Below are 58063 nucleotides of genomic sequence, written 5' to 3' on the forward strand. Positions count from 1 at the left end.
GGTTGAGTATTGAAGAGCTTTGTCGCCATCGAGGCTGCAAGAAGAGCAGAGGAATTTACTTGTACTTTCTTTTTGCACAAGTTACATGGAGTACCACTAGATTGAGCTCGGTTGGCAATTGGAAGGCTCCACCAATGGGATGGATTAGGGTTAACGCTGATGCCTCGTTTGCTAATGGTGGAGCTCGGTGTGGGGGTGGGTATTGTGGCACGTGATCTTTTGGGTGATATTTTATTGGCAATGTTGGAACTGTTGGTTTTTGGCTTCATAATTTGTGGCTGAGGCATTGGCTCTTAGGAAGGCCATGCTTTCTACGCTTTAGGAGGATCGACAACAAGTCATCTTTAAATTTGACAATCTTGAACTCATTCAATGTTGCCTTGGAAGTTTGACAATAATTTGTATTGAAGTTATTGTCAAAGGACATGCTCCATTGTGCTTCTTATATAGAGGATTGTTGCTTTTCTTTTGTTACTAGGGTCTGCAATTCTCTAGCTGATGTTCTAGCAGGGAAAGTCGTTGACTAAGGCTACAATTGTTTAGCCACTTTTCACTTTTGGCTTAGAAATTATTTCTCTGATGCCTTGAGTTCTTCTCAATAAAAAAATTTATTACCAATAAAAATATTGAAGATTCTCCAAATATCAATTCAAATCTTTACGGTTTTTATTATATTTTACAGAAAAATGATATTCCATAAAGAGTGCTTATAATACCAGCTTTTTTGTCTTTCTTTTTCTTTCATGGGGCTTTACTAAAGCCCCAGACTTTTTACTCCATGTACAGCAAGCTAGGAATCTGCAAATACCTTAAAAATCAGGAAGGATTCCCGTTTGAATGGTTCATCCCTCTATCTCCGTAGGCATCTTCTATTCTATTTTCACTTTGGCGAATGTAATTGCTTTTCTATCTTAAAAAAAGAAGAGTTATACTATCTTTGAAAAAAAAATGAAAAAAAAAAAAGAAAAGAATGTAATCGTTATTGGTGCCTCATGAGTTCAGGCCATAGCTTTGAACTTAGAGGCAATTCTTTGCCACCCAAACCTAGTCAATTTAGTTGTGAATATCACCTTTGAATATCAGCATCTGAGTCGTTTTTCAAAGTATAACGTGACTTCACCATTTGGAAGCAGTTGCTTGAAAATTTGTTACACTGTCCAAAGTCTTACTGGTCATTATCGTTATCATGTTTCTCCAAGTAATCCAACCAAGAGACTTTTCTTCAGTTTTCAAAATCAAGCTTTTTGTTATGACTATCTTCTGCTTTCTTAGACTTCGGGACCATAGTTTGTTCGTTCAGACATCTTATAACTAATGGAAGGCTTCAAATATTTTTGGGTAAAAACCAATTCTACTGAGAAAAGGGGTGAGAAAAGCATCCAGCATCAGATTACATAAATCCAAAAGCCAAGGATCAGAAATGGACTAGACCATCCTACTTGCAAGGGATAGGGCCCTCTTTGCTAAAGAGTCCACAACAAGATTGGCTTCTCTAGGAGATTAGATTCATATCTAACTCACTTAAATGTTAATGAACCCAGACCTTCCCTGCCCCATGAAACTTGCATGTATGGATTTATGATGAGTCAAATGTAAACAGCTGATCCTGAGTAATGTCAATACCCCCATTTTAGGATCAACTTAAAATGCATCTAGATCATTTCATACAAATATCAAGGGACCTTACCTCTTGTAACTAGATCTGTAATCAAAAACTTCAAAAGGTAAGTATATATGGGAGTCATGTATGTTGACTGACATCAGACGATTGTTGATTTGTTCATGATGCTTAGGAACAATAACAGAACAAAATGACTAGGTTAATAGGGAAATTATATCTACCGAAGCAAATAGTCCAGTAAAAAGAAAATAAAAGCTATATATTACCGTCAAATTTCAATGTCTTTGTGTGAGGCCCTGTAAATCATCTGGCAAGCAAGCAAACAACTGTCAATATTATAAGAAGCAAAAATAAAAATAAAGAAAAATAGAAACAAAAAGGTAATAGATGCTCTATGATTTCCATCACAAGCAAATCCTCCACTAACATATTCCGTAAAAGAAAAGAAACTTTGATGAAAAATCAACAGAACTTCAAAATTCTGTTACTTTGCTGAACCATCCATAGATACTGGTGCAGGGTGTGTTCTTCATTGCATACTATGTACATCATACGCACCAAAGGGGAACAAACACATCCACGAATAAATATAATATATCCACATCACTGAAAGACGAATGAAAAGGCAAAAGTCAAACTCAAGTATCCCACTGTATCTGTAATCCGCCAATACTATTTGATATGTATCATAAGAAAAAGGCACCGACACAATACCTAAATAATGTCGATACCTATCAACATGCTTGATACATCTTTTATAAACTATAGAACATGATCAGTAACGGCAAAACCTTACCAAGAGCTCCTTTAAAGCATTCTAATCATTTGGGGATCATACAGCTTGCAATTAAAGATCAAAACCAAGCACAACAACATTGTCAATTCACACTACAATTTTTTTGCTCAAGATGTTGATTCTTATTTTTATTTCGGGTTGGGGTTGGGAAGAGAAGAGTCGGGGGAGTCAATGATGTGTGTACCTAATCTTGCCCCAGTCAGAAAAAGACATCGTTTTTAGTATTAATACACGTACAAAATCTCATCCTTTTTGCATAGTGAATTGAATAAATTTGCCTCTTCATACTTTGCTCTCTCATTTGTACACAGTACATTTACATGATACTTTGGTATTTTATACTTAAAAACAGTATTTGCCTGTATCCTGAGCACCTCCATATGTTTCTTGAACACTTACATGTATATCTTCCATCTCTATGATACATCCAAATCACCCTTCTGGTATGTTACCTAACACAAATACTTTAAACCTTGGCTTCGGTAAAGAAAAAAGAGTCACTTTTCATATGAAATAGACAACACCACTGAACACAGGGGATACCTGATCAACAACTGTTCAGTACTGATCTAGATGAAGCTGTATTATATGGTTTGTGATAATGATCTGATTTTATAGAGTGCATACTAGGCAATGGTAATTGTGGAACAGGAAAGAGAACTAGAGCCAGTTGAAAATAAATAAAGAGTAGGGCTGGTTCACTTGTGAACCAACCCCTTGGGCCATAGGCCCCATTAACTGCATAGCTGGACTTTTAGAAGGGAAATAACACTGTTCATGTGAACAGTGTCACAGTGATTCCCCCCTTTCCTTTAAGTATCTTTGTCTTATTCTCAAATACTTTTCGAGAATTTGTGGGTTCTATAGCTTTAGAATACTCTTAAGACCGTCAAAGTTTAATTACCAAATTACCAAAGGAAAGAAGGGGGAGGGAAATACAATAGCGAACCAAGATGTCTCAACATGTGGCACCAAGCCTTACAGCAAAACTTAAAAGTGCGAACAAAGAGAAAGAGGTACAGCTTACAAAAAAAAGAAAGAGGCACATAGCACTAGGCAATAAAAGACCAAAAGACAAGGCCAAGAGGGAAATTTCACTAATCTTTTTCTTCTTGACTTGGAGAGGATCGCAGGGGCAGAGCATTGAATTGGAGGGATTTCTTGACATAGTGCAGTAATAAGGCCAAAGAAGGCTGTTTCTCAGACCCAGAGGACAAAGAGGTTGCAGTTGTGCAAAATCTTTATCATGAGCAGGCTCTTCAATGGAGTTGACTTCAGAAGTTTCACATTGATTAGCGGTAGCAACGATAGGAGGGAGACCAGGACAAAGCACGACAGAGGTGGCAAGGGTAGGGAAGGAGGGCATGGGACAACGGAAGAGAAGAGAAGAGAGGGAATGAGAGAGACAAAAAGAGACAGATTGGGATCAAGAGATGATAGAGAGGGAAGAGAGAGCAGAGAGACGGAACGAGAGGGCAGAGGCTAGTCCACAGAGAGAGGGGGAGAGAGGGTTGGAGAGGGAGAGAGAGGGTGAAGTGAGAACAAGGTGGATTGAGAGGGATAGAACAAGAGAAGTTGAGAGAAGGAAGAGAGACACAAACGATAGAGAAGAGAGGGAAGAGAGAGTCAATGGTGATGCACACTCCCAAACCAGGGTTCAACTTCAGCACTGTGCATTTAAATGTGCAGCATTCAAGTCTGCCCCTCCAAACCAACCCCATAACAAAAAAAGAAAAAAAAAAACCTATTGTAGTACATAAATGTGGTTGCATAAAGCCTGATAAATTCTATATCACTTGGTTTCTAATTTCAGATCAGGAATTTTAGTTTTGTCATTGTCAGGAATATTATCTAAACAACTCAGCAAACACTTATTTCTCTGTCTGGTCGAGGAAAAACTTGCTTGAAATATATGTAATTGACTGGTCTATGCCTACAGCTTTTATGAAATTGAATTACTGAAGCGTTGCTTTGTGTGATTATTTTTGTGTCTTGCTTAAATCGTAAGAAGGGTGAGGGCCTTAGTTGAGAGAGAGAGAGGACAGACCTGCTAAAGCAAGAAAGGCGAGCGACGCGCGAGGAGTGAAATTCTCCATTATTCTTTCAAGTTCTCCTCTCAAAGAAGTCTAATCCGAACTACAGTAGCTCTTGCACACGCACCTACTAAAGAGGATGTGGTAATCAGCGAGCATCGACGAATCTCAATAAAAACTCGGAAAAACCAATTGAAGATCAATCAACTCACGCAATAGATAATCCAATTGAAAACTAGATTCAAGTGAAATCATGCTGCAGCTAACGGATCAAAGAGTATTAAACTAAGTATTACTTGATATTTCTAACCTAGGTTTGATTGAGAGAGAGAGGGAGAGAGGACAGACCTGCTAAAGCAAGGAAGGCGAGCGACGTCGCGAGGAGTGAAATTCTTCATTATTCTTTCAAGGTCTCCTCTCAAAGAAATCTAATCCGAACTACAGTAGCTCTTGCACCCGCAGCTACTAAAAAGGATGTGGTAATCAGCGAGCACCGACGGAATATCAATAAAAACTCAGAAAAACCAATTGAAGATAATCAACTGATGCAATAGATAATCCAATGAAACTAGATTCAAGTGAAATCATGCTGCAGCTAACGGATCAAAGAGTATTAAAATAAGAATATTACTTGATATTTATAACCTAGGTTTGATTGAGTGAGAGAGAGAGGATAGACCTGCTAAAGCAAGAAAGGCGAGCGACGTCGCGAGGAGTGAAATTCTTCAAGATAGCAGAAATGAATTCATCAAGAAGAACTCGCAAATCTCCCAGAGCAATTAATCTACGATCTTTCACCTCCATTTTTGGGAATGTTTTTTAAAGATGAAGATTCCTTATTTTGGTTCGAAATTTGAATCCGGAGTTAAGAACGACGGTATAAATTGATAAGGGCGCGGAGAGCGTAACCGACACGCGACTCTACGAATTGTTGTTCAGTTCTGTCACGCGCGCCTAATATACGTGAAAAATCTGACTAGGATGCTGACTTGGAAAGATGGCCCACAGAGCGTAAAGCTGTGGGTCAGTGGGTGCCGTTGCACGATTCATCTTTGTAGTAGACTGTAAACAAAAGTAAGACGGTGGAAACCCTAGAAATTAGGTTTGCTTTGTAAGATTTTTATTATTTTAATTAAAAATGTTTATTAGGCATTTGTTGAAAGATTCCCCTCCAAGGAGATAAGCCAAATAACGGCGACATCAAGAAATGCTTCGATGATATCAATCAATCCATCTATCACCATCGATGAGGCATCTGAATCAAACAAGTTGGTTATTTGAACGGCGTTAGATTGACGCACCCGAGTCAATATTAGTCAATTTAAAGAAAGAAATGATTAATTTCTCTTTCTTTTCCTGAACAGTGCCAAAACCAGCAGGCCTAGTCAATTGTAAGATGGATTAGATTTCCACATGCAGAGCTGAAGTGCTACTGTTAGGTTCTGCTTGCCTTCTTTGAGAAAATCCTTGTCTTGTGTCTGCAAATCCAGCTTTTGTTGTTAGCGTTGCCTGTGTTCCATCAACGATGCCGCCCCGTGCAGTGAAGAAACCGTCCACAGCAGCAACAGCACTGAAGAAGAGGATACCAGTGCAAGCCTCAGCAGAGACAAAAGAAGAGGAAGAAGAAGCCCTTCAAAACAACATCAATAATAGAACTTTCAGTTCAAACTACGAGGAACACCGAGAGTCCTCTCCAACTCCGAAAGGTACTTCCGCTTTTTAAGAATGAAAAAATTGAATTTTTTTAATCTCTGGTTTCTTCTTTTAATTAAACGAGTTTTTGGTCGGAAATGCTAAAACCCTAGTACAAACTTTGGGTAAATGATGTCTAGATGGAACTTTGGAGGATTTGTTTCAGATTGGTGAACTTGATTTGCAAAAACAATGGAAAAAATTACGGAGAGATTTTGGTTTTTTTGTTCATTTTTTTGTTGTCTCAGAGGAAAAGGAGAAGGATGTTCCCATTGCTTATCACGAGGTTGATAGATCCGAAAGGTTGGAGCTTGAAGACAATTACCCCAATTCTGAAGCGGAGGATGATGGCAGGGCGCGTATGAGGATGCGAGGCGAGGAAGAACACTATGGAGACACTACTTATGGAGATTATATGATGGAAGGGGTGGGGGAGGATAGACATGGTGAGGAGATTTATGGTGAAGAAGAGGAGGAGCGTCGTTACATGGCAAACGAGAGGCAGGAGCGGCGCAAGCAGAAGCAATTCGAGATTTTTGTTGGAGGATTAGACCGAGATGCTACTGAAGAGGATCTAATGGAGGTTTTCAGCCAGGTTGGTGAGGTCACTGAGATAAGACTTATGAAGAACCCCGGTACTCATAAGAACAAGGGCTTTGCTTTCCTACGGTTTGCAACCGTTGAGCAGGCTCGCCGTGCCATCAATGAACTTAAGCATCCAATGGTATTGACTGTTTTCTTGGTTTTCTCCTCCTTTTCCTTTTTCTTAAGTTATTTTGGTCTCTTCAGATTTTAGTATATGATGTTGGTTTGTGATTTTCAGGTCGGTAGAAAGCAGTGTGGGGTGGCTCCAAGTCAGGATAATGATACTCTATTTGTTGGCAACATATGCAAAACATGGACAAAAGAAGCTGTAAGTATGGTGATATGTTTTATTGAGGACCATCGTCTAAGCTTTTTTTTTAAATAATGGGTTGGGTTCTACCCCAGGTTACTCAGCCAAATTTCTGCTGCATAAATTTCTTCATGTTGGATCACTTTGTTTCCTTCTTCAGTTGAAAGAAAAGCTTGCACACTACGGTGTCGATAACTTCGAGGATTTGACATTAGTTAAAGATGCTAGAAATGAAGGAATGAATCGGGGATTTGCTTTTCTTGATTTCCCTTCTAGAGCAATTGCATTGGAAGCGTGCAAGATTTTGCAGAGGAGGGATGTTGTGTTAGGTACAGATCGAACGGCTAAAGTTTCCTTTGCAGACACCTCTATTGAACCAGATGATGAAATTATGTCTCAGGTACGTAGAGTATTTGTTGACTAAGTATTGTAGATATTTCTGTTGCGCAATTAAATGACAAATTACAATCACTGGAACAATAAGTTGATCAAAGTCACTCCACAATCAAAATTGGCTCATGAAACTAAATTGAATTTCAAGATCTGATCTCATCAGAAACTAACTGATTAGACTCTCAATAGTATGGAAATCAAACTAATATACAAATTTTAATACCTTCCAAAAAATAAGTCTGAAGAAAATTAAGGAATAAAGCATTTATTGTTGCAAAATTAAAAGAAAAGGTGACTGCATCGATCTTTTTCTTGTATTCTGTGTAATTTTTCCTTTTCCTTTTGAAGTTGCCATCTGGTCTGCCTGCCGGAGTTGTGTCTCTTCTTGTCCTTTTTATTGAAGTTATTTGCATGAAGAATGGAAAAAGAAACAATTGAAGATAATTTTACAGCCTATAATGGAATAAAGGTTCAAAACCTTCCAAATCAAATGAGAGAAAAGTTAACGTGCATAGATCTCACAAAATTACACGTTTACACCTATGACAAATCCTCAGTCTTATCACCCCATGTTTGGCCAATGTGTCCACCATTTCAATTCTACCCTTGACCTCCACTGGAATAAGAGGTTTACCATGGAATTCAAGTGTGTAACTCTTAAAATTTCCTAGGTACTAGCACTGTATGTGTGGTGGAGACCTTAAAGGCTCCTTTTCCGGATCACTTATCCGTGCAATGGCACAAACAGTGGACAAGAATGATATCTATGCAAGCATTTTTTTTTCCTTGTAAAGAAAGAAGGGTGTTTCTCTTCCTTTTTTTTTTTTTTTTGGGGGGGGGGGGGGGGAGCCTTTTTTATTAAAGATATTCATTGTTACTTGCACACCTTGTCATGATGGGGAAGTAACAAATTGTGTTAATGTAGTGTCGTCTGCTTTCTTCATTTGATGATTTTATACTCACTAAACTTATCGGTACCATGCCACTCAAGTCAATGTTGGTGACTTTTCATATTCACTTTCTATCCTGGATTGTGACAGCAATATCCTTAGCTTTCAAGCAACAGCAACAATATCATGCTACATTATCCAGAGTTGGATGTGATTAGGTTCCAGAGTAGTGTGTTTATACTTGCTAACGCAGAAACTGTGTTTTTGATTGTACAGAGCTCTTAAAAGTTTTACTAATAGGATGCTTATTGGGTTTACAGGTTAAAGCAGTATTTATTGATGGTCTGCCTGCTGCTTGGGATGAGGACCAGGTCGAAGAACATCTTAAAAAATATGGAAAGATTGAAAAAGTTGAACTGGCAAGGAATATGCCAGCTGCTAAAAGAACAGATTTTGGCTTTGTAACATTTGACACACATGATTCTGCAGTGGCATGTGTTGAAGATATTAATAATATTGAGCTTGTTGATGGTGACCAAAAGGTTAGTTACTAGCCTATATCTATTTAGTTATAGGGTTATTTGGAAAAGTTTATTGATGAAATTGACTTGACATTCACATGGATTCATGGCAGATAAAGGTTAGGGCAAGGTTGTCAAGGCCACGCCAAAGAGGCAGGACAGCAAAACATGCCAGAGGAGGTTATTTAGTTGAAGATAGTGGTAGTCGGCATGGCAATGCTTCCTGGAGCTCCAGTATGCCCTATACTGATTCCTGGAGGTACTCAGGGCACAGTGAACGAGGCACTCAAAGCCGTAGGTCATATGGTGATGGTTATAAGCAGCCTCTTGGTCCTCGGAACAGATATGCACAGGTGGATGTTATCTCTGACAGAGTTGAGGGTAGAAGGAGAGTGCTTTCTCCTAGAAGGTCCTATGATCGGATGTCTCCTGGTTCTCCTAGAAGGTCCTATGATCAGATGTCCCCTGGTTCTCCTAGAAGGTCCTATGATTGGATGTCTCCTGGTATGTAACTCCTGATATCGACTCTTGACTGTTAATAGGATTACTGTTCTTTCTTTTTTGGGTCTGTGTTTGTGAGTTATTCCTTGTGTGGGAAATTATTTTCTCTCATTCAGGTCCCGCTTATGGAAAGAGCAGTTCAAGGAGGGAGTACATGCAATATGATGATCCTTTTCCCAGATCATCTGATTACACTAGTGCTCATTCTGAGAGGCACATGTCCTATAGAGATGATTACCCTTATGGTGAACCAGGGTATCCAGATAGTCCTCCTAGAAGCACCTCTCGTGGTGCTGTTCGTAGACCTCCCCCTCTGTATGCTGAAGAAAGCTATGGAAGACAAATGCAGCGGCAGCGGCCTTCCTACCATGATGGTCATAGTCGTGATTACCCTTCTATATCTGGCTCCAAGCGTCCTCATTCTGCTGTGGTTAGATTCTTTTATATGTTTTCTACAGTCATTATAATTCTCATTACTTTACCAATTATATATAAATTTTCTTTGAAGGATTTTCATCCTCGCTATGCTGAGTCCACAATCAAGCAATCACAAGCTCGCTATGAATATGGGAGTAGTAATGCCATGCCATATGATGATGGTGCTTATGGAAGCAAGTCTACCAGGTAATGGTCAGCTTGAGCTTATCTCTTACTAGCGTATGGCTCTTTCTGTTGGTTCTGATTTTTGTGGTTACTGTGCATTTGTGCTAGGGTGGGGCGTGGTTCTCATCTAGGATATGAAGGAGATGGTCGGAGTTCTGCAGGGCATTCTTATGGGTTGTATGACTCACGCACATCAAGTCTGGGTTACAGCAGAGGTATGAAAATAAAAAAAATGGGTTGCTTTTGCTTATGTTGAGTATCTTGAACATTTTTTACCTAGTGCACTTCATGCAGATGAGGCAAGGAGAAGTGATGCTGGAGGAACGTACTCCAGCTATGGTGGGGATTACATGTCTCCTGGAGAAGATGTATGTTGATTTGTCTCCATTAGATGAAAATAGTTGATCAACAACATGACATACTTCAAGCTTCTTTTGGTATTTAAGCTTACTCTTTTTCTTTCTGATTCTTCTCTTGGCCCTCTTTGTTCAGGTTGGTGCTGACTCATACTCATCTGCCTACCCTAGTCGTCGTATAAATGATGGCTACTTAAGTGGGAAAAAAGGTTCAAGATCATATTATTGAGGTATGTTTGATTCTGGTTACACCATGATGTTATCTTCAGGAGAGCTACAGATAGAGCATCACAGACAAATTACCAAGATATCAATTTTAAGAACACATTCTTGAGATTAATTGAAGGGGAAGTTTAGCTGAAGTACGTGCCAGAATTCCAATTCATTGTTTTCTTTAATGGCTGGAACCTCAGGATGTGGATATAGGTCTTTGATGACTTGAAGCCATTTTAAGGAGTTCAACCCATAAAGTTCATCTCCTGTACTCTTTGGAAGATTGATGATGGGATTAGTTATTTATGATTGTTAGCTCCAAGGATGATCACAAGGGTTTAACTCAAAATAGTTGAGAAATTTGGCTGATTCAAGTTAAAAAGGAAGGTATGGTCTGTATGTATGACTTGGTGATTCTAATTATGATCTCTATGATCCTGTCCAGATGGATGGAAAAGCTGAAGCTTAAAAATCGACACTTATTTCCCAAGGATTTGAGCAGTCTCATAGATCTATGTGGCTTGTTTGGGCTGCTTTTTTTTCTGTATGGCTGTATATCATATGATCTTCGGCTAGTTTGACCTCTTAAGTATGTTACGCTGCGCATCTGAACTTGGTATTTCCTATTATTGAAAGATTCTTATAAGGTATTAGAGTATTTGATTTCCAATTAGCACTGCTTTTCTGATATGCACCAGTTTGCTTTATTTTGGATTGAAGAGGGTATGAGTTGCTTGAGTAGCATCTATATTTGTCTCTCTTGAAGCTTGAGAGACTGTCATTCAAGGTTTCCTATTATAAAGGAGGAGAACTTTTCTTTGCTTCTCATAGCTTGAATGGGATTTACGACTCAAAACTAACCTGGATTTAAAGGTCTTGTGACAGACATCAGGGTGAGATTTTAGGACCTGGATAAAAAGTATTTGGTACAAGTCAATTTCAGTTATACTTGGATTACTAACAAAATCTGCTTTTGGTCAACTTAGTGTGCTTGTTGATGCAGTTGATGGTTTTGCCAATGTAAACATTCTTAATGCAGACTGACACTTTTGCTGAAGTCTTAAGAGCTTTTAGTTGATTGTTAAGATGTTTTACTTTTCACAGAGAACTAAATTAGGATGGATCAATTGGAGAGGTGCATCAGGAGTTTTGTGTGATCAACACGCTCCTGAAAACTTGGAATGGAAACTTTATAAGACTATTAACACAAACCAGCTATAATATATGGTGCAGAATGTTGGGCTGTTAAAGAAGCATTATATGCATAGCAAAGAAGAAGATGCTGATACGGCTGTGTTGTGATGCTAGGAAGCATATAGTAAGGAATAATCACATCAGAGCTGATTTAACCGAGTTTTGACACATGCTAAGCTATGATAAAGTTTTGTAGCTGGCATTTTCATGTTCAAAAGAGCCCTTTGGATGATTATGTATGGAGATTTGATTCAGATTGAAGGAACTAAAAGAGCCGAAGGCATGCTTTAAGATGACTTTAGGGTGAGTGCTTAGGCCATGTACAAAGTATGACCCTGTAGAACTTATTGGAGACCAAATAATCATGTAGCTAATTGATCCTATTTAGTTGGGATAACACTGAGCTGCTGCAGTTCTTTTTTCAAGAAACTCCAGCTTGATCATTAATACATTCTGATGACAGCCTTCAGTCCTTGTTCATCTTGGGCAAGTAGTAACTGATAGTGTGGTGATTTGATGCACATGTTGCCAACATAAGAGAGGCACATATCCTGTTTGTAATCCACAGAAAGAAGAGATACCTCAGAGGGGAAGTTAGGACTGTGGGTTTGGCAAGAAAATAGCTTATGCAGTACCTCTGCTGTAGTGGGAGCAATTATTTAGAAAGCACCTTGTGTTTAAGGTCCTTGTCATTCATCATTCTAATTTGTTGAAAGACAATAAAGATATGGAGTGGGGTTAAGGAACTCAATTAGGGATCAAAATATACCAAAGAAGGCCTGTGGAAACTGATAAGCTTACTGTTCCAAAAGGTCCAGTTAAGGAACTCAATTAGGTATATCAAAGAGGCATGTTGAAACTCATAAGCTTACTGTTCCAAAAGGAGCAGATGATGATTGATGATGCTTAAGTGGGGACTGAATTACTAGCCGATTTCAGTTCAAAGCACTACTGTGGCACTCTAATGCACAAATATATGGTAATTTTATACACGATAGGCTGGCTTGATTCCCAGAATCGCTAAGAGCCCCCCCCTAAATCTGTTTCTTCCCAAAGAGAGGATGGAACCGTTCTAAGTTCTAACAAATGTTTCAAATGAAATCTATTTCTTATCTGTTTTACCCGTGAAACAGATTTTTCATTCAAGAGTGGTTTAAAATCTTCAAAAAACCAATCTTGTCTACACAAGTTTGACCTCATTTAGGTGTTAAAAGCATATTATCTATTGGCATCTAGTGGAAAAAAGAAAACATTATAGTACAATTAATGAAATATTTTTTAGAGTCCTACCGTACCTGTTGACTGAAGTTCCCGTCATTGTGTATATGGTTAATCATTTATACATAACCTCTTGATTTCAATGTTCATACGGATACTAGTTTCTCTTAGCCGGCACCCCGCCAATAAGTACAAGAATTCATTTTTGGTCAAAAAAGAAAAAGGGGGTCGTAAATTATGAAATGGAAAATAAGTTGGTGTCAAGATACAAGATGTAAAATGAAGAAACAAGGAGAAAAGAAGGAAAAATGCTTGTTATCACACGGATGTGGATTGACTTTTTCCCTCTCTTCTTAAAACAATACTTCCAATGAGTATGATTCATCCCATAATGGACAAAAGTTCTTTGGATTTTGGGGGTTTTTTTTTTTTTAATAACTAAATCGTGATGCCAAACTTTAATAATGCAGTTTCTCGGAATTGCAACGACAATTGATACCAGGCGTTAGAAAAAGTATTTTTGTTATCACAGGAGTCAGCATTTGGCATACCCTACAACGGTTTTAAAATCAACACAAGGGATATTTGTAGAGTGGTTTTAAGATTATGACACGTGGTATTTTTATTCATTCCTTACACAGGTATCTCTCGCGAAGTTTTAGATTTAGATTATAACACGTGGTACTTTTGGAATTCAACTGTTATTATAATAAATATAAGAAATTTAATTATTATTCTTAAAAATATCACCGTGACATGATCTAACCATAACTACGAAATTTAATTATTATTCTCGAAAATATCACGTGACATGATCTAACCATAATTATTGCATGAAGATCACTAACTACCTATTTCTTCTTTTTCCAATATGTCATGATCTGCTTTTTGTTCTAAAAAGATTCGCAAGTAAATTGCATTATATCCCAAAATAAAAGTCTTAATACACTGGCATCCCCACCTTATATCTTCAAAATTAGACTTGTATTGGACATGTAAGTCTAATCTATTACTTTTTACAGTTAAATTACTATTTTGTTTTTTCAAATTTCAAAATTACCCTCAAATTTATTGAAGATACCTCAATATCCTTGAACTTGAACTATTAGAATGGAAAGAAAAAAAAATTCCAATCAGATTTATCTTTTTTTTTTGCGAACAAGAGAGAAATTAGGCTTCAGTGTGCCAATTTATCCATGGCGACATAAATTCGTTGCACGCTTGCAGCCCCCAATTGGACCTATTCATTAGCCATGAAATGAACCCTTTCTGCTTCTTATTTCTCTTCTTCTCATCTCATCTAGACAAAAACAGATGAAATTGAGTCAAATGCAGCACACTAGAATTTTAAATGAAACAAAAGAAAATAGAGAACCCAAAATAGATTTCGAAGTGCTGAAATTCTGGTTAACGAGGATCTGGGTAGGTGAGAGAGGTTCTTGAGCCAGGAAATGAAGAGAATACCAATGCCTGAGACCACCATGGCTGTTGCTTAGGCCATTCATTGTGAGCCCAGAAGTGAATACATAGTTGAACATAACAGAAGAGAAACACACGAGAAGAAAAGGAAACAAAGAAGAAGAGAAATACCGAGTCGGTTTTTTGGTTTGAGAAGATGAGGAGTTATACGGCCATTATACGAGTAAAATGGTTTTAATCCTAATATTTTTTATAACAGGGGGTTATGTGTTTATTAAACATAAAATGGGACGTAAATGAAATAAGACTTGTGTTTTAAGGTGGCGCTGCAATTTGCTCAAAAAATCGGAGTAGCACGTTAGCACAAAAATCGGAATTGCACATTTTCGAAAAAGCTACCTGGTTCGAAAAGAAATTTAGGTTAAAATCGGAATAGCACGCTAGCACAAAAGAGGCACGAATTTAAAACATGAGAAGGCACAAATGCCCAATCAACGGAGAGAAACTCATCCGTGTCATATCGAACGGCCTCTGTGTTACCTCAAAACCCTTCATAACCGCTAATATGATTTTCGAAACCGTTTTCTGCTTTCACCTCTAATCGTACTCGACTACTTGTGCTTCTCTTTGTCTGAGTTCACCCTCGCAAGAGTAGCAGAGACAAACATGGGCGGGAAGCGAGGTCGAACACAGCGTAAGCACTTCAAGAAATCCAGAGAGAACGTTTGGAACGACGATAGATCCGATAAGCCTTCCACGGGGAACACCAGTTGGGAACCTTTTGCTACTAAGAACCTTGATTTCGAAGAGTACTACAAGGTTTAACCCTTCACGTCAATCCCTTTTTCCAACCTTTTTCAGAACTCAATCCACTCCCACATTTCTTAGAAAAAAAATGACGGAGAGAAAGAGCTTAAAATGTTTCTAAAGATGTACCGTTTGTTTGTTGTTCCCCCCTCATTGCAGGTACAAGGAATTGTGTCACAAGAAGAATGGGATGTGTTCATGGAGACTCTTAGGAAGCCACTACCGGCTTCTTTCAGAATTAATTCCAGGTAAAATTATTGGTGGAATATATTTAATTTGATTTTCAGAGGAAAATCAGACTTTTCTTTTTTGTAGTTTAAATATTCATGAGATGTATTAAAGTACCAAGGGTGGGCATTGAGTTTTAATTAAAGTAAAGATTGCCAATCTAATTTGAATGATCCTAATGCATTGGGGGGATGGATTCTAGTCCATTTAGAATTCCAATTACTACCATTTTTCTCAGACCTCAGTAGTCTTAAAGATGGGATAGAAAAACTGTCTTATTATCGTTGTGATCTCAACCTGGGATGGACAATAAGCTCCAGAAGAAACTCCAGTTGGTGAAGTAGAAATGGCTACGAGCTAAGGTTAGTGGCTTAAGGGTTACGTTTGGTGGTCAAGATGAATATTGGAGATGGAATTGTCTTCTAAATTTTGAGCAATGAAGTGGAATTTTTTTGTTACTGAAAAACAGCGACAACATTCAAGTAGTTTACCAGTCTATGTAATTTATATTTCTTTTTTATTAGTATCATTGTCTTTTTGGGGATGCAGTGGCCAGTTTTTCAAGGACATCCGGTTGCAGTTAGAGAATGATTTTATGAAATCTTTTGAGGCTGAGGTTTGTCAATGCCATTATGTTTGCTTTGATTCACTAATGGTTGGTTTTTCTACCAGACTACTACTATTAGATATTCACTTCCCCTTGTCCTTTTTTCTGTTTATCTTCACTCTTTGCAGGCTCCTGATGGTGAATCAGAGCCCATTCGACCATTGCCCTGGTATCCGGAAAATCTTGCCTGGCATTCAAATTTCTCCCGCATGCAGTTAAGGAAGAACCAAACCCTTGAGAGGTAAATGATTACTGAACTTGTGATTTGAATGCTTCTGTGGATTCGTACCATAAAAAGCTAATGGGGGGGGGGGGGGTTTGTGTTCAAGACAAAATAGTTGACAGTGGGCAGGTTTTGCTGATTCATATCTTGTCAACACGAATATAATGCAAAGTGATTCACGCTGGTCACAGTATCTTGATACTCATAGTAAGAAACTCTTACTAAAACACAACTTGCAATGATATATGTAATAAGTGTTTGTGTTGGGTTAGCATGACCCAATTCAAAATAACACAAAAGTGCTGGAACGAGGGGGCAAATCCTAATAGGAGGTTGTTAAACAGGTTAGCTGGGAGCCTGGGTCTGAGAGCAGCCATTTAATATGAGATGCTGTAGGCTAGAATCAACTATAATCCACCTTTTTGGGACCATATGAAAGTGATACTTGCATGCAGTGCTACCACTTTATTGTGTTAATTTCAGATTTAGCAGTTTCAACAAGAAATCTGGCCTGCTTCCACTAGGCTGTTCCATGTCAAATGAAATTTAATATGATCTGGAAAAAGGAAATTCTAGAAGATTTAAAGGGTTGTTTTTTGTGTTTATAGTAAAATTGTTAGTATTGCTAAGATTCCACCTTTAGAATGGAACAACTGTATTGGCTTAATTTTAAGTGCATGCTAAATAGTCGTGCTCCCATCTGTTGGCTTTTTCTTTATTTTGCACCCTGAAAAGTAAATGCCGTTGAGCAATGGTAGTTGGTAGAAGGCTGAGTTTGCCAGGACAAATGGCTAGGCCCAAATCTTGTAAGCGGCCATTTTCTGCAAAACAGTGATATCCGTCCGAAATTCACTCCTCCAATTGACGGTTTAAGTAGGAGCAGCACTGGGTAATGGCCATCTTATGATGTGGTCTACCAGTTAGAATGTCAAGTTCTTAGGGAAGAAGCTAATAACATATCTTGACGCCCATTACATTTTCTGGCATTTGTGTCACTATATTAATATGATTCCTGGTTATAGTTGCTGACCTTTCTTGCAATTTGTTTTGGCATATATGAGTACAATTTCCACACAAACAGAGTTCCGCCCGGGGGGGGGGGGGTGCAGTTTTCCTGGGTCTGATATGTAGTGCTGTCTGATTTTAAAATTTAAGTCTGAATTTCAATAAAATGGTCATAAGATCAGATGTGCTTTATTGGATAAAAAATTCGAGCAACTGATACAAAAAACTTGCATAAACAGTTTTAGATTAAAGGTTGGTAATTTCTCCTGGGAAGTTCTTCCTATCTTATTCGTTGGAAGACTGCCCTCTTAGGTTTTCTCCCTGTCTTAATTATTCTCTCCCTTTTGAAGAGTTATCAATCTCTTATCCTAAAATATTCTAAGTTGACGATATCCATCCTCTGATGCAATTGGGCATTTATACTAAAATTACTTTTTCCATTTTTTCCTTGCTATATGTGACTCAGCTCATCTTCTCAAATCAGCTATAATCAAAAGCATGCTTGCCACTAGTCCTGGGCAATGCATTCCACTCACCCGAACCCCCCCCCCCCCCCCCCCAAAAAAAAAAAAAAAAAAAAAAAGGAGAAAAAAAATCCTAGAGTCTCTTGTCTCTTACAAAATTCTTGTTCTGAATAGAATCACCCGTCCATACTGAAGCATTCAAAGGCTCATTGAAAGTCCTCTGTTACTTTCCCATGCCACATCTAGCTTACTCATAGGTTATCATTTGTCAGAGCTATTCCTAAGTCACCTTAGCTTTTGTTCATTCCTTATTTTTCTAATGTTATTCATATAATCATATCAACATCCCAAATAAGCTGCACTAAGTGTGTGCAAGTAACTGTTGCACACACTGGTTCCCCCCCCCCCTTCCCTGTTTGAATTATCTTGCATTTACCTTTAAACATAAATATTCAGTTCCACAGTTTTGTAATTAGATAAATGCCTTATTTTAGACCTTCAAAATTTTGCTGGTCTCAATTACATAAGTGGTGGAGCTTTTATCTCGCCCGGGGAGTTTGGAGTTGGATTCTTGTGGCTTAATTTTGTATAGGCTATTATATTCCACCTATTCCATTAATTAAGGTGACATCCTTCAGTTCCTTGACTAATGTTTTTCAGGATTTTTTTGTGGTATTTATTTAATGAATCTCAGGTTCCATGAGTTCTTAAAGCAAGAAAATGAAATTGGAAACATCACAAGACAAGAAGCTGTCAGCATGGTAAATCGTGCCATTTTGTTATAAAATTTCTGTAGAAGGTATTTTTGTTTTTGCCTTATTATAGATACGCCAATGATAAAATAATCATTCATTTCCCATTACAGGTACCTCCACTGTTTCTGGATGTGCATCCCCAGCATTTTGTTCTTGACAGTAAGCTACTTCTCATGCAGTTAATTCTATATGTTGTGGTCACAGAGAACATTAAGATTGATTGTGAACAGAAAATCATTTGTGATATCATAGTATCATTATTTCTTTAATTGATTTTTGAGTTCGTCCTTGAAATTTCAGTGAAGAGATCCTATGAGGTTGCTGATATACCTCTTTTATTGTCAATATCTTTCAAGGAAAATTTCAACTGTTTGCCTCTAACTGGACCCTGTGGTTCTATACAGTGTGTGCAGCTCCTGGTTCAAAAACATTCCAATTACTTGAGATTATACACCAATCAACAGAACCTGGATTGCTACCCGACGGAATGGTTCTTTTTATTCTCTTCTTCCTCTTTTGCATGGTTTTTTTTTAGCACCTCCTGCATTAAATCTAGTCCTAAAAACCATTATGCTTTTTGTTACTCAAACATTTAATGGCTGCTGTATGCATTGTTGGTATAGTTCGGATTGGTCAATCCAGTCCATTCTTAAATGGAATTTGTCAGGACTGGTTTGATCCCTGACTCTAACCTGGCTTAATATTTTGGTTTTCTAAGCTACAAGATTATATGGCTTTGATTGATTACACTTTGTGGTTGATTGTTTGTTTCTTGCTTGTTCAAGGTTATCGCAAATGATGCTGACACCCAAAGATGTAATCTTCTCATCCATCAGACAAAAAGAATGTGCAGTGCTAACTTGATGGTTACAAACCATGAGGCTCAACACTTCCCTGGTTGCCATTTAAACAAAACTTCCTCTGACATTCCTGAAACAGAGAGTTTCAAGGATCCAATGATTAGTCAACTCTTATTTGACAGCGTCTTATGTGATGTTCCCTGCAGTGGGGATGGCACCCTTCGCAAGGCTCCTGATATTTGGAGGAAGTGGTTGTTACTTTTCCCTAACAGCCTGCCTAGTTCCTGTGGCGTTATGACTGATATATGAATTTTTTTATTCAGGAATGCTGGACTGGGCAATGGGGTCCATCGCCTACAAGTGCAGATAGCCATGCGTGGTAAAGATTATAATGGATCGGATGTTATTGTAATTCTTTTGTTAGGATGATTTTTTTGGTTTTCCATTATTGACATTTTGTGTTCATTGCAAGTCTTTGATGGTTAGATCTGCTAATTTATTGTTTCCTGTTTTCAAGTTTGTGTAATATTATATCAAGTGATGATATCATTTTTGTTATGTCATATAAGGTCTGAAACTTTTGGCTAGTTGTTGATAATTAGGCATGCATGATGTATCAGGGGCTCTCTATCCTTAACATCCAATAATCAAAGGAGGAATATAGGCTACACTAGGAACTTTAATGTATCCAATATTGACAAAAAAAAGGAAAAAAGGAAATAAAGAGAGAGAGCCTCTTGTCTTCTTGTGACCAGAAATAGAATATCATTCACAGTGTATAGTCTTCGTCATCAGATTATGTATATTTCCTTTTTAAGTTGTATGAGTCACATAAAGGAGAGCATCAACAATGCTTCTCTTGGATGAACTTAAGCTTGTATTTTACTTAAACTTAGTTCTTCAATGAAACTCGGAGACTCCACTAAATTGTCTTCTCAGTCCTGCAATAATTTTATGTTGCACATTGCAGGTATACAATTGCTTAAAGTTGGTGGAAGAATGGTTTACTCAACCTGCTCAATGAATCCAGTTGAGAATGAAGCAGTGGTTGCTGAGGTAACATAGTAAGAGAACCCTGGGAAGTGCAAACCTCAAGCTTGGTGCATTAAATTTTGTTAATGAAACTTAAGAGGATATAAGTCATGTAACTGAGCTGAAAATGTAAATTCACGAAAGTCTGATGGCAAACAAGAGAGATGGAAAGAAAAATATTGCATGAAAAGAGAGAGGGGGGGGGGGAGAATCTGGCAGCAGATATACTGTGCAATTACTACTTCCATCAATGAAACCGATCAATTTGTTGAAACTGATGTCCATTACACCCTGGGAGGTTACCATCTCCTCTCTTCCTCTATTGAATGACAATAAAGTAGAACCATCCTACACAAATGCATTAAAATAAAGATTAAACATGAACCCCCTGAGTTACCCCCTAATCAGTGCTGAAAGAGTTTATTGGATTACTCCTTAAAATTCCTCTGATCCAAAACAGAGCCTACAAACTCCTCTCCTCTAAGAATAATTGACACATTAACTCCAAAACCCAGAAAAGCTCCTTGATATTCTGCTTTCTTCTCTTTCCCCATCTGATCTGATTGTTAAGGTGGATTTTCCAAATTTTCCCTGACCAGATACAAGAAGAAAGTGCAAGCAGAGAAAAAATGAAGAATTCAGAAGAAGGGGCCTAAGCTGCATGTGTGAGGAAGAAGATTGAAGAAGAAAATGAGAATAGTTGGTGAGGTTTGGGATCAGGGGGCGTTTTGGTCTTTCTAAAAAATATAACTTGCTTACGTCATCACGTCATCACTTAACCAAATTTTATTAACAGCAGGGTGTCTTAGTGATATAGTTTGACTCAATAGGGTTCTCACGTCTGGGTAAATGATGGTGTGGCATGAATTTTTTATGGTAACTCAGGTGGTGGCACTGAAAATTTCCCTATGAACTCCTATTGAAGCAGATTCCTAGTTTGGGCTGCATTCACTTTGGTCTAGGTTTCCAGATTAAATTACGTTATACAGCCATCAGAGGCAACTGCATCATAGAATTTTACCCAGAAGAAGATGTTCCTATGCCTGAGCTACCAACCACAACCATTAACAAACACTTCACCCCAATCCATCTACTGCTGCATAAAAAAATCCTTAACACTGGCTTAACCCTTCTGCTTCAAGTGCTTTTTCATCTCCTCTTTGAAGTATTACCTTCTTTCCATCACTGAAATAGTGAATAGTTTATTCCAGGGTTTCAAAGTTTCCTCATGTTCTCTGTATCAACACAAGGAGTATTAATATTTGTTTTATACTTATCCTAAGAGTACTTTATCAAAAAAATGGAAATGGATGCTAGTGTCTTTATGACAAGATTAATTCCGTACCTATATAGCTTCTGTTGCGCATGACAAAGCTGGATGCTAGTGTCTTTATGACAAGATTAATTCCGTACCTACATAGCTTCTGCTGTGCATGACTAAACTATGTTAGTAAATTTTCTTTCTCCTCATATTGTTTCTGCTGGAGAAGCACCATATTTTGAAAGTTATTTCCTATTTTCATGTGAATTTTTCTCCATGTTCTTTTTCTTCCAGATTCTCCGTAGGTGTGGAGAATCAGTTGAACTTCTAGATGTCTCGACTGAGCTCCCTCAACTGGTTCGGCGGCCTGGTCTTAAGAAATGGAAGGTTAGTTTTCTAATTTGAGTATGGGTTCCTAATATTCCAGATTTGTCAGCAATTCTAAGTATTTGGTGTTTTGACCTTTATGGATTTGTCTATGTCCTTAATTTCATTCTTATTTTAGTGTTGAATTGAATTTTTGGATTGCATAAATTCTTGATTTGTCTAGGACCTTTATATATTTATCATTTAGATAAGGATAGAATGCTGTGATTGATTCCATGATTGGCTGTTGTTACTCAATTTGGCTATTCATTATAACAGGGTTGAGGCTTCTGTTGTTGATCTGTGTGGGATCGTACTTTTTTGGATTTTGATTTGTTGCGGTTCAAAACATGGCGTGCAATGTAGGGCAAGGAGATTACCCAAAGAAGTCACATTTGGGATGCACATGAACTTTTTATATGATGGTTTTGGCTTAGTAAATGAGTAGATTTACCTTAAGAAGTTCCCCATCTAATTTTTAGTAAGCTGTTACATAGCATAGACTAAGAAAAAAATTACACAATTTCATATAGTCAGGTATATGCATGAAATTGAAAATGATAGAATACAAATAATGAGAGCATAAATCCATAATGAATAATGCATCAGTTAATCTTTTTGGTAATCTTATTGAATCAGGTAAAATCTTCAGCAATGGTGTATCAAAAGGGAATTTTTTTTTTGGGAGGGGGGGGGGGGGGGCGCAATTAAAGTGATGTTTCCATTACTCCAGTATATTTTGATCCAATAAACTTCCTTAATATGTGCCTTGTCAGGTAAATGCCTAGCCTGGGCAGCTTGACACTGATCTGATAGGCCATCAGGTGTAGAAATAAAAAGGAGTACAAAACCCAAGTCTAGAAGAATCAAACTTGTGTTTTCATCTTAGTTTCTTTACTTCTGTGATTTTCTTTTAGAATGAGTTACTGTCCTTTCATTTTGAGTTGTAACTGGATTAGTATCAAAAGGTTTCTGTTAGCCCTAGAGATTGGTGTAATCAATCCCTCTTTTTGCCACTTTTTTTGTAATACAAGCTTTCCACTTTAGCAATTCTTGTGTAGATTCACAGGGGCTGCTAGATGTTGATCCTTCAGGCACTGTTTGTTTGCTGAATTTGAAGTTGGGTGGGAAAAAGTTTGAAAAAGTTAACTTTTCCATGAAATCCCAAAGTGTGCCTTGTTTGGTTCACTGGGCATGCTAACTCTCTTACTCCATCCATTTTCAAAGTCCACCAAATAGGTGGGATTTTGTGAAAAAGTGTAAAAAACTACAAAAGTTGGACCCACATTTGAAACTTTTCCATAAAATCCTTTCATTTCCTTTCCTGTTCCCCCACCCCATTTTTCCCACCCCACCTCTACAAACAAACGTGCCTCAGGAAATTTTAGGGCTGAATTCTTTCTTTATTAGCTTTATTATTTTCTTCTACCAATTTTATGTGACTGTTCAGGAGCATTCTAGTGATGAAAGTGTTTACTAGAGATAAGAGTGTAGATATCTTAAGCTCTTATATGATAGCTTATTTTTGTGTTATTTTTTCTGATCTGATCTGAAACATGCAATTCTGCTTTTGGTTTTATGGCTACTTCTGTTCCCAAGTTTCCTTTTCTATTAATTGGTTCTGGTAGAAGCTCACCCTTATCAACATCTTCCATTGCCCCTTCATTTCGATGCTTTATTTTCTTTGAGATTCTTATCCAACAGAATTCATATTCCGTCAGAGAAATCTCTGGTCTGATTTGGCTTGTCAAGTCTAAGCTTTCTAGAAAATTTGGTGGAAGTTTCATCTGATTTCTCCTTGAGGTCTTGGACCAAGGACTTCCAAGTTACATCTTGATTTCTCCTTGAATTCCTATGTTCTTTTTTTCGGGCTTTGTTCAGATCTGTTTGGATTTCCATTTGTACTGCCATTAAATTGACCTCACATTCTTTACTTGCTTCAGATTGCTTTCCACATTGTTGATTGTGAGACTTTTTTTGGAAGTTATGTGTTTCTTTCTTTTCCCCCTTTTTCATCCCTCTTTTTGCACCCTTGTTAGAGGTATTTTGCTCCTAACCCAGGCAAATTCTATCCTTTTTTTAAGATCTGGGATCCTCTACTTAACAGCAATCTTTTCCTTTCATCGTCTAGGTGGCAAAGTATTTTTAGAAGCTATAGTCAACCAGTCAACTTTATTGTTTAAGGTGCGTAGATCTAAAGGTACAAAAGGGACAAGAGGATGAAAATGGGGGAAAAGAAGTAGTCAGGGGAAATGATGAGAAAGGGAGGAAATTGAGAGATTAGTGAACCATATGTAGGCTTCTTGATTGAAACTTGGAAAATATAATAAAAACTATCGTATCAGGGTCGAAAAACATTGAAATTGGGTCTAGATCTGTACTTTTAAGAGTGCATGCATGTCTAATCTCAAGCCACTTCGACTAATTTTTTTTTATTTTAAGCATTCCATTTTCTATATGTAAAATTTTTGACTCACTTTCACATGCATCTGCCTGGCAGGTTAAAGATAGGGGCATCTGGTTAGTTTCCTATAAAGATGTTCCAAGATACCGAAGATCAGCAATTGTTCAAAGCATGTTTCCTTCAGGTCGTGACTCTGATGCAGGAGATGCTTTATCTAATGAATTGCAAGATGTGGAACCACATGAGGACCTTGATATGGGAAATTCACCTAGCTCTGGAAAGAGACTAAAAAATGGCAGTGATATAGATTGTGGAGAGGGAATGGGGCAATTGGAAAATATTGTTCCAACTGTTATTTCGGATGATGAAGTTTGTAGTCTCCCTTTAGAACGTTGTATGAGAATAGTGCCTCATGATCAGAACACTGGAGCCTTTTTCATTGCTGTATTTCACAAGTGTTCTCCCTTGAAAGGTAATACTTTCCCATTTTTGTTGTTTTGTGTGTGTGTGTTTTGGGGATAAGGACCCACCTGAATCTTATCTGTTGTCCTGTGTTAAAATTAACTGATCATTCATTCATAAACATCGGTGGCAAAAATAGAAGTTTTATGTCGATACTCATAATCTTTTAGTGTAATAAATCTTAATAAAAATCAGTACCGGTAAACACCTGAAACTTGAGGGTCACTCAGATACATTGAAGATTTGCTTTGTATGTTGATGGCATGGACAGTGACCCTAAGCATGTGAACAGATGCAGAATTTCCTATCTGATGGGTGCTCTTGATCCCTGCAAATCCCTGTGTAAGGCTAAGGAAGATGGACCTTTAAGAGATGTTGCATAAGATTTGCATATGATGCTCATAATTATTTGGTCAGATATTTTAAATGGACCAACATATGGGATGGGCTTTTAACACACTGCACGCTAACTGCTGTGCTAGGCTCTTTGGGGAATTTGAAACATCAGTTTTCTATACACTTAAATTACCTGCTGGACTTCATTTGTTGTATACTTGATTTCATCGTCTTTCATCAAGAAGCATATATCTGGCTCCTCAGGTTTAGTATTCATTTCTTTATAAGACTGTTTAACCATATCTGCACCTGTTATTCTTTTGCAGTAAATTTGGAGGATAAGGGGCAATTAACTTCTGGGGACATGGAGTTACCGAAGAAGGTAGCAGATAAGTTAATTGAAGAGACAGATGAGTTGGAGATTAATCCATCAAGCGTTGGAGGTCCTCTGAATTCTGAAGTAGCTTCTGATGCTGATTTACCTGAAAAACAACCAGAGGAATGTGCTTTGGAATCTGATCCTGCGGAGATGCCTCAGGAGAAGGAACCTGAGGAATTCCATGACCATGGGGATGGAGAGTCTAACCTTGAATGTTCTAAAAATATGAAGCGAAAATTACAAATTCAAGGAAAATGGAGAGGAGTGGACCCTGTTGTTTTTTTCAGGGATGAAACCATTATCAGTAGCATAAAAGCATTCTATGGTATTAATGAGTCATTTCCTCTTGATGGTCACCTTGTGGCAAGAAATCTTGATACTCACCATGTGAAAAGAATTTATTATATATCAAAATCAGTTCAGGATGTTCTCAAGCTGAATTTCGAAGTTGGACAACGTCTTAAGATAGCATCTGTTGGCCTCAAGACATTTGTAAGTTTCTTCTCCATTCAACTTCAATTTGTTGATTCTTTTATCTCTATGTTTAAGTGCAATAAGATCAGTATAAGAACAACCAATCGCACCCATTAATAAGAGAATAACCTGAAAATATTGATAGCTAATTTATGCATTTAAATAATGCAATTACTAGCCAGTATCAATGTTCAATTAACGTTATCTGCATAAAATTCATAGTCAATGGTTAAACTCACTTGATGACCTATATGGGGCTGGGATTTGTGACAGGAGTAGCCAAATGGATTGTGGGATGTAATCCTAATTCCCAACCACAGTAGACTAATTTGAATAATAGTACCTCGCCCACTTTTTTAGACAATAAGTTTTTAGATGTCTCCAAATGCTTCAATGGCGCATGTTGGTTGATGTGATTTCTTGAGATGTTTACACTCCTTTTCCTCCTGACCTGAGACACTCTTGTATTCTTTCCTCTATTTTTTTGTCTCTTCTCCTACTGCCTGTTTGTTTCAATGCCACCGCCCTACCAATTGAGCCAACGGGAGAAAACATTGACACTGTCGGGCTGCTTGTGCTAACCTGCACTTTGATGTATTAAAAGGTTCTATACTATCTCACTAACTTGACCTGTTGCTCACAACCCCTTGTCCACCCACTAACCCAAAAGAACAAGTTTAACACATTCTTGGACAAGGCTTCAGATCCTCCATTTGTCGTGAGATCCAATGATCTGAGACATTAACTTTAGTTAGCTTTATATAGCACTTGTTTTTAATTCATGAAAACTAGGTTAATTGACCACTACTTGAAAGAAGTGCTGAGATTAATATAAGCTTGGATTATGTTCATGGGGAGGAGGGCAATATGATGGGGTTTTGAAAAGATGTTCCCTGACATAGCATTCATAGGGATCTCAACCTGGATTGTCTAAGCAGGTAACAATTACTTCATGTTGCTATTGACTTGATTTATTAACAGATCTACGTCTTGGAATTATCTGTTGTCATTTACATTTCAGGAGTGTACCTGGCTTGTGTAAGCAGATAATGGTTATTTCATTTAGCTATTGACTTTTTGATTTATTAAGAGATGTATATCTTAGAATTATGTGTTGCTATTTCCATTGCAGGAGCGTCAAACTTCAAGAGAAGGTCAATCTACTGAATGTTCTTTTCGGATATCTTCAGAAGGGTTGCCTTTGCTCCTTCCATATATCACCAAACAGATTTTATCCATATCCTTGGTCGACTTAAAGCACCTATTACAGTACAAAACAATCAAGTTTGCAGATTTTGTTGATGCTGAGTTTGGTGACAAAGCATCCAATCTCAAGTTGGGCTGTTGCATTTTTGTGCTGAGAAAAGGTTTTACTTGCAATATTGGTGTCTGTTATTGTTATCAAGATACATTATGTATAGTATTTTAATATTTTCAGCTAATTATTTTTGGTTGCAGAAAGTGAAAGTGCTTCTGATCCTATTCAAGTGGATGCCACAACAATAGCCATTGGTTGCTGGAAAGGCAAGTCCAATATATCTGTGATGGTGTCTGCAGTAGACTGCCAGCAGCTGCTTCAAAAGCTCTCTTTCCAATCGGAGAACGAAAGGGGCTCTTCGGCACAGGAAAACAAGCACCCAAGCTCAGAGGTGAATGGAAGGGGACCTACTGATGATGTTGATGTGAACCAAGAACCTGGAACAATTGAGTGACTCCCAATTTGTTGAGCCAATTTTGACATTCGCTCACCATATCTATCAATATTACTCAAGAGGCTTGTGTCTCAAGAATTTGAAGCTATGGGGGAGACATCGACAGTCAACAGTATTGGGATTTTGAAGTGTAATGTATGCTTGGTTAACAAGCTTCCGATTCTTCCTGGCAGCAGATCAATTAACATTTGTTTCAAATTCAAGGTGGTTCCTGTCAGTCTCTCCTAGTATTTAACCAGGCGATGCTCTAACTGGATTTCGTACTGGCTGTATCTTTTTATCTCTGTATCGCCTTAATGATTTGCACTAATTACTTCGGTCTCACTGAGCTACCTTCAGTTTTTGGGTACTCTGGTAGTGAACTGTCTGTTAAGGTAAAAGGATTGCTTGACACTGCCCTGTTAATGAAAGACGGTTCACTTTTACTAAAATCACATGATGAGTCTAGTTAAAGCTGATAGCTATACTGGAAAACCACAGGTTACCTGATTAACGAGTTGCAAATTCTACTACTTTCCCTGGGGATCTCATGAAGGCCGAACGCAAGTCTACTTCGAACATTAGATGCTGATGTTCAAAAGTTGATTTCTTATCCCTCTAATTCCTCTTTTGGTGTTTGAAATCTATCTTTGGTGCAGGTTATCTCTACCCTAAAAGTTTGTTTTTTGAACTGGGAAATGGTGGAAATCAGTCTTTGGCTCTATAAACGGGTTCTTAAATGGTTGCCCATCCCTTACATTACAACTAAAGACAATCTAATGGCATGCCCAAGTAACTTTGGCACATTCTCTTGCCAAGGTTTATTCATGGTTATCTATTGCTGTCATGACTACCAAATGAGTGGTGATTTAGCATCTAATCATGGCTATCAATCATGTTTTCATGAACTGTTATTCATGCACCCTAGCATGATGCTTCATTCTAATGACTCTTGCTAGGCCTTTATTGCAAACATCCTATTCCCCATTTGGTTGGGTCGGTGTGGTAAGGGAAGGGAAGGGAAATTTTCAGAGAAACTTCTGCCATCATTAGATTATTAAATGTAATTCAATTCCCTTGATTTTAAGAAGTACATAAAGAACACAATTACTAAACAAGATATTAAATTTAATCAAGTTATATAATTACATCGAATAATGATTACAGAAGTCTCTTTTCCCTTTGATTTCCCTTGCAATCGAAGGAAGCCTAACTTTCCAAATTCCAGATATAGCAGGTAGGAAAGTTGTCGAGCATTATGAGTAACTGGTCAAATTAGATTGACATCATCATCATGTATCATCTCAAAAGTATTGATTGATTCAGACACCCACTTATTTTGCCAATGATTTCTAAACAACCTTGAGATCTAAAACAGCTGGTGATCTTCTCCACAATAATTGCTTGTGTGCAACTGAATTGACTGCATGGGGCCCTGAAGGCTACTGTCAAGTATAACGTTTATAGCGTCTGAACTACACTGCTTCTCCCCAGGTGTATCAAAGAAAGTATTACAACAGCAAAAAGGCCGGATCTGAAGGAGAAGAATGAGAACTTCTACGACCTCTCAAAGCCCTTCAGTCTCTGCAACTGCAAGCCACACCCTTACGATTTTCCGGCGAATCACAAGAAAATGGCCGGATCTGAAGGAGAAGAAGAACTTCTACAATCTCTCAAAGCCCTTCAGTCTCTGCAACTGCAAGCCACACCCTTGAGCCTCTCCGGAGTTCTGCAACTCTGCATTCCACTGGGTATTCCGGCAAAATTTGGCCAGGTTCACTGGGCAGCGAACCGGCGATATCCGGCGAACTTTCATTCCCTGCTTTTAAGGCACGGTTCTTAAATGTATATAATAAGAGATAGCTTGTTGATTACTATATTATTGAAAAGCAATGTTGGGTCAATTCCTTCAAGAATCCATCATATTATTTCATAACTTCTTTGTGCCTCATTGAATTTACCAGCAGTGTTGCACGGTTTTGGAATTGCAATTCTCTCTATTCCACCGGTTTAGTATATGGGGAAAATGACGTTCAGGCATAAGATTGCACAAAGGCTCCTGCAAGTTCCTCGTGATCCTGCACAGGTGCAAACTCTACGTGACCAGACACGGGTAGGTCCACAATTTAGACATTCTCCATGAAATAATGCAGATCTCCAGAATGTAGAATCCATGGTGCGAGGATAAAACATTGTCATCCCCAACTCTACGAACATAAATCAGTTTCTAATCATTCTTAAAGCCTTAAATTAATTTTCCACCAAGAATAATTTTTGGGAGAATGACAAGTTTACAACTTATCGATTCACATAGGAGACAATGACTCGTTGCATCCATTCCAGAAATACAAGGAAATAATTCATCAAGCAAAAAAATACCAATAACACCATACTCATCTCTCTGTTGCTTCCCACCTCATGAACAAGAGGAAAGAAGAATGAATCGGTTCCTCCACAACTGTGTTACAAAATAGGCCATGGCACTAAGAAAAACAAATATACAAGAATACACAAGATAGCTCAATGATAACAAGTAGACATCTAGAAATGAAGTTACCAAGCTAACTGAAACAAAGACAATAAACACTCGAGATTATTGGCAGCACCTGTTGCTCTTCGTGGGGATCTCCTGTCCAGGGCCAGGGATAACAATCTTCTTTCCGGCCAAGGAAGCAGGGTTGCCATTGCTTTGATCCGCACTAGCAACCAGGTTCTTCTTGTTAACAATGTTGAAGATCTCTGTCAAAACAGTCAAGAAAGCAGTTTCAACATTAGTAGCTTCCAATGCTGACGTCTCTAAGAAGAATAGCCCTTCCTTCTGAGCAAATTCTTTGGCATCTTCAGTGGGGACAGCTCGTTGACTCTCAAGATCAGCCTTGTTTCCAATCAGTATGATCACAATGTTCTTGTCAGCATGGCCTCGCAGCTCCTCCAGCCAACGGGGTATGTGATCAAAGCTCTGACGTTTGGTTATGTCATAAACCAACATGGCACCAACAGCACCCCTATAATATGCACTAGTTACAGCTCTGTATCTGTTAGAACACAGCAGGAGGGTCAATAATCAGATATCTGGCATATCTTAACAAAATAAATAGTACTGTCTCTGGCAGTCAGATTTCAAATTGTCGGGGCTAGGATTTAAATTCAGGTCAAAAGATTCATCTACTTAAATCTTCTTTGGTAGTTGTGTTTCTGAAATATTGTCTGATGAGTACATTACCACCAAGGCAAATTCAAGTTGGAAAACCTTAATGACTATAATAAACAACTGAACATGAAAAGGATGTAACAGCCTCCAGGGTTTCAGCCCAACAATAAAGTACAAGTTGTTTTGTTTTTATTTTCCCCCCTTGCTCATCTGACACAAGAAGAGTTAGGTTTGTAAATCCACAAAAGTAAGCAAATAAATAATAATAGCATCCTACCACCAGTTTCGTATTTTATGCATAACATCTCAAAATGGATTAAGAAAAACACACCAAAAAAAAATCCAAAATATCCTACTTCTAATGTTTCATGCGCCAGTACAGCGTCCTAGCTCTAAAAAATCCTACATATCAGTTGAAATTCCAGAACACCATACCCTAATATGGATCTAGACATTAAGGAACAAAGTTGGATTATAAACACCCATTACTCAGCATAGACAAACTAGAGACATTAGAGAAAAGAGAACTACAAAATCGAATCATCTAGGTGCCTGTAAGGTAGGTAAAGATTTCCAAAGTCAATTGTTTCAGAAATTTTCAAACTGATGGTCCAATATTCCCCTTCTGCCATGCTGAAATCTCCATCATGGTTGATGCATTCACTGATGAAAGATTGACCAGCTAATAATCATATCATAATATGAGAGTATGTCCCAGAAGAATCAGACTAACGATGCTGCAAGAGTTTCAGTCTCAGGATAAGTTCCTGAGTTCATGTATGTCAACATAGAAAACAACTGACACAAACTAATAATAGAATATTGACTAAAGGTCGCATAACCTGAAAAGGTAAGAAGTTGTAAAATACACCACAAATGAAGGGGGGGGGGGGAAGAAAAAGGTATAGTTATCCAACCGATCAAATTGAATATTCGGGTTAGAAGGTGGATTCAGAGACGATAATACTAGACACTTGCAAGTAACAAGTTATAGCTACAAAGGGGAATGGGAAGAAGGGGGACGAAATTCCTACAAAATGCTGTAGGAAATGAAGTGAACATATTGACCTTATAAAATCATGGAATATTAGATTCAGCAAGACTAATGCATTGAAACCTAAATATGAAGATGTGTCCAGGAGACAATTTTGTTAAAGCTCAGTTTGTCTACATTGGGCCTCCAACAAGAAAGGATGCACAGCAGGGCTACAACTTCTCCAAATCAATCAAGGAAAAACTTCATGAACTATCTTAGCCAAAAAAAAAATGATGATGTAAGTTTGTAATTCTAGCAGAGGAAAAGTGTACAATTCTAGCTTTTAAATTTCTTGAAAGTACAAGATATAAGAAAGTATCCTAGGCATACACGTAGATGAATCCAACCAAATTGCACTAACCCTAATCAATAAAGTTAACTACTGCTAGGCCATCACACCGTTGCAACTGTGAGCAATTGAAAAGGTAACGCTCCACTACAACCACCATTTATAAATGTATAAGCGAGAGTAATGATAAATGTCCAGTGGTCATAAATTCCAAATGTCACCCTTTTTCTTTTGTTGTCATTAATATAACACCTTTTCGTTTTCTTTTCGTGTTTAATTTTTTTGGTGGGGAGGGTCAGAAGAGTTAAGAGCAAGGGGCATCTTAACATTACCACAGTCTGAAACAAACCCTAGATTAGTTGGAAGAACATTCGCCATGCTAATGTAGCCTAGTCAAAAAGAACCCAGCACTAAGCCATCCCACAGATCAAGTCCTACCCACTACATCATCTGTTGTTGGTACCGAGGCGTCTTCGCCAAAATCTAAAAATCTACTGCCTTTGCATCAAAGTGAAAAAAATAATTTTGCCGGTTGAGTAAAATAACTTCACCGTTTGCACACAAGATAGAAACAACAGGGGCTCTGAACGTATTCAACAGCCTCGTAAGATTCTCCGTGCAGCAGATCCATTACGTGATAACAGCTATGACTACTGCTGTAGAAACTAAATACACTTTGATTAAGAAGAAGAAATTTGACATTGAAAAATAAGTTTGTTTGCAAAATGCAAGGGAATCAACAGTCTTAAAAGTGATAGGAATAAAGATATAATAAGAAGTCAAGGAATCAAGATCATTCGGGAATAGCATCCAGCTCTCTAAGTCTAAAGTGCAACCGGAGAACAAATTCACTCACGAAAACATCTCCTTTCTTCAGTTAAAACTTCACCTGAGGATCCTATCAAACAATATAATTCCATAAAAATGCCAAGTGTTCATGACAGTATGAACCAGAGCAGGCGAAAATATAGATCAGATGAAAGAATTAAGGAAATCGAACCAAAAAAACTAAAAATAATACGAGAGGTAGAAAGAATGATTATTGGCCGCTATGTTTACCTCTCTTGTCCTGCAGTGTCCCAGATCTGAGCCTTAACGTTCTTGTTATCGATGAGTACAGTTCGAGTTTGGAACTCAACACCGATAGTGGCCTTGGAATCTAGAGTGAACTCGTTCCGAGCAAAGCGAGAAAGAATCTGAGATTTACCAACCGCTGAGTCACCGATGAGTACTATCTTGAAAACATAATCGATCTTCTGATTCGCGTCTCCGTAGCCGCCTCCGTTGGCCATTGCAGGAGTTCTCCTACTCACTCTCGCTTCCTCTGCTACAAATCCTCACAGATCGTCACTGAAGAAGTAAAAAAGCAAATCCAGTGTGAGGAAAGTTCAGTAAGAGGAGGAGAAACAGGAGGAACGAAACGAGGAGATCCTACTCCTTCCCTTTTGTAGCGTTAAATGGTATGAAAAGAAGGTGAGATTTTCTATGTTTTAGTTTCTAATGGAGACTCGTTTACCCAAAAACAAAAAGTTTCTAATGGAGACGATGTAGTATTCTAGAAAACTAGATCGTCAGATAAGAATATCTGTTTGATGGTACATATTCCAATTTTAATCAACGGTTAAGATGAGATCGCATTGGCTGTGGACGCAAAAGTGCAAAAAGCGCAGTCACGTTTCTTTATTTTGATTTTTTTTTCACAACGAAAGCGGTTTTCCTAACAATAAGCAAGGGTCACACTGTATACCCGGCCCCGCCCCCGCCCCCTCCGCCCCCCCGCCCCCGCCCACTCCTCCCCCCCCCCCCTCCCACTTCTCCTCCCCCCCCGCTGACCCCCCCCCCCCCCCCCCCCCCCGCCCCCCCCCCCCCCCCCCCCCCCCCCCCCCCCCCCCCCCCCCCCCCCCCCCCCCCCCCCCCCCCCCCCCCCCCCCCCCCCCCCCCCCCCCCCCCCCCCCCCCCCCCCCCCCCCCCCCCCCCCCCCCCCCCCCCCCCCCCCCCCCCCCCCCCCCCCCCCCCCCCCCCCCCCCCCCCCCCCCCCCCCAAAAAAAAAAAAAAAAAAAAAAAAGCAAGGGTCACACTGTTGTCATGTTTCGGTCCAATAGGAGAACTTAGATCAGAATATTAAAAGTACAGTAAACATCAATCAAAGGTTTTAAATATATCTTGAAGACTTAAAAAGACCATATAACCCTAAAGTCAAGATAGTCAAGGCCCTGTGTAAACGACTTACCTGATAATATGGAGGCGTAACTGAGCCTCTTCAATGGAAAATAACTGGACCTGGACCAGGTTATTGGAAGACCACGTCCAGCCCATCAGGAGCTTTGGGCCAGCCCGAATGGCCCATTCACTACACCGAATGTCCAACAACAGAGAAGGCCTGAAGAAAGAATGGTTGGGCTTTACTTCCTACTGGGCCTATTAAATTCAATTGTGATTATGCTTTTTCAAACACTATAGGGAAAAGAGAGGTGTTGGGACTGGGACTGTTGCTATGGACTGTAGGGGAAGCCCATTGTTTGCAATTTTGATCCAACAACGCATGAGTTTGGATCGTATGGGCTTCTCTCACGTTTCTTCACTATACAATAAGGTAAGGCTCAAAGTACTAACAAAATAAATCACCAGTGGGATTCTTGACGGGTCTCAGGTGGGTCCACCTTTATTGTGTGATAGAGAAGCATGAGATAACATGTACCTCTCCCTTGACAGGATCATGGGAGATGATCCGAATTCCTATGTATCCCCTATTCTCATTAGTGAAAAAGCAGCCTTGAGATCTAGAATCCTAGTAGCAATTGAAACAGGTCTAAATGAAGTATTTTAGAGTCAGATTGTTTACAACTGGTGCAAAATGTATTGGTTGTTGTTCTTCATCCTGGTCCTATAGAGATGGTTTATGTTGTGAAGGATATTCCAGTGCTTCTATGATACTTTTTTTCAAATGGTTAGAAGTTTGAAACCCTAGAGAGTCCAATATTGTTACGAAAAAAGGGACGGTGGACCTTTCCTTTCCATATAGTTTTCCACATAACCCAAAAAACATCTTTCCCATGATCATCATTCCACCAAAATTTGTGAATTTTTTGATTTATTTACTAGCATAATTCATTAGGGATAAGGAAGCATGACATGACATTTACGATAACATTGGTCATAAAGGAGACTTTAAATCAAAGTAACATTATAATGTAACGACTAGTGCAAAAGGGGCCATAAGCCAAGCAATGCTTTTGGAAAGTCAAATAACGATCATGAGATTTATTCAAAATTCGAACCTTCGGGCAATTCAAATGATAATGGGACAAAAGAAAATTCCCATTCCATTCCAACAATCAATTACATTAGTCTATGATAGAATGATTTATTCATTCCCCTAAATAAAAGGAAAACCACATTTAAATTGTTTGCTACTAATCTTACATTTATATTGACTGTTGACTTATTTTCATCTTTTGACGGATTAGATTTTTGTTTCCAACATGTGACGAATTATTATGTTTTTTATAGAAAACCTGTGACGAGTTCAATAGCTTCCATTATTTAAGAATGAGAAAACGAAAGCATTCTACAGTTTTTGTGTTACAATTATTTTTATTTATATTATTATAAATATATTATAATTTTGGATAATACGAACACTTAATTAATTGATCACTATGTAAAATGAGAATGTAGAATGACCTGAAAATCCACGAATTTAAATTCTCGGTTGTCAAATCTCGGCGATCTCGGATGGTCCCACGTGTCGCATGGTGAGATCTCACCCGATACTTAATTGGTGATTTCTCAAACAAATGGGTTAAACTAAACAGGTCCATTGTTTCTTTATATTTTTCAAAATTAAATAAAGTATAAAATTTAATAATATGTTATAAATTAATCCTATTCATTCAACGGAAAAAAACAAATCAGAGTCTGTTGTTGACGTCTGAGGGATCTGCACGCACACCAGAACCGTTGTTGTAATCACAGTACTTCTTTAGAGCTGAAAGGTACATGAAGTATTTTCTTTAAGGTATTTAGACACCCCGAATTGTGCAATACGGGTTCTAAAAAAGTGTCTTCACCCCAAGATCAGTCAGCCCAAACCTTTAAGGTTGCACCCCAGAAAGGTTTACGGTTTCTAAAAGTGTCTTCACCCCAAGATCAGGGTTATGTTCACTGCTTAACAGAATAACAGGGAGAGAGAGAGAGAGAAAGAGGAGGAGGAATTCTATGTGTCAAGAATGAGCACGAAATGGAGTTTATATAGAGCCCCAAAGGCTGTGGGTGAAAGGGTAAGGCTGTGAGGGTACCTTTCAGCTCAACTCTCTTCATATAGATATATATAATCATGGCAGGGTCACTATAGGGTATCAAGTAAATTAATAATACTTGGGCTTTTATTATATAAAAACCATATAATCAGATCTTCTCCACCCGATGTGGGACTAAATAAAACCATGGATAAAAGACACAATTAAATAAATAAAATATTTATATAAAGTTTTAAACATATTTACAACAGAGTCGTTCTAGTTGTTTGATTTGTAAATACTATTTCAGCGATGCACTTTTGATCAGCCACTTGTAAAACCAGTTGAGTTGCAACTTAAAACTTTTGCCTTGTGAATCCTTAACATAGTTTTTTAAACAAATCAGAACCAACTCACTTGAATATCTTTTCACTCGATTTTGAAAGGGTAAAGCTATGAGTCTCGCCAAAGTAACAGCCCTGGTCTAACCCACTTCTATTCAAACTTAGAATGATTTTAAGTCTGAAATGAACAGATATTCATGAGAAGATGGTGTTCAACTTCAAGTTTTAAAACCTTAATAGCAAAGTTGATTGCTTGCTTTCCCATTACTTTCCACAATCTCCATCAACCGCTTTTCCTCTCTAATCAACCTTGACCCACAGAAAGGTTCTTATATATCCAATTCTATTATATTTATTTAGATGCCTAATATCATGAAACATGGTATTAGTATATGTGTACACAATTTTGTTCCAAAAACCTTCGTGTAGTAACAACAAAGCATCTACATTGGAATCAATCCAAAAGACAACAAGGAAATAAAAATAAAATTTTATTTTCTTTCTCTTTTACTTTTTTGCTTTCTAAATTGATATTTTTCTTCTACCAAATTTTTTTTTATATTTAAAAAGAATACTAATTTAATGAGGTCATCAGTTGAGATTTCATCTTCCAAGACTTCCACTAATAGTTAGATATGCCAATTAGAAGGTAGATATTTTAATTTTTCATTTTGTAGTATGAAAAAACCATAAATTGTTCAAAACAAACAAGCTGGCATCATAGAAACAGTTACATAGAGTAAAAAATTAAAAGAGGAACGAAGCATCAAATATTCTGACATTTATATTCTTCAATTTCAGCCATTTGACAGAGTAATTTTTTCTTAATCATAAGAAAGAGGAAGCCTTATTGTCGACATCTTCTTGCAATTATATGAGGCCAAATTTTCTTAAAAAGACTTCTATTTAATTTGGATATATTCTAATTATGTTATTCTATTGATAAGTTCTCTCAATCTTTTCAATATTTTCTTTGCCCTCTTTTACATTTGGATCCAATTTATCATACTGCTGAGCATGGGTTTAAAAAATAGGCAATCAAATCATAGAAATCGGTTATGAAGAGTCATCATGGTTGACGTTGTTGTCTTGAAGTTTCCAAGTATTCGGGACTTGGAGAAATGTATTGTACAAGCAATTCAACCAATTGGTAAACAAACTATACAAGTGTTTCATATTTTCAGTGCCCATGGCTCCAGTTGAAACAAGTCAGGCGTACATTTCTATTGAAGCATTAGTTAAATGGGTAACAATTAAAGAACAGATGGTTCGAATTTGCTACTTTACCAAGCTTTTAAAGTCACAACTATCCTCAAAACTTGCTCAAGCCTAGAGACATAAATGTGAAAACAGTCATCATATTTGCAAAACTCACGCAAAATAGTCTCTCTAACCATAGATTGCTCACCTGTGTCTCACCAATAGACTTTCAAACAAGATATTTCAAAGCCAAGAGCTGCTGGTAATTGGTGATAAAAAAACTCCATATATCCGATCTCCACCAGGTTTCTGAAAGAAGCAAAGTATTTATTAAGCATGCAGGTTTTGATGGTGAAAACCAACCACTACCTTTAGAACAATAGAAATGATGCAGTCCAAGACTTGATTTCTACACAGTTTTAAATTGAAGTTGTAAAATGCCATAGAATCTGGATGCAATAACCTAAGATACGATGCTTAAGTAGAGTCTTTGAAATATTATCATACAAGCTGCAGAATTTCAACACCTTGCTAGATGTTGAAATTCTGGTGTGCAGAACTGGATTCCTCCACATTGCTAATTTTCAAGGTTTTTCTGAATAAAAACCGATTCAAACAATTGATAGTTGGTAGATGACCATAAACTGTTATTTAATTATTTTCTTTTCTCGAAAAGATTGAAGACTCTTCCCAAAAAAATTTTCCGAATTTCAAATAAGATATTCTTTCAATATATTAATAGAGAATAAATTTTTAATGTTATATCATTATTACATTTATTAAGCGGTATTCAAACATTTAGATGCATGATTGATTTTGATTAGTTTATTCTTCTTCAATTAATATTTCCTAGTTTTTAGGAGAAACTCTTCCTATTATTTAGGCTAGTTGTTGTTAATTATTTATTTTTTTAAAAATGAGCAGTATCGTTTAGATGTTTGATTTTGATTGGTTTCTTCTTCTTCAATTAATATTTCCTAATTTTGAAGAGAAACTCTTCCTATTCCTTAGGCTTGTTGTTGTTAATGATTTACGTAAAACTATAATTAATATAATATTATTAAAAATATAAAATAAGTTAAAATTTTAGACTTAATTAATTATATCAACATAGTAAGGGAATGATGCTATCTTGGGAAGTAAAAATGTAACCATGACTTTTGAGTTTGTACTTTTATAATAGTAGTATGATTATTATTATTTTTTTAATAAGAGAAACTTAAGAAAATAATTAATTTTCTTTTTTATAGTAACTAATTATTTTAAGAACTATATGATACGTTGTTCGTGCTTTCCCATTAAGAAGATCAAAAGTCCAAATCAGGTGTTTATGGTACCTTGATTAGATATTTATAAGATAGTTTTATAACTATTCAAGTATATCACAAATCCTCGTTGGCGCCTCCAAAGAAGATTGTACTCTTATTTTCTAATAAGAAGAGATTTGAACTCTTTATCTCATATCATAACACGTTAATCTTTGTCAATGAACCAATCCCTTGAGGGTTACTCTATTCCCTAATAGCGAATGAATTTAAGTAAAACGAACAACAAACCATTTTTTTTTTCTTCTATTTTTTCTTTTTCTAATCTAACATCCCTTTCTATGGAATTAACTATCCTTTTTCATTCTATTTTACTTTTCTCAACATTATTTCCACGTTTTTTTCTTTAATTGAGAAGATTCTCCCCAAGTTTCTTGCATTAAAAAAGTCTTGATGCCTTGGAATAGTTTGTGTTGAATTCATAATATTATGTACTTAATAAGGTCCATTCTAATATATGTCTACTAAAAAAAGCATGGTAAAACACAAAGGGATCTTATTTTATATATATATATATATATATTGTTGGGTTGTTATGCACATCTTAGCTGTATATATAAACATTTTCTATTGTATTATTCAATGCATGTAATAGCCCCCACCCAAATATGTATGAGTTCCTACTTGGTAACCACTAATGGTTTTTAAGATACGGTCTACAAGATGAGAAGATCTGCAAGATTTGCAGATCTGCAAGAAATTTGATGATTTTTTTTTTTTTTGGTTTGCCAACTCCGGTTTATAAACCGGTGGTTCGACCCGCGTCGCACACCTGTGCCCCTGGCTATGGTGGGTGAGTCTCCCAACGGGGGTTTTTTGCATCTACAAGGATTCGATACCAGAATCTTGTTTAAGCGAATCAAGCTGCTTACCATTTGGACCAACCCCCGTTGATAGAAATTTGATGATTGAATCCTTAATTTCTTTGTTCAGTTTAAATAAAAGGAACATTATGAAGCTGGTTTTATTTAAGAATAATAACAAATTTCGTTGTTGCTTTGTCACATCTAACCTACTTAGTTTCTAGCTAAACTCGTGAGTCTCTCTCCCCCAAAAAACAAACCTTATTGGATTTGACAAGAATGTCAAGTAATTGAAAGGAGATGACTATTTACTTTGGAATAAAAAATAATTTATAAAGAGTATTGTGAAGTTACTATCAAATGAGATTACTAGCTTACTCTCATTTAATAAATGAATTTAAAAAACCCAAGGTAAAATTACTAATCTACCATAAATTCTTACCTTATACAGCAACTACAGTCAACAAAAAACCCTAAATTACTAACCTATAATTGCAGTTTTTTGTCGAGTGATGGAATAAATTAAAATGGAAAAAGATAGGTGAAGAAAGAATTCATTCAATAATATGCATAAGTTCGTTATATAAATTTGAAAATACGATAAAAAGAATCCAGATTCTCTTCGTACAGACGGTCATCTTTCTCCCAAACTTGCATGAAGTAGTGGAACTCACACCCGTAAGAACGAGTCCGGATCCTCACCCCGTCGGGGGAGCACAGACTGCTCCCGACGGCTTCCAAACTCCACAAACAAATACGTGGGACCCACAGGTGAAAAACATTTTTTGAAAAAAATAAAAAAAAAAACTTCAAATTTTCACCTGTGGGCCCCACGTGTTTGTTTGTGTGGTTGGGAAGCCGTCGGAGAGCAGTCTGTGCTCCCTCGACGGGGTGAGGATCCGGACTCCTGTCAGATAGGGCAGCGTAGTGGATCCCACGTTGGATGGTTTGACTGTTGGGTGGAGTCGTTGAGACACATGTGGTGGGGCCAACAACCTGGCGGCCAGGTTATAATTTATAAACCAGCTAATTAACTAGGAGTATTCTCCGAGGTTGACGAATCACAAAGCCAAGACTCAGTCACCCAACATGGGAAGCGTGGACCACTGCGTATACTTGCTTACACACGAGACTTCTAGGGTAGTGAGGTACTGTCAGAAATTCAAACATAAGAAGTTCTACGTGTAATTCTTGTTTATCCATTTTCTGGACTCTTGAAAGTAAAAACCATCCCCACCGGCCTCCTCAGTTCTATATAAAGCCATTAAATCTACAATGCTCTTTACAAGACAAGCATACCAATTACATGCATCAGAGTTGAAGACTCTCTCTGTCTCTGCCTCTCCCCCTTTTTTCTGATCCTTCGATCAGAAACACAAATAGAGACTTGGTGAGGATCATAAGCTAGCTGTTGTCATTGATAATATCTGAGAATGGCTTCTCCAATCAGATGGGCACCAAGTCCAAGCCCTACTAGATCACCCAATCATGGTGTACCAATTACACATGACGAAGATGGATTGGAGGTGGGAAGCGTTGGTTCTGAAGAAGACAAGGGAACCTTTTTCCCATTCAGTATTGGTCCTCCAGCTTCTCCTCCTGCACCTCCTCCTAATTACAATCAACACCAGCCTCTGCTTGAGAGTCATGAGATTACCAAGCATCACTCACAAACCTTGAAGGTTGGCTTGGGAGATCAAAAGGAAACTATTAATTTGCAAACCCAGGGAAAAGAAAATTATGGTACTGGCGCTGATGGTATTAGCTTGACTTGGGAGGATCTGTGCGTGACTGTTTCTGATCGTAAGAAAGGGAGCCGAGCAATACTGCAAGGGTTGACTGGATATGCTCAGCCTGGTCAGCTATTAGCCATTATGGGTCCTTCTGGTTGTGGCAAATCCACACTCCTTGATACCTTGGCAGGTGATCTATCTCCATCTTTCTGTTTTCATTTAATATTTTGCGTTTCTTTGTGACTCCATTTCTGTTAACAATCAAACGTTAGACTTGGTAAATAGATTATTCCTTCTTAAATTCCTTTTTGTTAATTCGGGTGAAGAAGTAGGAATAATGGTGTTGTATGATATGATATGCAGGCAGACTAGGTTCAAACACAAGACAGTCAGGGAAAGTGCTTGTCAATGGCCGAAAACAGAGGCTTACATTTGGTACTTCGGTAAGTGCAACACTATTTCTACCATAAAAGGAAATATATCCCTCAAACACAAACTCTTTTCTTCTACGTAATACCTCAAAAATAAAAAAAAACATCTTTCTTTTCTCATACCTGTTTCATCAACTATTTTTTTCCCATGAGATTTGCTAAAAATATATTTTTTCCACTGAGGTCATCAACTCACCCCTTCAAAACTGTTGAATGTATTCTAAATCTTCATACACAATTTTTAGTCATGCATTGTGTTTTGTAAACTCTAGTGATCAAGAAATCAAGCAACTCGGTAAACCGAGAGAGATTTAATCATTTCCATTCACATGATGGTATGTTTAAGTTTTATATGGACCATCATTAAGATATATGTCAAAAGCATAGAATAATTGAAATTGATGCCCAACTTGTCTATATTAATAATATGGTTTGTAGGGATTATAATATTTGACATTGTTTGACCTAATTATTAAGTTAACGTTGTCTTCGATATTACTATTTGGAATTAATAGTTCGATGAAATCAAACTGAAAGTCAAATTAATGTAAATAAAGATATTTTTAGTTAGAAAAATTAGTTTAAAAGGTAAAAAAAAACCAAAAACATGTTTTATAACCAGAATCTACAGTAGTATGGCAATCTATTTTATTCTACATCTCATGAATGATGTCATAGAAAAGGACTTAAATTCGTAACCTATCTTCCATGCGGACTTAAATTTATATACATATTTATTGATTTAATTTTTCTTATTGTTCATGTAATTATTAAAGCAAAGTCAAATTAAAAATAAAAAATAAACTATTAATAAATTTTCTTTGAAATTTTTCAAAAATTATAAAAAAAAAAAAATTGAATTTGTTTAATTATGAAGACAACTGTATTAAGGAGGCTCATTTTGAAAAATCTTCAGGCATATGTGACTCAAGATGATACATTGATGACTACTCTAACGGTCAAGGAAGCTGTTTACTATTCTGCCCAGCTCCAACTTCCAGATTCAATGCCAAAGGCTGAGAAAAAAGAAAGAGCAGAATCTACCATAAGGGAGATGGGCTTGCAAGATGCCATGAACACAAGAATTGGAGGTTGGAGTGTTAAAGGACTAAGTGGTGGCCAAAAGAGGAGAGTTAGCATTTGCATTGAGATCTTAACACGCCCAAAGCTTCTCTTTCTTGATGAACCCACAAGTGGATTGGACAGTGCAGCATCTTTCCATGTCATGAAAAGAATTGCAGGCCTTGCCCAACAAGATGGAAAGACTGTAATAGCATCCATTCATCAGCCCAGCAGCGAAGTTTTTGAACTCTTCCAAAATCTTTGTCTGCTTTCAAGTGGAAGAACAGTTTACTATGGTCCAGCTTCTGGAGCTAATGAGGTAATTATGGGATCCAATTCTAACACTAATTTCACATGATTTTCCTTGTTTTAGTGAATGATGGTTTTTCTTTTTGCAAATTCATGTAGTTCTTCGCATTCAATGGTTTCCCATGCCCAACAATGAGGAACCCATCCGATCACTTCCTCAGGACAATCAACAAAGACTTTGAAAAGGTAAGCTCCTTTAGTACATCTTTGAAGATTTGAACAAGCATTATTGCTTCCTTCAAAGCTAAATACTTGATTAATGTTTGTGAAGGATATCGAACAAGGCCCTGGAACAAAGGCCATGACCACTGAGCAAGCTATAAAGATCCTTATACAATCATACAAATCATCATCAACATGCAATCAAGTTCAAAGACGGGTAGCTGAGATATGCAAAAGGGTATATATGCAAGCAACTCTCTAGTTGATTTCATCTGTTCTAATGGTTGTTGTGCAGTATAAGACGCATAAACCTACATATAATATACTTGTTTCGTTCTGTAGGAAGGAGCACCAATGGTGAAAAAGGGAAGTCAAGCTGGATTTCTCACCCAATCCATTGTTCTTACTAAGAGATCCTTCGTGAATATGTTTCGAGATCTGGGCTACTACTGGTTGAGATTTGCTATCTATGTTGCTCTGTGTTTATGTGTAGGCACTATCTACTATGACATTGGTCACACCTATGGATCAATTCAGGTAACCAATTGAAGTTGAGAATGCATCTGTCTTATGGCTAGCAAACAATCTAACTTGATCTATAGTGCATTATGCCTAAACCTTTTGATAACTCTAATTTCAGGCAAGAGGTTCTATGCTTAGCTTTGTTGGTGCATTTTTAACATTCATGGCTATCGGCGGATTTCCTTCGTTTGTTGAGGACATGAAGGTGAGCTAAATCAATAAAATCCTATTTGTATTGCTATCTCCAAACCTGCAATAGTTACAATTTTCTAATGATGCGCTCTTATCCTTTTGTTCTAACTCAGATCTTTCAAAGGGAGAGGTTAAATGGGCATTATGGAGTGGGTGCATTTGTTATTGGCAACACAGTTTCTTCCATTCCTTACTTGATATTAAATTCTTTGATACCGGGGGCAATTGCGTATTACCTTGTTGGACTTCAACGAGGAATCGATCACTTTGCCTACTTTGCTTTGGTACTCTTCATGTGCACAATGTTGGTGGAGAGCTTAATGTTGATAGTTGCAAGTATTGTTCCAGATTTCCTTATGGGTATAATCACAGGAGCTGGAATTCAAGGAGTGATGATGTTAAATGGTGGTTTCTTTAGATTACCTGATGACCTCCCTAAACCTTTTTGGAAGTATCCAATGTATTACATTGCCTTCCACAAATATGCCAACCAAGGGTTCTACAAGAATGAGTTTATAGGGTTAACTTTTCCTAATAATCTGGCAGGGGGGAATGCTACCATCACTGGAAAAGATATTCTAAGATATTCATGGGAAATGGAGATGGGTTACTCTAAGTGGGTTGACTTGGCAATCTTGTTTGGGATGGTGATTCTGTACCGGCTAATGTTCTTTGGCATCATAAAGAGTGTTGAGAAACTCAAACCAATCATCAGAGCTGCCTTTGCTGTTCCACCCCAGCAGAAGACACATATCATGGAGGAGAAGTCAACAGAAGAAGCAGAAAAGAACTAGCCAATTTCGTTTTCCTTCCTTTTTAATTTTTTTTTAATGTATTGATATCAATAAGCTCTAGTTAGCTGCTATCTATGAACATCTCGTTCAAGTATTAAAGATTTGGAGCGGCTCTCTATGAACATCTCGTTCAAGTATTAAAGATTTGGGATTGAAGTTTTTCTTAGTCAATGAACTACCCTAATTGGTGCAAAGTGTATCATACTTGGTCCTATAGAGGTGGTTTGTATTGTGGAGGATATTAATTGAGTGCTTCTTCTACAACAGTTTTTCAAATAGTCAACAGTTTGTATCCCTAGAGAAGCCAATATTATTGCAAATCTGCTTAAGCGGACCAAGCTGCTTACCACTTGGACCAATCCCCAATCCCCGTTGGTTATGGTTTCTCCTTACTGTTGAAATCATATAATATATATTTATCTGTTACCTATTTTTATGCTTTAATTTATCTTTTTTTTTTTTTGTAAATAAATTTACTTATATTTTTGTAAGGGTAAAAATGTCATTACTAATGACTTACCTTATTTTTAATACGTGTAGGTCTATGTCTGAACATGATAATATAACTTAGAGGTGGGGGGACCCTCGCTGTCCCACATGGGCTTATACAATGTGTGTAGTGAAAAGCGGTAATGCTACCCCAATGGAGAGGTGATCCGAACTCTCATTATTCGGTCCCCCAATTTTGAATCCTAACTCCGCCCCTGATTAGCGAAATGATAACTTTAGTTAAGCTAGTGATTATCTAGCAACTCTAGAGAATGATTGAATAAGAGGAAGTCGAAAAAGCAATAAACAAAAAAATTCTTTTGAGTCTAATAAGTAAAACTAGGTAAGGGGAACTTAGATTCTTTCTATGATTTTAATTCCTAAATACACAAAATATCATGATTGTTTTGAATTTACGCTTTTGAACAGGATTAAGGCTACCATCATTAATTTGTTCTACCAAAAAAATAAAATAAAACTAAACATGTAATAGTCCCCCACCCTCCCCCAATACAAGCTTCTTGTATCAAAGAAAAAGAAAAAAAAAAGAGTTTTCTTCATAGTGCCAACTTAAGTTGGGATGAAGCTTTAGTGCTGCACAACTAATGCGCAACACTGAATCGCAGGGATGGAACGGATGATTGAGGGTGAAATCTCGACCACTCGATTTGCATTTTATTTTTTAAACTTTTTCAACTATACTTCTCTGTAACAAAAAAATAAAAATAAAAATGCAAAATGAGTGGTTGAAATTTCCACCTCGACCACTCAAGGAGATCGTGGTCATATGCAACTTAGTGCTGCTCATATAAGGTGCAACACTGAAGTTGAACCCCCTTAAGTTGGGTATGAATTCTTGATTACTCACTTAAGTTGAAAAAATTTCAAATTGCCCACAATTCATTTTTTTGAAAATTCCAAGTTACCCATTGTTAACTTTCAAAGCTTTGAGCATCAATTTTTCAAATTTAACTAATCAAAATAAACCCCCCTCTATTTGTGAAATTATTAAAATGCCCTCTCACTCACTTAAGGAACCCAACCCTACCCATCTTCTTTCTAAATCTTACTGGAAACCCCACCACCGGGGCTACCATCACTCTTTGCCCTGCCAGAGACCCCCGCCTCTCGCTTGCCGTTGCAAGGGTTCTCTTCATCCATAGTCTTAATCACCTCACAACACTTTTTCTTTTGCACTTTGGGAGACATGGCCTAACACTGCCTCTGCTTCCTCATTTAAAGGATTTTCAACTCCACTTCCTTCTGCAGTTCACTCTTTATGGTGAGAGTATTGGATTTGGAGCTAGCACAAATAAGACTTCCCAAATCATTGGCACTGCTAAAAGGAAAAGTCCTAATTTGCAAGAAGAGTTAGTAACTTATTTTTCATCTTCTAACGAATTCATTAGCTTATATTCTTTAAAAATGTTAAAGCAGAAGTAGTCTACGATCATCATGTTACATTTGGCTATTCTTTTTCTTTTTAGGTAATATATGTTGTACTCAAATAATTGACCACCATGTAATATGTAAATGTTTCATAGTCAATTGTTTCAGAAATTTTCAAACTGACGGTCCAATAATTCCCTTCTGCCATGCTGAAATCTCCATCATGGTTTATGCATTTACTGAAGATTGAACAGCTAATGATCATATTATAATACCAAAGTATGTCTCAGAAGAATCAGACATAGGATGCTGCAAGAGTCTCACTATCAATACCCTGGATTTTTTTTTTTAAATTTGATTAATCATCTAGTTTTTCTTTATTTTTCTCACTTTACGTGTGAAATACTACTATTTCTCCCCACCCAAAATTAAAAATAAAAGTTTAAGATAAAGATGATGGGTATAAATATCATTTTTAATAATTATCTGTTGACTATCATTAAACCCTAGCTTTAAGGAAATAAAAAGTTAAATCCTAATTAAAAACTAACTCACACACCTTGATTACATCTTTAGATCTCTTTTTTTTTTTCTTTTTTCTTTTTTTCTCTCTTTTGGTACTAGTGCCTTTTTAATATTGGAAATGTAATGCCATCTGCAAGGGTTGAAACCAAAGACCTCTCCACTTAGAAGTATGGATCTTTACCATTTACCATTCAACCGACCCTGCATTGACGCATTATTCTTTCTTTCTCCTAAACCTTCCATTGAACAATCAATTTCATTAGTGTATGATAGAATGATTTATTCAGTCCCCTAAATAAGGAAAACCATATTTAAATTATTTACAATTAATCTCATAAATAAGGAAAACCATATTTAAATTATTTACAACTAATCTCACGTTTATATTGACTGTTGACTTATTTTCATGTTTTCACAGATTAGATTTTTGTTTCCAACCCGTGACGAATTCTTTTTTTTTATTTTTATAGAAAACCTGTGACAAGTTCAAAAGCTTCCATTAATTCTCTAAGAATGTGAAAACGAAAGCATTCTACAGTTTTTGTGTTACAATTTACAATTACTCTTATTGATCGCTATGTAAAGTGAGAATGTAGAATGAGCTGAAAATCCATTGACTAATTAAACATGTTTGAATTCCTACTCCGTAACTTTTTTTTTTTTTTTCTTTTCTCTAGTAACCAATTATTTTAAGAACTATATAATAAATTGTTTATTGCTTTCCCTTTATGGAGATCAAAAGTCCAAATCAGAGGCGTTTAGGGTACCTTGATTAGATATTTATCAGATAGTTTTATAACTATTTAAGTATATCACAAAATTTGATCTGCCGCCTTCAAAGAGGTTAATTTTGACCCTGATAGTAAATGTATTTAAGAAAAACTAACAACAAACCATTTTTTTTTGCCATTTTTTTCTTTTTCTAATCTACCATCTTTTTCTATAGAATTAATTATTCTTTTTCATTCTATTTTACTTTTCTATCAACATTGTTTCCACGTTTTTCTCATTCATCGAGAAGATTCTCCCCAAGTTTCTTGTATTAAAAGAAGTCTTGATGGCGGAATATAGTGGTTGTTGAATTCATAATATTATGTACTTAATAATGTCTGTTTTATTACACGACTACTAAGAAATGCATGATAAATATTTTATTTTATTTTATTTTATTTTATTGAATTGTTTACATGCACATTACTAGCTTTCCGGCGAAACTCACGAGTCTTCTTCTCCAAGAAAAGCAAACCATACAACCCTTCACTATTATACTTTTATCCATAAATAAAAAATGAAATTTAAAAATAGAGTAAATTTATTTTTAAACAAAATTACAATTTTTACCTTCCATTAGTAAATTAATTTAAAAATTCAATATGATATTACTATTTTACCATAAACTCCATTGGACCATCACTGGTTGAGTCCGCATTTGGAAGCTATATCAAGTCTCGTGTTGAACAATCTGAATGAACTCTTGGTCCAAGTCTTCTTGTTCGAATTCTCTGTAGTAGTCTATGTTGTTCAAGTAACTAATTCATTCAAAAAAAAAAAAAAATAAAAATTCTTGACTACTCACTTAAGTGGAAAAAAAATTTCTTCTTTTCATGGTGCCAACTTAAGTTGGGTCTAAATTTTTGATTACTCACTTAAGTGGAATTTTTTTTTCTAAATTGCATGTATTTCATTTTTAAAAAATTCCAAGTTACCCATTGTTAACTTTCAAAGCTTTGACCATCAATTTTTCAAATTTAAGTGATCAACTAACTAAAATACCCCCTTTGTTTGTGAAATTACTAAGATGCCCTCTCACTCATTTAAGTGACCTAACATTTTCCTATCTTCTTCCTACATCTTATCGGAAGACCACTACCCTTTGTCCTGTCCGCGACCCTGCCTCTCCCTTACTGTTGCCGAAATCATCATTGAACTCACAAGAGTTCTCTTCATCTATAGTCTCAATCACCTCACAACACTTCTTCTTCTGCACTTTGGGAGACATGGCCTAACACTGCCTTTGCTGCCTCATTCAAAGGATTTCCAACTCCACTTCTTTCAGCACCTCACTCTTTATGGTGAGATTATTGTATTTGGAATTAGCTTGATAAGATTTCCCAGGTCATTGACACGGTTGGGAAGAAAAAGTCCTAATTTGCATAGAAAGAGTAGATAAAACTTTGACAAATTTATTAGCTTCTAGTCTTTAAGAATGTGAAAGCAGAAATAGTTTACGATTATCATGTTACATTTGACTATTCGTTTTAGATAATATATGTTATACTCAAGTAATTGACCATCATGTAATATGTAAATGTAGAATGAGCTGAAAATTCATTGACCAATTCAATATGTCTGAATTCCTACTTTGTAACCTCTAATGGTTTTTAAGATACGGTATACTGTAGCTTATGAAAATAATTATTTCATTTAACCCGGGTACAACATGAGCAAAACCTGCAAGAAATTATGATGATTAAATCCTTAATTTATTTGATCAGTTTAAATAAAAGGGACATTATGAAGCTGTTTTTATTTAATAACTAGTAATGGTACACGTGCAGGTGTGTCCTAGATTTTTTTTTTTGGAGAATTTAAAATTTTTATGTTTTTTTCTTTAAGTTGAATTCTAGTCTAAAACCTATATGTTTTCATAGTAAATATTATATTAATTATATTTATGAGTGTTAAATTTCAATCTTAAACATAATTAATTATATCATTTTAGTAAAAGTTTAGGGGTATTTTAGGAAAAAAAATGTAGCCATTTTCCATGAATTCGTACTTTCATAATAGTAGTATGACAATAATAAATTTGGTTGTTGTTTTTTCACATCCAATCTACTTAGTTTCGAGCTAAACTCGTGAGTCTCTCTACCCAAAATAGCAAACCTTACAAAAACACCCCCAGATTTGACATGAGTACCAGTAATTGAAGGGAATAAAAAATTATATCTAAAGGATATTTTGAAGTTACTATCAAAGGAGATTACTATTTTACTCTCATCTAATAAATGAATTTAAAAAACCAAGGTAAAATTACTAATCTACCCTGAATTCTTACCTTATACAACAACTACAATCAATAAACAACCCTAATTTACTAACCTATAATTACAATTTTTTTTCCCAGTGAATGAAGAAATTAAAAAAGAAAAAGATGGGTGAAAGAAAGAATTCATTCAATCTTAGGTTATATAAACTTGAAAAAAAGATTAAAAAAAAATAAAAATTAAAGTGCACTTGAGTTCAATAAAGAACATAGAATGAAAATAAAATGCAATGGTAGGTTCTTTGAATCACCCTAACAGGGTTAGGGTGGTGCTAATAGAATCCAGACCTAATAAAAAATCCAGATCCTGTTTATACAGAATCCCATAATCACAGGAGTAGTGGATCCCACGTTAGTGGAGACACCTGTGGTGGGGCCACCATCCTGGCGGCTGGGTTATAATATATAAACCAGCCAAGCAGCCAATTAATTAGGAGTATTTTCCAACGAGGTTAACGAATCACAACGCAAGACTGTGAGTCATCCCATGAGGGAAGCGTGGAACACTGCGTACACATCTGGGGTAGGGAGGTACCGAGGCACTGTGTGAAAGTCAAACATAACAACTTCTACGTGTAATAGATCTTATTTATCGATCTATTCTGGACCGGCCTCCTCGATCAGTTCTACTTCTATATAAACCCATTAAATCTACAATGCTCCATGCATCAGAGTTAAAAGACTCTCTCTCTCTCTCGATCCCTTCAATCAATCCCTCTTTCCCTTCAACTAGAGACTTGGTGAGGCATATAAGCTAGCTGCTGTTACTGATAATATCTGAGAATGGCTTCTCCAATCAGATGGACACCAAGTCCAAGCCCTACTAGATCACCCAATCATGGTGAACCAATTACACATGACGAAGATGGATTGGAGGTGGGAAGTGTTGGTTCTGAAGAAAGTAACAATTCCCACAGCAAGGGAACCTTTTTCCCATTCAGTATTGGTCCTTCTTCTTCTGCTGCTGCTGCTGCACCTCTTCCTTATCATCACAATCAACACCACCAGCCTCAGCTTCAGAGTCATGAGATTATCAAGCATGAACTGCATGATGATCAGTTACACTCACCAACCTTGAAGATTGGCTTGGGAGAACAAAATACTGGCGGTGATGGTATTAGCTTGACTTGGGAGGATCTGTGCGTGACTGTTTCTGATCGTAAGAAAGGGAGCCGAGCAATACTGCAAGGGTTGACTGGATATGCTCAGCCTGGGGAGCTACTAGCCATTATGGGTCCTTCTGGTTGTGGCAAATCCACACTCCTTGATACCTTGGCAGGTGATCTATCTCCATGTTTCTGTTTTCATTTAATATTTTGCGTTTCTTTGTGACTCCATTTCTGTTAACAATCAAACGTTAGACTTGGTAAATAGATTATTCCTTCTTAAATTCCTTTTTGTTAATTCGGGTGAAGAAGTAGGAATAATGGTGTTGTATGATATGCAGGCAGACTAGGTTCAAACACAAGACAGTCAGGGAAGGTTCTTGTCAATGGCCGAAAACAGAGGCTTACATTTGGTACTTCGGTAAGTGCAACACTATTTCTACCATAAAAGGAAGTATATCCCTCAAACACAAACTCTTTTCTTCAACGTAATACCTCAAAAATAAAAAGAAGCATCTTTTCTCATACCTGTTTCATCAACTATTTTTCTCCATGAGATTTGCCAAAAAATATTTTTTCCACGGAGATCATCAACTCACCCCTTCAAAACTGTTGAATGTATTCCAAATCTTCATACACAAGTTTTAGTCATGCAACTAGGAAAATCGTGAGAGATTTAATCTTTTCCATTTACATGACCATGATATGTTAAAGTTTTACATGGACCATCACTAATCAATGTCAAAAGCATAGAATAATAGATATTCATGCCCAACTTGTCTATATTAAGAATATGGTTTGTAGGGGTTATGATATTTGACATTGTTTGACCTAATTATTAAGTTATCGTTGTCTTTGATATTACTATTTGGAATTAATAGTTTGATGAAATCAAACTGAAAGTCAAATTAATGTAAATAAAGATATTTTTTATTGAAAAAAGAAGGAAGAAAAAAGCCAAAAAAGACGGCAAGGTCGACAACAAACACACCGGAGTCTGTAGGACTATCGAACCATCCCAGTGGCAAATTAAAACAATTATGATTATTTTCTTATATTCATGAATTTTAAGCAAATTCAAATTAAAAAAATATATTAATAAATTTTGTTTTAAAATATTCAAAAATTATTAAAAAAAATTTGAATTTGTTTAATTATGAAGACAACTGTATTAAGGAGGCTCATTTTGAAAAATCTTCAGGCGTATGTGACTCAAGATGATACATTGATGACTACTCTAACGGTCAAAGGAAGCTGTTTACTATTCTGCCCAGCTCCAACTTCCAGATTCAATGCCAAAGGCTGAGAAAAAGGAAAGAGCAGAATCTACCATAAAGGAGATGGGTTTGCAAGATGCCATGAACACAAGAATTGGAGGTTGGAGTGTTAAAGGACTAAGTGGTGGCCAAAAGAGGAGAGTTAGCATTTGCATTGAGATCTTAACACGCCCAAAGCTTCTCTTTCTTGATGAACCCACAAGTGGATTGGACAGTGCAGCATCTTTCCATGTCATGAAAAGAATTGCAGGCCTTGCCCAACAAGATGGAAAGACTGTAATAGCATCCATCCATCAACCAAGCAGCGAAGTTTTTGAGCTCTTCCAAAATCTTTATCTCCTATCAAGTGGAAGAACAGTTTACTATGGTCCTCTTCTTGGAGCTAATGAGGTAATTATAGGATCCAATTCTGACATTAATTTCACATGATTATCCTTGTTTTAGTGAATGATGGTTTTTCTTTTTGCAAATTCATGTAGTTCTTCGCATTCAATGGTTTCCCATGCCCAACAATGAGGAACCCATCCGATCACTTCCTCAGGACAATCAACAAAGACTTTGAAAAGGTAAGCTGCTTTAGTACATCTTTGAAGATTTGAACAAGCATTATTTCTTTCCTTCAAACCTAAATACTTGATTATTGTCTATATAGGATATCGAACAAGGCCCTGGAACAGAGGCCATGACCACTGAGCAAGCTATAAAGATCCTTATACAGTCGTACAAATCATCATCAACATGCAATCAAGTTCAAAGACGGGTAGCTGAGATATGCAAAAAGGTATATATGCAAGCAACTCTCCAGTTGATTTCATCTGTTCTAATGGTTGTTGTGCAGTATAAGATGCATAAACCTACATATAATATACTTGTTCCATTATGTAGGAAGGAGCACCAATGGTGAAAAAGGGAAGTCAAGCTGGATTTCTCACTCAATCCATCGTTCTTACTAAGAGATCCTTCGTGAATATGTTTCGAGATTTGGGCTATTACTGGTTGAGATTTGCTATCTATGTTGCTCTGTGTTTATGTGTAGGCACTATCTACTATGACATTGGTCACACCTATGGATCAATTCAGGTAACCATTTGAAGTTAAGAATGCATCTCTCTTATGGCTAGCAAACAATATAAATTGATCTATAGTGCATTATGCCTAAACCTTTTTGATAACTCTAATTTCAGGCAAGAGGTTCAATGCTCAGCTTTGTTGGTGCATTTTTGACATTCATGGCTATCGGTGGATTTCCTTCATTTGTTGAGGACATGAAGGTGAGCTAAATCAATAAAATACTATATGTATTGCTTCATCTCCAAACCTACAATAGTTACCTAATGATGCACTCTTATCTTTTTGTTCTAACTCAGATCTTTCAAAGGGAGAGGTTAAATGGGCATTATGGAGTGGGTGCATTTGTTATTGGCAACACAGTTTCTTCCATTCCTTATTTGATATTAAATTCTTTGATACCGGGTGCAATCGCGTATTACCTTGTTGGACTTCAACGAGGAATCGATCACTTTGCCTACTTTGCTCTAGTACTCTTCATGTGCACAATGTTGGTGGAGAGCTTAATGATGATAGTTGCAAGTATTGTTCCAGATTTCCTTATGGGTATAATCACAGGAGCTGGAATTCAAGGAGTGATGATGTTAAATGGTGGTTTCTTTAGATTACCTGATGACCTCCCTAAACCTTTTTGGAAGTATCCAATGTATTACATTGCCTTCCACAAATATGCCAACCAAGGGTTCTACAAGAATGAGTTTTTAGGGTTAACTTTTCCTAATAACATGGTAGGGGGGAATGCTACCATCACTGGAAGAGAAATTCTAAGAGATTCATGGGAAATGGAGATGGGTTACTCTAAGTGGGTTGACTTGGCAATCTTGTTTGGGATGGTGGTTCTGTACCGGCTAATGTTCTTTGGCATTATAAAGAGTGTTGAGAAACTCAAACCAATCATCAGAGCTGCCTTTGCTGTTCCACCCCAGCAGAAGACACATATCATGGTGGAGGAGTCAAAAAAGGAAGCGGAAAATAACTAGCCAATTTCATTTCACTTCTTTCTTTCTTTTTATTTTTTTGTAATTTTTTTTATGTAATAATATCAATAAGCTCTAGTTAGTTGCTCTCTATGAACATCTCGTTCAAGTATTAAAGATTTGGAGCTGTTCTCTATGAACATCTCTTCAAGTAGTCAAGATTTGGAGCTGCTCTCTATGAACATCTCGTTCAAGTATTAAAGATTTGGGATTCAAGTTTTTCTTAGTCAATGAACTACCCCGATTGGTGCAAAGTAAATCTTACTGGGTCCTATAGAGGTGGTTTGTATCGTGGAGGATATTCGAGTGCTTCTTCTACAACATTCTTTCAAATAGTCAACAGTTTGTAGCCCTAGAGAAGCCAATATTATTGCAGATTTGCTAGACAGACAAGCCTTGCCTTTGGCAAGTAAAACAGCTTGGCCTATTGTCACTTGTATTTGTGTTATCTATATATGAAATAAAGTTACACTCTAATCATGTAATAGTTAATGAAAAAGAACCACCATGACACCTTTCTCTCTCTCTCTAGTTTTTTATTTTTTCTTTTCTTTTCTTTTCTTCTGTGTGTGGATAAATAAATAAATTCATTACGAAAAAGAAGTAAATACAAGAGCGCAAAGGGCGTAGGCCAAACAAAGAGCCACAAGCCACAATGACAAGCAACCAAAGAGGCAACAAGTCTAACAACTACATAAGAGCAAAACAGAAAACAAACTAGGCATACAAGATATTGCTACTTTTAGGATGCTTTTTCTTTTTTTCTTTTTATTTCACTGCAACATAAAGTCAACAATTAAATCTTCACTAATTTGGTGCTACCCTTTATTGGTGCAATTGCTCCTTCTACAACCCTCATGATCAGAGACTGACAATGACTTGAGACAACATCCTCGGCTGGGTCAGAAAGGGGGAAGGAGGAGGAGGAAAGCAGCATAGAGGAGGGGGGTGGAGCTTGGGAAGAGAGACAGAGAGGGATGGCCTAAGAGGGAGACAGAGAGGGGGAGAGGAGGAGAGGGACCAGAGGGAAGGAGAGGGGAAAAGCACTTATTCAAGCTCCAAACTAGGATTTGTCAATTCTAGTGATAATGGGACAAAGGTAATTTTTCATTGAACAATCAATTCCATTGCTAATGGCAAAGAGTTTATTCTTAAATCTTCTCCACAATCAGGTATTCTCTCACTCTCTCCATTCTTATTCTCTCTCTTTCTCGATTTTCTAATTTTCCTTTTTATTTGAATTTTTATGGTTTCCCCTTCTATTGTTGAAATCGTGTATTTTTCTTCCATTAATGTTGATTTTGTAAGATTTTTTTTAATGAAAAAATATTAATTAAAACTAAAAACAATTTTGTAATATATTAATTTGTTAGCTATTTTTATGCTTTAATTTATCTTTTTTTTTTTTTGGTAAATAATTTACTAATGATTTACCTACATTTTTTTGATAAAAATGTCATTACTAATGATTTACCTATATTTTTAATATGTGTAGGCTATGTATGATCATGATAATATAATTTAGAGGTGGTGGGACCCTTAGTGTCCCACATGCGCTCATACAATTTGTGTAGTGAAATAGCGACAATGCTACCCCGACGGAGAGGTGATCTGAATTCTCATATTCGCCCCCCATGTTGAATCCTGGCTCTCTCCTGGGCTCCTCCCCTGGTTAACGAGATGGTACATTTAGTTAAGCTAGTGATTATCCGGCAACTCAGAGAATGATTGAATAAGAGGAAGTCGAAAAGCAATAAACACAAAAATTCTTTTGAGTCTAATATACAAAACTGGGTAAGGGAAACCTTAGATTCTTCCTATGATTTCAATTCCTAAATAAACAAAATACCATGATTGTTTTGAATTTACGCTTTTGAACAGGATTAAGGCTATCATTTGCACTACCAAAAAATAAAATAAAACTAAACTATGTAATAGTCCCCCACCCTCCCCCAATACAAGCTTCTTGTATCAAAGAAAAAAGTGGGAGAGTTTTTTCATGGTGCCCACTTAAGTTGGGATGGAGCTTTAGTGCTTCACAACTAATGTGCAACACTGAGTTGCGTACGGTTCAGATGGAATGGATGATCAAGGGTGAAATCTCGACCACCCAATTTGCATTTTTTTTTTTAAAACTTTTTCAACTATACTTACCTGTAACAGTAAAAAAAACAAAAAAAAAAAAAAAAAAAAAAACCAGAATGAATGGTCGAGATTTCAATGTCGACTACTCGAGGAGATCATGGCCATATGCAACTCAGTGTTACACATCTAATGTGCAACACTGAAGTTGAACCCCTTAAGTTGGGCTTGAATTCCTGATTACTCACTTAAGTGGAAAAAATTCCAAATTGCCAACAATTCATTTTTTTTGAAAATTCCAAGTTACTTTGACCATCAATTTTTCAAATTTAAGTGGTAAACTAACCAAAATACCCCAAGATTTGAAATTCCGGCAGAGTTCGTTGGTTCACTACCTAGCAAACTTGAACCAGGCGAACGGCGAAATCTCGTCGAAAGTTTGCCAAAAATCACTGTTAAAATTCAAAGTTTCGAACCCTATCTGCAAGAATCAACATCTGATGCAACTCTCTTTCTCTCTCTATGTATCTGCAGCAGCCGTGTGGTGGTAGTGGTTCTCTGCAGCGTGCGTGTGGTGGTGGTGGTATATGCGGTGGTGCTGCTTTAGCACTGCCGCTGCTACTGGTTCTCTTCTATTTCTTTCTCTGCAATTGGTGGTGGTGTTTTAGCACTGCTGCTGCTATTGGTTCTCTTATGTTTATTTCTTCCTCTTCCTCTTCTCCTTCAACTAAACATCTAATCCAACTCAGATTTGAAGGAAAAGACAAAGATCCAGCGAGATTTCAACCATTTTTGCTGATTCGCCAGAAAATCAGCGATTTCCGGCAACATCTACGAACATTTGATTTTGATCCCCTTTTCATATCGCTCTTCA

The 58063-nt window shown here is 37.0% G+C and overlaps 4 protein-coding genes and 1 pseudogene across 5 annotated transcripts; 4 read left to right on the forward strand and 1 right to left on the reverse strand.

Annotated features, from left to right (window-relative positions):
• Positions 1 to 5814: 5814 nt before the first annotated feature.
• LOC149009056 (uncharacterized) lies at positions 5815 to 13097 on the forward strand. Its single transcript, XM_089163094.1, has 11 exons — positions 5815 to 6156; positions 6391 to 6866; positions 6966 to 7055; positions 7198 to 7437; positions 8641 to 8862; positions 8955 to 9345; positions 9459 to 9772; positions 9851 to 9966; positions 10054 to 10160; positions 10240 to 10313; positions 10438 to 13097. The coding sequence occupies exons 1-11, from the start codon at positions 5976 to 5978 to the stop codon at positions 10528 to 10530; spliced, it is 2304 nt and encodes a 767-aa protein (XP_089019220.1). The 5' UTR covers positions 5815 to 5975; the 3' UTR covers positions 10531 to 13097.
• A 1719-nt stretch (positions 13098 to 14816) lies between these two features.
• LOC149009057 (uncharacterized) lies at positions 14817 to 27845 on the forward strand. The gene is made up of 15 exons (XM_089160586.1): positions 14817 to 15164; positions 15312 to 15400; positions 15930 to 15996; positions 16116 to 16228; positions 18374 to 18440; positions 18545 to 18593; positions 18839 to 18924; positions 19220 to 19485; positions 19558 to 19613; positions 20205 to 20290; positions 21822 to 21914; positions 24394 to 24769; positions 25422 to 25966; positions 27081 to 27315; positions 27407 to 27845. Exons 1-15 carry the CDS (start codon positions 15012 to 15014, stop codon positions 27658 to 27660), a joined length of 2535 nt encoding a protein of 844 aa, XP_089016712.1. The 5' UTR covers positions 14817 to 15011; the 3' UTR covers positions 27661 to 27845.
• A 1840-nt stretch (positions 27846 to 29685) lies between these two features.
• LOC149009058 (ras-related protein Rab11A) lies at positions 29686 to 33590 on the reverse strand. The gene is made up of 2 exons (XM_089160587.1): positions 33175 to 33590; positions 29686 to 30674 (listed from the first exon to the last, which is right to left on the reverse strand). Exons 1-2 carry the CDS (start codon positions 33405 to 33407, stop codon positions 30233 to 30235), a joined length of 675 nt encoding a protein of 224 aa, XP_089016713.1. The 5' UTR covers positions 33408 to 33590; the 3' UTR covers positions 29686 to 30232.
• Positions 33591 to 41326: 7736 nt separating this feature from the next.
• Positions 41327 to 45605, forward strand: LOC149009059 (ABC transporter G family member 1-like). Its single transcript, XM_089161592.1, has 8 exons — positions 41327 to 41948; positions 42122 to 42201; positions 43106 to 43570; positions 43660 to 43746; positions 43832 to 43960; positions 44065 to 44259; positions 44363 to 44449; positions 44550 to 45605. Exons 1-8 carry the CDS (start codon positions 41459 to 41461, stop codon positions 45228 to 45230), a joined length of 2214 nt encoding a protein of 737 aa, XP_089017718.1. The 5' UTR covers positions 41327 to 41458; the 3' UTR covers positions 45231 to 45605.
• A 5731-nt stretch (positions 45606 to 51336) lies between these two features.
• LOC149009060 (ABC transporter G family member 1-like) lies at positions 51337 to 55648 on the forward strand (annotated as a pseudogene). The gene is made up of 8 exons (XR_016174456.1): positions 51337 to 51958; positions 52127 to 52206; positions 52987 to 53452; positions 53542 to 53628; positions 53715 to 53843; positions 53948 to 54142; positions 54247 to 54333; positions 54430 to 55648. The product of XR_016174456.1 is annotated as an ABC transporter G family member 1-like (transcript).
• Positions 55649 to 58063: the final 2415 nt, after the last annotated feature.

This window comes from Hakea prostrata, chromosome 7 (assembly GCF_041222555.1).
Source record: "Hakea prostrata isolate BN-2017 chromosome 7, UWA_Hpros_2, whole genome shotgun sequence".
Classification (NCBI taxonomy): Eukaryota; Viridiplantae; Streptophyta; class Magnoliopsida; order Proteales; family Proteaceae; genus Hakea; species Hakea prostrata.

Bases quoted from the DNA above. Each gene is read 5' to 3' on its own strand.
- LOC149009056 (XM_089163094.1), top strand. From the start codon at position 5,976: ATGCCGCCCCGTGCAGTGAAGAAACCGTCCACAGCAGCAACAGCACTG. The intron at 6,867-6,965 runs GTATTGACTGTT...TGTGATTTTCAG, and splicing joins ATGAACTTAAGCATCCAATG to GTCGGTAGAAAGCAGTGTGG. The intron at 10,161-10,239 runs GTATGAAAATAA...CACTTCATGCAG, and splicing joins AAGTCTGGGTTACAGCAGAG to ATGAGGCAAGGAGAAGTGAT.
- LOC149009057 (XM_089160586.1), top strand. From the start codon at position 15,012: ATGGGCGGGAAGCGAGGTCGAACACAGCGTAAGCACTTCAAGAAATCC. The intron at 15,997-16,115 runs GTTTGTCAATGC...CACTCTTTGCAG, and splicing joins TGAAATCTTTTGAGGCTGAG to GCTCCTGATGGTGAATCAGA. The intron at 21,915-24,393 runs GTTAGTTTTCTA...TCTGCCTGGCAG, and splicing joins CTGGTCTTAAGAAATGGAAG to GTTAAAGATAGGGGCATCTG.
- LOC149009058 (XM_089160587.1), bottom strand. From the start codon at position 33,407: ATGGCCAACGGAGGCGGCTACGGAGACGCGAATCAGAAGATCGATTAT. The intron at 30,675-33,174 runs GTAAACATAGCG...GTGTTCTAACAG, and splicing joins GACACTGCAGGACAAGAGAG to ATACAGAGCTGTAACTAGTG.
- LOC149009059 (XM_089161592.1), top strand. From the start codon at position 41,459: ATGGCTTCTCCAATCAGATGGGCACCAAGTCCAAGCCCTACTAGATCA. The intron at 43,571-43,659 runs GTAATTATGGGA...AAATTCATGTAG, and splicing joins CAGCTTCTGGAGCTAATGAG to TTCTTCGCATTCAATGGTTT. The intron at 44,450-44,549 runs GTGAGCTAAATC...GTTCTAACTCAG, and splicing joins CGTTTGTTGAGGACATGAAG to ATCTTTCAAAGGGAGAGGTT.